Below are 72,089 nucleotides of genomic sequence, written 5' to 3' on the forward strand. Positions count from 1 at the left end.
ACCGCGGCTTACGCCGCCCTGGGCCGAAGCCCCCGAGGCCTCCCGCTGAGGTGTCGCCCCGTTGAACCGCGGCTTACGCCGCCCTGGGCCGAAGCCCCCGAGGCCTCCCGCTGAGGTGTCGCCCCGTTGAACCGCGGCTTACGCCGCCCTGGTCCAGAGCCCACGAGGCCTCCCGCTGAGGTGTCGCCCCGTTGAACCGCGGCTTACGCCGCCCTGGGCCGAAGCCCCCGAGGCCTCCCGCTGAGGTGTCGCCCCGTTGCCGTTGAATCGCGGCTGCTGCCGCACTGAGCCGAAACTCACGAGGCCTCCCGCTGAGGTGTCGCCCCGTCGATGCTTGGAGTCTGGCTCGTCGCTGGTCGGAGCCGAACCTTGCGTTGAAGGAGTCTCTCCGCAATTCCCCACCAGCTCCAGCCGATGGTCGTGGTCATCCTGTCGACTGCGCCAGTTAAATTTCGCCTCTCCATCTTCTTGGCGAACTGATGGAGGCGAAATAGGGATGTTCTTTTGATGCGCGAGCCGAGAGGACCATCTCGACTCGCTCCGATGACCGACGACCGATGCTTGGAGCGGGTGAGGGATGAGGACTGCCTTCCTTGCTGGATATTAGGTTTATTTACATTATTTACATGACTCCAAGTTTACATCACGTCAGAGTGACGGTTACATTGTCACTCTGACTGCAGCAGCCTGTTCGGCCGAGATCTATACTCTTAGATCCCTCTCGACCGACCCCCGACAAAACCCAACACTCCGGTTTTGATACCAAAAGCCCCGCCTCCAAAAAGGGGGCGTTCAAGAAAGAGAGAAAAACCTTTCAAAACAATTAATACAAATCATTGATTGGCCAAGGAATCAGCCAATCACACACATGTCCCCACCTGCGGTCACGTGACCTAACACTCTCTCTTACACACTCATAGTGCGTTTCCTACGCACGCTGTTGCACCCGGCCAGAAAATACAGGCCATCTGCGGCCTAAAGTGAACCATCCATTACGTTCAGCGGGCGGCATCTGCACAAACAACAGCCAAGCCGAGGGCCCGGAGCGGTCCTCGCGCGGCTGACCTCCCTCCGCGCGGCGCCTCCCGCGACGCCCGCGTCGCGGGACAATGAGGGTTGCTAATTCCCTCCCAGACGAAGGGGCGCCGCCGGCCACCTGAACAGACCACGGGGAGAGACGCTGCCAGCCGAGGCGACCACCACGGGGAGAGACGCTGCCAGCCGAGGCGACCATCGTCGAGGCGAACGACCCGTCGACGAAGAGCGCCCGCCGCCGGAGTCGAAGATTTTCCAAACTTACACCGCGCGCGCTTTCAACACTAAGAGATACGATCATCTGGCCGCCCGTCAGCTTGTTATGCCGAATGACCCTGCCACCCTCGACGCGACAGAGGCACTCAGGCTAATCGCCCCCATCCTTTGACACACAATAGGACGGGCACAACAGCTCTCCGCGGCTCCGAACTTGGCGTCCGCGCGGCTACATGAAAGGGACACGGGAAAGTAGCCACCAGAGGAGGCGACGCCAATACATGGGCCACCGGCGGCCTTCATTAATTACATGCGGAGCCCGAACTTAACAGGAGTATGATTACAGAAAACGGCTATAACTCCTGTTTCATTGAAAGTATCCCAAAATAAATTATATGACAATTAGCCGCTAAGACGGCTCTACTATTGCGCGAAATTTCATTTACGTTTCAAAATTACATACTTCATAGTAAAGTAAATATTGGGGGAATCCCGTCTGCTGTAAATACATGCGCATCTACGGGAGGGAAACGGACAGCCCATGTTTGTCCGCCAAATAAAACTCGAGTCCGTCCGAGTTGTATTCAGATAGTTAACTAGGAGGTATGCTCAATCGCAAATCGCAAAGAAACGTGTTTTGTTTTGTGCACTACTTGGACTGCACCCCGGTAAAAGCATATAATGCCGCTCACTTTGAGGGTCGGCACCACAGCCTCGCTGGTCATCCTTCTTTTCAGAGCGGAAGGACACTGAATTTCTTTTGAGCGAAAACTGTTTTAGTGGGAGCGATGGCGCCCTGTCAAAAAAAAAACTAATGCATTTCCCCCATACACTGTTGGCCAACCGAAAAGCTATCATAAAAAAATAATAAAGTTCTAGGGCCCTCATGTCTTGATACAAGGCGGCGTATTTTGCTCTTGAAAGTATGTCTTCTCCGCAATGCATTTGTGTTTAAAAGTGAAGCCCACTTTCAAAGCACCGGTGTAAACTTGTTTTTTGTAATCTGGCTTTCCCGCATTGCGTGTCCTGCAGTGAAGCATGGCCATTTACGGAGGGAGTATGAAAACAAATCACATGACAATTACCCGCTAAGTCGACTGTATACACGCGTGAAACCGGGCTTGTATTGTGTTAAAACGGTCAGCTGAAAATCACGAAAAAGGAACGGTTCCGGGTAAGGCAGTACACGCATCGATCGTGAAGAAGGAGTACAATATATAGTTAATATCTCATCAATCACGTATTGGTACACATTTAGATCGTTCGAAGATGCGTTTACTTAGTGCGCAACAAATCGTCGCTTTCGCCCCTCTCTCAACTTTCTTTAGGAAGGGATGGTGGATTTTTGTATAATTACCTTTTTGGAATTGATTCTTTTCGTTTTTTTAGGAGGATGTTAATAGTAAAACAAAATTGTGCTTGACCGTTCATTCACGTGAGCTATGCATTTCAGTTGCTGAAGCCTGCAACGGGGACCGCGAATCAATGCGCCTGCCAGAATTAGGTTATCATTCATTACGCCTCCTAAGGCCCTATCAGGTCACAGACCATGTTGTACATTACAAGGACATAATGCTGCTTTAAATGCACAAACGGAAAGAGTCTTGTTAATAAAAGAAATTTAAAAGGTTAGTTGTATTAACGAGAATTATAGACAACGGCAGTTATTCATCAAGAAGCTAACGCGCACTAGTGAAGCCCCAATATTCTCTGACCGACTGTCTGGTTTTGTCTGATTTTATACCTTCTGTTGACTTTCTGATTTTGAGCCTTTATAAGCAACCAACCTGCAGTGTTATGCCTGTGTTACACGGCAACTTTCACTTGACAGTTGAACGCTCACCCTCAAGTGCGCCCTATGCATTTACAATAGGACATGCACTCGATAGACGATTAATTGGTTGAAAGGCCCGCGGAAGGCCCTTGAAATGGCCGTGTAGCACAGGTATTAGAGGCACGAATACGATGGGCATTAAAGCGAAACAAGTACAGATGCTCTCCAATATCAGGAGAAGGAATAAGACCTCCCTACTGAAGGGACCATTAAAGCACCCGTTTTTTTTTTCTTCTTTCGTAGAATACGCCCGTAAAATTACGGAATTTTCCACAGTACCACGTACGCGCGCTTCCTCATTGGTTAGTTATGCTGCGCAGAGGACCGGACAGTCAAGGAAACATCGGCGAATTGCGGAAGGGGGGGGGGGGGGGGGGGGTCTTAGTACTAAATAACTAAAAGAACAGGTGCGCTCTAGCGCTCCAGGTAGACCCTCAGGTAACATATTGTTACGGGGATGATCAGGCGAAGTAGGGTTTATTTGCGGGCCTGGCGGCGGTTCACCGGAAAGGGTGACCCGCCGTGGTGGCTCAGTGGAGGCGTTGCGCTGCTGAGCACGAGGTGGCGGGTTCGATTCCCGGCCGCCGCGGCCGCTTTTCGGATGGATGCGAAACGCAAAAAAGCCCGTGTGTAACGGTGTGTTCGAGATTTCGGTGCACGTTAAAGATCCCCAGGTGGTCAAAATTAATCCGGAGCCCTCCACTACGGCGCGCCTCATCGCCTGCGTTGCGTCGGCGCGTTAAACCCTACAACCAACCAACCGGAAAGGGTGGAATGCAACCCCTTACTCCGTCCAAAAAGAGCTTCGTTCCCCTCTTTTTTCTTTATTCAAATACCCTAAATGCCCTTGATGGCATATGGGGGAGCGGGGAGAGTTACAAAATAGTTCAAACATTTCAACAGAGGTACTCAAAATAAACAGCAAACGTAATTTTAAACATGGAGTATAGGGGTTAGTAAACGCTAACAACTAACGCTAACAAAACTAACAAACGCTTACGCTAACGCTAACACACGAATGAAAAATCACACGATACAAAGCATACACGTGCTTCTTTTCAAAAGCACAACAATATTCCTACTTCCCTAAACAACAAAGAATGTCTAACAATAGAAGCTTCCGAGACGGGGCAGGGGGGTTGGGTCGACAATCTTCTGCTCCCCCCCCCCCCCCCCCTGCCCCGGTAGATGCGTCACTGGGCGCACGTACCGTTTGACCGTTTCTGGCCCATAAGTGTGAACGTCTGGCAACAAAAAATTCTGCAAAACTATTAAGAAACTTAAACGTCATGCCTTCAAAAAGTTTGTAATATAAATATAAACATTAAAAATACAAGTTCAAACAAACTCGCAAAACAAAACAAAAATAATGCAATGATCACAAAAATTCGGCCACACTGTACAACTTTTATATAAAGTACTGGCAACATGTAATTAACAAAATTAAATCACGTTAGTTTGATTCTTAGGATATATTACAAGCTTTAACAACAAAATTATAACTGTTTCTTACCAAAAAAAATTTAAATTATAACACTTTTTTTGTGTGTGGTTACGAAGGTTTGGCCACACTGAACATTTTTGTGTAGCTAAACACTGGCAACAAAGGTTCATACAACGCGCCAATCATCCATGGCGCCCGGTCGTGATGGCGCCAATGAATTGAACTCTAGCAACGCCGCCGCCGCCGCTGACTGACCGGTTCTTTTCCTGCCTGGAGGAACTCTATGCCTGGAGGGGATCCCGGCAAACCCAGCAGAGCGGCAATCGCTTGGATTACTGTAATACTTGTAGTTGACTATAACCCGAAATTTCGGAGTAGAATAAGTATCATCTAAACACGAAATCGTCACAAAGTTTTAAGTTTTGAAAAAAGAAATCAGTCTACACCACTTCCACACCTCCGATTTGCCTGCGGCGCTTCTTATTCAAGCCTCCAGGTATTGTTGATCGCATTCTTCGTGATTCGTAATACTTCCTTCCGTCTCTGTTGCGCGCTTCATACAAAATCACGCTTCGTACAGCGGTCATTACAATTCAGCGCTAGTTAAGCGGGTTCATGGACTAAGCAGGGAAAAACCGCGGATCGTTTGACCAGAGTTTCCCTAGTCTGACGAGTTTTCCGCACGCATCGTTCCCGCGCTTGCTTGCTGTGGACCTTGGGGAAATGTGCGATCAAGTGGATCAAGTCTGTGTTTAGTGACGGTATGCAGGAGCAGCAGCGAAGGAACGGTGCCGGGCATGCCCTTTCAGCACGCGTGGTAACAGCTGTTCGAGACGATCGTAAGCTGGTTCGATTCCGTAGTCATGTTTCCCGCGCAAACCATTGTGTGTACAACCAACGATACGATCTAGGTAATGCATTTGTGGACGCATGTGCCCAGTTCGAATGAAGCTTGGTGTGCGGACTACACAATTTGAGTAGCGAAAAGTGGCACTACATGTGATGCCACACCTTTTTGACGTGTAGGACAGAGTTGTCCTGAACCGCCCGCCTCCCTTTTGTTTTGTACACGACCGGCTATATTTTGTACGACCTGCGCACGCCGCCGCTCCCCAGCGCGCGCATTTTGTTTTTGCTTGTCTTGTTCTTTTTAGTTCGCTGGAGCGCCACTGCAAGCCACGGCGCTGCGTTTGATCCTCAAGTCGTGGCACGGTCGCATTGACTTGCATAGGAATTGTGCTAGGAAACTGAGCGGGCCCGGGACTGCCGAAAGCCCGAGCCCAGCTCTGACCGCATGCCGGGTTCGGACGTTGTAGCACGCATTTTGTCAGGCTCGGGCCGGGCTGGAACTTGAACAAATTTTTTTTTCTGGCCGTGCCGGCGCGCGCCGGCGCGCGCCGGCCCGCAGTGCCTGAGGCCCGGCAGTCGCGTGCCGCAAATTTTAAATTGTTGATAACAAAAAGTTTGCTCATAATTACCCTTTAGGTTAAGTGAACACATAGAAAAGCGAATGAAAACAAAATCGAACGGAACTTCAGCTCGGTGGGCTACATAATGCAAGCAAGACGTCCTGTCTGAAGAACTATAAAGAGCTTTTTGGACAACTTTTTTTTCTCCACAAAAGCATATTGAAGGAGAGTTTTTCTGTGAAACGAATTCAATGGATCAACGGAAGCTGGAATATCTGTTCAATAAATGTGTAAATAAAGAAGATTTTCCCCTTTCTCAAACTCCTTTTAATAATCCCCGGTGTGCGTCAGAAGTGCATGCAGCACATTCGCCGAGATTCTTGAAAATACGTACTCTACAAGGAAATTTGGTTGCACAAAGCTCAATCCAAGTTTAATAAAAATTTAAATCCAATATACTTGCAGTTTGCTTACGTACGTTTCCAGGTTAAAGACCGCAAATTTTTTTCGAGCTCATGAATTCCGACTAGGGCTGATATTTAAAAAATGACTGGTTGGCGCAGGCTTATTTTATTACATTCTGTCAAGCTCGGGCCAAACCAGGGTAATATTATAAATTTGTCGGGTTCGGGCCGTGCCTCCCGGCCGCGTCGCGCCCGGCAAATTGCAATTGCAACATGCGCATGCACTGCTCGAAATGAATTGTGCGTGGTCGTGGTCGTTATTTCACCTTTTTTACAACACCTTTACACCCCCTTTTTTTACAATGGTTTTTTAAAAACCGCAGCACATCATCGCGCTTGTTGTCGACAATGGTACACTGCTGTGTTCCGTAATTATGCCAGGGGTCGGCCACCCGCGGCCCTCGGGCCACCTGCGGCCCGCGATCGGGCCGCATGCGGCTCGGTTGTCAGAACCGTACGCCCCTCCCCCCTGTTCCTAATTCTTATCTGAAGGCCGACGCGTCAGTTTTGACCTCAAATGGCCCGGGTGATAAGCGGGAGACAACAGCAGAGAATTGATCGCTCCCCATCTTCACATTTAGCCTGATTAATAATCAATTCGCTGATTTTATTCTCTTTGCCTGCAAAGCCCCCACCCCCCCTCCTCTTCCCCGCCCCCCCCCCCCCCGCCTCCTCCCCGATTTGCCGTGCGGCCCTCCACCGTGTCGGATTTATACAACTCGGCCCTCCACCTCAAAAGATCGCGATCCCCTGCGTTTTGCAAATCGAGCAGCCGTTCCACCAAAGGAATTTCTTTTCACGAGTTCCCGTTGACCAACAATTAAATCAACCAAGTACCAAATAATGACCACTTTCCCGAAGACCATTTTAATCTTAAATTTGTAATGTAAATGTTCCGAGTCGTTTTTTTTCCTTTCTTTAAGACATTTTACTTCACAATGCACTCATTTCGTAACGTAACCTTACGATGTATTTATTCTCACTGATATCTAAAACGTTTTTCCGGAAAGAGACTAGCCGAGCGTAAACTTATAATTGAGCCGAATATTCCATTTGCTTGAAATAAAAAAAACAAACGGAATAGAAGTCTATCATAGCCACAGTTACGAGTGAGGCTGTTGTCAGCGCACCACAGCAAAAATACATTTGCACGAATATATACAAATACGTTTGCATGAGACTTAGATTCATATCTAATTAACTTCGAAAATCGCGTGCGACATCCGCGATAATTACGATCCCTGTTAGCCGTGGAACATCGCACACCGTATGGAAACCCACGGCGGGCCGTGCGTAAACAAGCGAAGTTGAGGATCAATTACAGAGCCATCTGACGGGGGCGCCCGGCGTGAGAGCGAGCCCACGTGACATTTCTGGGGACGCGCGCTCCCGTAGGAGACGGCGGCGTGAGCAGGTCGTACAAAATATAGCCGGTCGTGGTTTTGTAACTTGCTTGCCTCTAGTGTCACCATAGGGTGTTGCGACGATAACTGGAACACTTTAAAAATTTTTCCTGAGCGATCCGCCGCTCTGTTCGCGCTCAAACTTCACACAAAGGTCGCATTTTGTGGTCTATTTTGTTTGACACCGGGAACAACAACGGTACTTACCTGTTTATTCTGAAAATAAATAAAAACGATTTTCGCCTATGGGAAAATGGCCGCTGATTTGGACGTGCGAGCCAGCGCAAGTTGATGTTGGAACGACGGAACCACCTGCAGAGTGAAACGCATGTTTGGGATTCACGTACGGAGCCAAATGGGGCAGCAGACGATCAGAAAATGCACCTAGAAATGAGCTAACAGACGATCAGAAAACCCGGTTTTCGGGCTCGCACGTCCAAATCGACGCCATCTTCCCATAGGCGAAAATCGTTTTTATTTACTTTCAGAATAAACAGGTAACTACCGTTGTTGTTCCCGGTGTCAAACAAAATAGACCACAAAATGCGACCTTTGTGTGAAGTTTGAGCGTGAACAGAGCGGCAGATCGCTCAGGAAAATTTTTTAAAGTGTTCCAGTTATCGTCGCAACACACTGTACTTGCCACCTTCAGTGCGTGCGCGCGAGGCGTTTTCCCGTTTGCTCGCATTCAATTTAATTAGGAGCTCAGAGTCACAGTTAATTGGTACTCCTTGCCTTGACTGGCTGGGCAAAAATCAGCACAGGTAGGCGGTTGCCGGTTAGGGGGAGTTCTGGCGACGAGGACCCTAAAGTCCCTTGATCGGCGCTTAGCCAAACGCAGATGAAGGGACTTTAGAGGACCCCAGCCCCCCTCCCGCTTTAACCTGTTAACAAACTGCGCAATTTTCCCCGTTGCTACGAGTCATTTAGTAAAAATGGGGAGTGAACGTGTGATCTTATGGTAATGCAGCATTAAATGTTTGTGCAACTTCTACCACGAAGTCAAATGCTGCAGCTGTCAGTGAAGTGATTCGCTTTAATTGCGTTTGTCCAGATATGCATGTCTGCAACACAGCAGCGGTGTCCACGCTTCGTGGGCTTGTGGGTCCAACCTGGGTCCCGGAGGTTGCTGTGCACAAGAGCTCATCGAGTGAGGTAAGGGCCGGCACCTCGGCATAAAACCACAAGGAACGGGTCATTCTGGGGTCAAAAAATAATTTAATCACTTTCTCCTCAAGAAGGGGATTTTAGAAAAACAAACATGTCAGGTTTCACCATTATAAAAATACGTTTTCAAAATATGATGGCCTTCCTACAACACCAGTAATAAAAAACTTCGTAGAGGCACTGAAGGCTGCTTTTAAACGTTGAAGTGCAAAATCATTGTGGTTTCCTCTGGCCATACTTATCAAGGTCTTGTTTATACTGCTACATTGTGCTTGCATCCCTTTCTTTCCTTTCTTCAGCTCTTGTCTCTCCTCACTACATTCTTTGCCTCCTGTGCAGCCTTTGCGCATTCGACTGTTCTTAGCCGGTACAGAAGTACTTTCCATCAGAAGACACGTGTGAATGACTTCAACAGGCAGACTGGTGACACATTATGTGACTACCTCCCCAGGATCACTGTTATTTATGGCTGGGGTGCACCTGTTCTCATGTGCTGTCCTGTGTATTTCCTCCCCACTGGCTGGGCTGTCACATGCCCAATGTGCTTGCTGAGGTAGTTGGTTCATGACTTAAGAACAACAGCTACAGCCCTAAGGAGATGCAAACGAAGGGAGACATAAACGACATATATGGGTGCACCTTTAGCCAGCCACCAGAACCGTACAGAAGTCGTGGCATCAAAGCAGTGGGTTTGTCTCGCACCTTGAAGGCACAAGTGTGATGCCCATGCAAACCTCAATGTATCTAATTTGTTTTCAAAACCATTAATCCACTTTGTGTACAGCAACTGCCTTGAGAAATTGGACATCAGTTCGAGCTTTTTTGTCGTGTTTTTTACTTTTTGTGGCGATGGCCATGTTTGGTGTCAGCCGAAAGTCACAACACTGGAGTTTAAACCTGTGAGGCTTATAACGCTTATGTAATAATAAATGATTGTTGCTTGTTGCAGATAACTGTATAGTAGTAGCTTTCCTGTTATATTCAGGTTTTGACCCCACACTTTATATGCATGCCACCATTCTACACTGGAGCACTTTCAATCATAGATTTGTAATTTGCAGTAAAAAATATATTAGCCAAAACAATACCCTAGTTCACGTTTTACAATAAGCAGGCAGTCATCTACGTAAAGAAAAAAAATTGGCACAGCTTGCACTAGTGGTGCAAGGGTGGAGAAACAGCAGAGCTCGTGATCGACCTAGCTTCTTCCAGTTTAGCTAGGCATTGCTAAGTTTTGTTAGGTTTTTCGATGTTCTTGCTAGGCTAGGCTAAGTGTTGAGGGGTGAGGCCAAGTGTAGCCGGATTTTACAACGCTGTTCCGGTCGGTCCCCTACACTCACAGCAGATCCCATGAGGGAAGAAGCTAGGTTGACCCCCAGCTCTGCTGTTTCTCCACTTTAGCACCACTAGTGCAAGCTGAGCCAATTTTCGTTGTGCGGTGCAGCTCAAGAAAGACTGTCACCTTTAAAATGGTATAGTAAGGGGTGCACATATGCATATGCCCCTTGTGCTCACACTTGAGCGGGTGCGGAAGCCGGCTTTACTGTTATAGTACCCTATCAGCAGTGGTGCACCCTTTACAGGCGGCGCAGTTCTTTTCCTTGGTATCATTTTTTTTTTTTTTTTTTTTTTGCTTACACCACTAGACCAAGCCTAAGCTTAAACAGCTCCACTGTTGTGAAGGTGTTCGTATTTATGAAGTAGGCTGCATATTGCATCGGCTATGCAAGCTGTTTTCATAAATGTACTGGTAAAACAGCTTTTCTAGACATTGTGCTTTCTCGGGGTGGCCATATGCTATGGCTCCTTTGATTTGCCTGTAATGTGGTGCACATTTTGCTACAGGTGCTACATAAGGAGAGACAGCCAGTGGTCCCAGTGCTGTGGCTGGTCCTGCTGCTGCTGCGCTGCCACGACAGCTGACACCTCCCAAGACTAGGAAAAGGGATCACCAAGACCGGTGGGTGCATAGTTGGGAAATTTCAGCCAAATAACAATGCCTTACGACACGGACTCAACGACAGGGTAGTACAGCAAGAAGAGCTAAAACTCAATGCTCATCACTTGGACTTGAAGCTAATACGCATGTGATATTCGTATTCGCTTCGAAAACTATGTATTCGAAACATTTCGAATACTCGAAAGGGTTCGAATAATTGGCTATTATTGAATGTTTGGATTTATTATTTTAAGGGGGGACGCGGCTTTCAACTTCGGAAAAATGACCAAAACATCGTTTTATGAAAGCCACATATTAGGCTTCTATGTTTTCTATCCTGTGCGTTTGGAACAATTTTTCGCCGAAAACCGCAACAAAGTGGCATAAAAAATACTTTTGGCAGCCGCGGTGACAAAATGTCAGCGCAAAAGGGCGAAAAACGGCAATTTTCGGAGCGCTGTATCTCCGCAAAGGTGCCACCGGGCGCGGTCATCTTGGCACCATTGGATTGACCGAGCGATCGTCTTTCCGGTTCCAGTTATCTATTTTATGTTTGTTCATTCAAAAACGCACAAACGGCACATAAAGAAAGACGCATAAACGAAGCCAGAAATAGATGCTGAAGCGTGATTGGTCTTCCGGTTGGCGCGCACTGGAACGGCCCTCCTCATTGGCCATGGCTGCCGCAATCCAAGATGGCGGCCGCCTGAACTGTGTAGTGCTCGTTTCTGAGTTCGTCTTCGCTGCTTCGCTCGGCCAAGTTTCTGTTCAGTCACTTTATCGTCTGTGGTATTCACCACGGACATTATCGCGATGGGAACGCCTGAGATCACAAGCCAGATTACTGGAAGTTGCGTGGCTCGAAAGGCGGAGGTCATTGAACGATTCGTGGACTTTACCCCTGAGGGTGAAACGTGGTGTGTGCGCTTGTGATAGCGCTTCGCAAAGTAAACTTTTCGTCTGATTTGCGATGCTTACACTTAGTTATTGGTATGTTTTACACTAGGCGTGCTAGCCTTGGGAAAGAAACGGCCGACGCGTCAAGAGCTGTGGTGCGCACGGCGTAGCTGCTGGGCGTTGGCGCACCGTCTGACTGCGCCACCGGGTACGATTGAATGCCAGTAGTTGTAATTAATGCCTGTGACATTAGATTTAGTCTTAAGAGCGACCTGACTAGCCATGTCAGGGATAATAAAAGTATGACATGTTGCAATATACGAGCGCCGCAATGCGGGCGAGACATATCGCTTTCATGCGCAACGTTTCGCCGCACTGCGAGTAATCATGCGACTACTGATTACTCGAAGTGCGGAATAAAAACATCTACCCGCCGCGGTGGCTCAGTGGCTAAGGCGTTGCGCTGCTGTGCACGAGGTCACGGGTTCGATTCCCGGCCGCGGCGGCCGCTTTTCTGATGGAGGCGAAAAGCAAAAACGCCCGTGTGTGCGAGATTTCGGCGCACGATAAAGATCCCCAGGTGGTCAAAATTAATCCGGAGCCCTCCACTACGGCGCGCCTCATCGCCTGCGTTGCGTCGGCGCGTTAAACCCTACAAACAATCAACAACAACAATAAAAACATCTTGACGGTGTTAAAAATGTACCTTACTGTCGTAGTATTTAACAAACAGAATTATTTAGGGAAATTAATATTACCACTCCATACATCTATACTTTGGTGCATCTAAACTTCGGAAGCCTTTTTGTCAAAACAGTTTTTTTGCCACCTACGCCGCTTGCCCCAGTGATTTCTTCGTGACTGCTAGGTCTATTTTGATTCCATTCGTGCGTTGTACATTCTTGCGTTGCCTGTTGTACATTCTCCCTCAAAAAAAAACAACGGAAATCTAAAAAACATTTTGTTGTAATAAAAAAAAAAAAAAAAACAGACAGAGCAAGCAGGGTTGCTTTCGTTTTCGGTCAAGTCTCAGGGGTCCTGGGAGTATTCTACAAGGGTTAGACAAAGAAACCAGCCGCCTGAAAGGGAAAATACCACGAAAGGAACAAAAGGGAGAAGGAAAAGGCGTACATCCCTTGGCTTCGGAACTTGGCTCGGGAACTTGGCTCCAATTTGGTTGATATCCGAGGGGCTCATGGAACGGGACTAAGGGAATGGCCAGCCTGCTTCCTCTTTGGGGAGCGTCGCTGAAGCACCGTATTTCGCTGCGGCTGCTTTCACGGCAAGAAGAATAATTATCTATACAGACGGAAGGACTTGACGTATGTGAGCCACCAGGGCTCGCCACCAGGCCGCTCGGTCCGGTCTCTCCGGCGGCGAGAGTCATGGTTGCGAAGCAGAACAGTCCCAAAGAACATGCAACGTGTTGGGAAAGCCAGAACACCGTGCAGGGCTGCGATGGCCTTCTAATCGATGTAGTATGTGTGGGGTTGGAAGGCTGTCTGTTTGCGCTTGCCGGATGAGACAAGTATCTGCCCGGGGTAAGAGGTGAGATGGAGACGGTAGAGTCTGCCTATTGCTGACTAACTCGTGCACAGTCTGGCGTCGTTCACTTATCGCGTGATCTTTCGGCGTGGTGTGGCCCCATTTCTTCCATTATTAGATTTTCGAGCAGTGAGCGGAGTGCGAGATTTATAAGCAAAATGATAAAAAAAAGTTTTGTCTCTCTCTCTCCTGCCGGTGCAAATTGCGCTTACACTTTTTTCGAACCTCTTCGTCTCTTGGGGCGGTGAACAAAGACGCCTTTGGAGCGCCCTGATAGCCGGTGTGACAGCCTGGGCAAAACAGTGCGCATCAGTCCTTCTTTTCGCCATCTTCCTGACATGCTGGTCCTTGACGAAATGCACTCTCTCACTGCTTTCAAGAAAAGACATCCCCCTCGCAAGGGGCACGATCAAATGCACAGCATTTCCGAGGGGGTGCGCCGGCAAGTCGTATCTCTCGATCGCGGGACCCGTGTCGCCATCTTTCGGAGGCGCGGGACAACTTGTGGTGCTTTCGAAACAAACCAGAAATGAGTGAAGGATATAAGGCGCGTTCGGTGCATCGAAATCTGTGTCGGTTTCGTGGCTCAGTCGGTAGTGCGCCGGGCACCTTGCGTTCCGGCCGCGGCGTCATGGGTTCGAAACCGGGCGCCGGAAACTGTTATTTCTTTTATAGTGTAGTGGCCTGGCTGCGGACTACGACAAGGCGCGCCTGCGGACTACGACAAGGCACGCCAACGCCGCGTGACATTGGGAGTTACTAAAATGCTATGCATTTAAAACCTAAGACTTTCACGACTTTGTTCATTCATTTCGGAATGCAAAGCACTTCGAACAAGTTTTCTATCATGTTTTATAGGCCGCTCAAGCTCGGTACAATGTGAACAGAAAGAATTTTGTTTAATAAAAAAGGTTTCAAAATATTGCTTTGATATTTTTATGGTGTATCACTGAAGCATTTCCAGTTGCTGTGCCAATTCTCATCAAAATTCACACAGGAAAAAAAGTTCATTTCAAAAGCCCTTAATTATTCGATATTCGAAGCTAGATATTCGCATTCGAAAAATTTGGTATTCGCACACCCCTAATTATTTGACTGGAAAGGTGCGTAAATTTTCAAGCTTAATTGCAGTAAACATTTACGATATCCGTTCCTAGTTGGTGAAAGTTGCCTAGTGACAAGCTTCTATTACTACAAGAGAGGGTTGAAAAGGTAACAAATGGGAAGGGGGATTGCACCTTACAGGTATTTCCAAACTGGGCATGAGATGAAACATCTGGGCCTGCTTGCACAAACACACGTGCTTATTGACAGTCTTATTCACAGACTTCAATAAGTCCGCGAATAAAATTTGAACTAGTGCGCTTGCTCGAAAGCACACAGGCCAGGCTACAGAGCGGTCTTATTGAAGACTATAGGGACAGTGGGTACCTAGACGAGCATGAGAGAGGCCCCTAGGGAAAAGGGGGGAATACGCCGCAAAACGGCTTGTTGACGTCGCTGGCATTGGGCAAGCGTTTATTTCAAACCATGATTGGATAAATTCAAGAAACGCTGACCATCTGGCGGCACATTTAGGCCTTGTCACAAATACGTTACAATGATCCGCCATCCTTGGTAGGCCAACTCACGCCGCCCGGTCTCCGTCGCCCGGCCACGTAAACGAAATCATAAACAAAGGTCGTCTGCTACGAAGCGTGGGCCTGAGAAACCCACTGGGCTGACACGAAAAGCATCCACGTTGCCTCACGTTGTCGCAACACGTGTCGTGCTTTTCATCTCACCGTGAATTAGGAAGTTGCGAATTGGCATTGGGTTCGTCGTCGTAGACATGCAACGAGCACTACAGTGGCTCACACCGTCTGGAACGGCGACACGATCGTAATAACCGCTGCCTAGCCAGCAGCTCGCTTATTGAGGGCTGCAACTGTAAACAATCGCACTGTAGAATATAGACGAATGTTGATATCATGCATGCTGCTCTTACGCGCAATCAAAGTACAAACCCAAACAATCAAGCTTCGTAACCGCCACTTTTGAAGGGACTGATGAAAGATGCGAAGTCTGCGCAGATTATCTTTGAAAACTCGATTTTATTTAACGCTCTCGGGCAGAGGTATTGCAAGCTGCTAGCGTTTTGCTTTTGTGTATAATTTTGTTGTTCACACGCAGTTCTATTGTGAACGCCTATTTGTGGTTTCTGAGTTAATGGGCATGATTTTATAAAACAATATATTTGTTCCGTCATTTCCGTGCCGCCTTTTCGCAGCTACTGCGGCGACAACCAACATAGCAGACGATCACGCATTCACAAGGCGCGCTCGGCCGCCCGATGTCTGCTTGGGACAAATATCGGGCCACAGACGATCATTCCTGTCCATGTTTTTGACGCGAGGGAGAAAAAAAAGCCACGCTACCCAGGAAAAAAAATAACACTTCCATAGTGCACAGCGAAAGTTGAAAACGGTGGTTGGTGTGAGTCATCGCTGCCATATCAAAGTAGGTGGCCTTGCGGCTCCTCTCGCCGGCGTTGTCTGGCCCTTTCCACCTTCTCTCTCGACGGCGCTTTCAACGGTGTCGATCTCCGCGGAACAGGCCTTTATTTGTCAGAAGCAGACGGTCAAGCGGCGGCCGCTTGGCATCGGTTCGCCGCTTCTACGGCTCCTTCACTCGATGAAACGACTAACCACGTCAGCATAAGACCATCAATAAGACTGCATGCAGGCGGCCTGGAACTTGGAAGGCTGCGGCCGTATTCCAGTGCTTTGGGTCGTGACCTTGCTGTGGTGTTTGTTGTGCAATATACCTTTGTTCACTCATCTGGAAGGGAAAATCATGTGAAGTACGATGCCGCAGATGTGCTGCGTGCATGGTTTCCACTTTTGCTCTCAAAGTGCATAGGAAAAAGCTTCGCTGTTCTACTTCCTGCGACCAGTGCGACAAGTGGAAGTGAGCCATTCCACGACAGGAGACAGATGCTTTCAGTTTCCAGTCGAAGCATGTGTGTGTGTGCGAGAAACGTTTAGACTTCATGGATGTTATTTGAGCAGGTGGGTTCACGATAAGCAGCAATTTGTGTTGTGCAGCGCGAGAAGCCGAAGCTCTGGGTTGGGGCTGTCCCTTGGATATTCAAATACCTGCCGGCATGTCTGACGAAGCCGAAGACACGGTCGCAGTCAGAAATAGTAAACCCACCTGCAAAGCGACGTCGCTTATCGTTGCCTAACAACGATGAAACGGGAGAGACTGTACGCATAATGTCTTCTATGATATTTGTATTAGGTCTATCATTTCCCTACATGCACCTGGCTATTTCCACCAGCTTATGTAAATAAACAGTTGTACAGCACAGCCGTGGTGAGCTTGTATAGTCCCTTTTGTACGCGCTTGTCAGCTGCCTGCTGTGGCCAGCCAGTGGCGAAAGCTTCTTGTAATTCTGTGTCGCGTACCCAAAATCTGCGGTGGCCATATTTTGATAATGTGCCTGCATGCTTGTTTAACTTGCCATTTGGTTGGATGGGTGGCTCTGCGTGCGAGTTTTTATCTGTTAGACACCCTATCTATGTGCTTAGCCTAGCAGTCACCCAAGACTGTAATATCCACCCCTTCCTCCCCCCTCTGCGCACCCATGATGTCGCTTCCATTTTTTAGCATTTTCTTCTGCCATCTATGCTCACTTTCCAACTGCAGCTTTCTATTATTATTATATGATCGCCTCACTATAAAATAAAGCAGATAAAGTGCTAAAACAACGTAGTAAGAGGCTTGGTTTGTGTGCCTATTTGCTCAGCACAGCAGACCACCCAGGGCTGTGTACGACTTAAATTTTGGTGCTAGTTAACTCGTATCATCTAGGCGGAAGGTCAGAGGCTAGTCAAAAACCGAAAACGCAAATGTCCACCGCTCCAAGGCAGAAACATAACCACGCCTGTCGCAACTAACGAATACTGCAACTTGCCTTTGTAACATGCGTGGTCTTGCCTCTATCTTGCAGCTAAGCTACGCGACAATAACTGACACGAAGATATGCATAGTTTGCACGGGTTTTTACTATTGGAAATGAAGAGCAGGACAACGCAGGTGTGTTGTCGATGGAGAAACAGCTGACCAGCAAGCATTGTGGGAGGCTGGCGCAGCCTTCTCATTGACAGGGGCAATCCTAGCGGCAGCATTTGTCCCTGAAGGAAACTTCGGCCGTAGTTTTGTGACCAGAAAATAACTGAATGACTCTGACGGAGCCGCAGGCACAGCCAAAAAGAAACTCAATAGTCCAGGTGCTGAACCTTGTTGGACTTAAACATACAAATACTCTGATAGAAGTTAAATGCATTCATAAGAGCCATACTTTAAGTCATTGAAGTAGCTTCAAAGAAGGCACATGTATTACAAAAGTGGCATTGCATGACCTTTATTGCGAGTCTATTATGACTTGCAGTCTGAATGCTTCCGCTCAATGGTGGAAAATAACACATGCTTGTGGTGACCGGTCCTGCGAACATAGCGCACGGAAATGAGGACACAACAGCCACTGTCAGGGGTGTAGGGACACGGACCCCACAGGTCACACGCTGTACCTTTTTTGGCGCTGTAGTTGCGGCCTCCCGCGAGTGTACATAGAAAATCATCCGTTAGCGCCACCAGGTGGTGGCAATTGCCACAATGCTAGCTTACTGTTCTGTAGACTGTATTATTATCTGAGTGAGCAACAACATTGCAGTCTAAATGGAAATGGAACGAAACTCAATTTCCATAAGACGTGCATTTTGTAAACTTTACTTCACGGCACTTGTTTGGATGGATGCGTGGTGACAGGGGGTAGTGCTTCTCCACACAGTGCCGCAGTAGCGCAAAAAAGCCTAACAAGTGTAAACCTTCTTCTAAAATATGGGTGTATGCTAACTACTGTGTATGTTAGTAGAAGTGTAACACTGCTGTTTTGCATGTAAATTGAAATACCTAAAATTGATATTTTTGTCAATAGGTAGTAGTGGCATGGATTGTTGACTGCTGCTGGCTTTTGCAGTGGAATAGCTGGTCCTGCTAGCCATTAGCATGCCTGGCAAGCACCCCTCTTTAGTGACTGTAGGGACATTTGCGTTTCTAATGGAGGAAAAAGCGAAAACACTCGTGTGTTGTTCGAAATTTTGGTGCACGTTAAAGATCTCCAGGGGGTCAAAATTCATCCAGAGCCCTCCACTACGGCATGCCTCATCGCCTGTGTAATGTCGGCGTGTTAAAACCTCATTATTTATCAATCCACTGTTGGGGCATCAATTGGTTAGTGATGCCCCCTTTTGTGCAATACCTGTTGGGTTACTTTCATTTCTTTGGGGCAATGTCCACCAGGTTCTTTTGTTCCAATTTGCTGTCTTGCGCACTGGAAATCCATGGTTGGACTAAATTATTTCATAGCCCTCTACTATAGTGTGCCTCATGAGTAGTCAAATCTCGCAAAGCTCTAATTTGAGTTTTCTTTCTTGAGCTTTGCCGTCATGTTTAATCTTCTATTTATTACCATTTTTCTTATTGAGCATTAGCATGTATCATTCTGAACCCACAAAAATTGTCCCCGTTTTTATGTATCTCGGGTTAGAAGCTTCATGCTCATTAAAGCAAAAATGGTCGTATTTGACGATGTTCAAGTTGATTTGCAGTCAGTTGTTATTATTTGTATTTGACCTGATTGATTAATTATGAGGCTTAACCCACCGACGCTACACAGGCGATGAAGCGCGCCGTAGTGGAGGGCTCCGGATTAATTTTGACGACCTGGGGATCTTTAACACGCGCCGAAATCTCGAGCACACGGGTGTTTTTGCTTTTCGTCTCCATCAGAAAAGTGGCCATCTCTACTAATGACAAAACACTCAATAGAAACTAGTGGAATTTATGAATTCCACTAGTTCAATGTTGGTCAGTTGAACCTAGAGAGGGGTAAATTTGCTATTCCTTGCATCATGTTTGTACTAGGTTGGACTGAAAAGCATTGACAACAGTGAGTGAATGAACAGCAATACAGCATCCCACTTTATATAGGAACTTAGGTGCACCCCTTGCATTGATTTGTCACAAGTTTCAAATTTCTGCAGTTGCCGCAAATTGTGGGGAGCACCGATGGGGAAGTTGTATTTGTCTGGTGAGAACTATGGTGGGCCTTAAAATTTTACCTGAAGCTTGATGCATCTGTTTTTGTTACCTTTTAAAAAGTATATAGAAGCCACACGAAGGACATTTCTCCTGCCCAGGGCTGAAGTGTTGAGAATCCACAAGCATTGCAGGATGGTTGAGAAGAAGTGGAAGATGGGTTTCATGTGGCAAGGCCTTCAGCCTCCAATTAAGGCATCAGTGTAGGAAGAGCGAGGACTCTTGGGGCGCATTAGCTGACATTCAGATGATCTGTGGCAAATTAAATTCAAGCATATTTGCACCCTATCACGTTATCGCACTTATTTTAGACATGAGAAACTGTGAGCCAAATGACGGAATAGGTGGGGTAAAACCGATCGGAAGGATGTGTGTCCTTACCACCACTCAAGAGAGTCCAATTCTTTTATCACATATTGATTGTGTAGGACAAAAAAAATTTTTTTTCATTAAGGCCTTGAGACTAAGTTCAAATGTCAGGAGTGGCACTATGCAAAACGTTCCCATGCCGAGAAGGCGAGGGCAATAACTTGAAAACCAAATTCACTTACTTTTTTTTTACAATTGGCTGCTCCTTTGCTTTCTGGCAGCAATACACAATGCATTTCCCTCAGAAAGACATTAGTCAAACTTTTACGGGGCCAATCTTAAAAATCTAAGGGTGGCACTTGCACAGCCAGCCATGTGTGCTTTCGGTTGCGGCAAGATGATGACGTTGCACGCCAGTCTCTGTGAATGAGTTTTTTAGCAGAAAATGTCATTACATGAAGCTCTTCAATTGCACGTGCCAACCGGATCTCAATGTGTGTGATATATTTTCATTCCTTTGACTAAAAATTCATTGACAAGCTGCCATTTTTGTACTGTATTTTTGCAATTTTAAACGAGCCATGCAACAAAATACAAGTTTGTTTTATTCGAAAGATTTGTTGCTCTATAGTGCCCCCACTACTTCCTTTATTAACTGAGAAATTATACAATTTAAGTTTAAGTGTGCTTCCTTTATTTACCGAGAAGTTTAAATTTGGTTCTCCCACCAAATCATGTGTTTCACGACGTCTGCGATGACGCAACCACGACAGGTCTTCAAGCGAATGTTAGTGCACCCGCCGCGGTGGCTCAGTGGCTAAGGCGTTGCGCTGCTGAGCACGAGGTCGCGGGTTCGATTCCCGGCCGCGGCGGCCACTTTTCTGATGGAGGCGAAAAGCAAAAACGCCCGTGTGTACGAGATTTCGGCGCACGTTAAAGATCCCCAGGTGGTCAAAATTAATCCGGAGCCCTCCACTACGGCGCGCCTCATCGCCTGCGTTGCGTCGGCGCGTTAAACCCTACAATCAATCAATCAATTTAATGTTAGTGCGCTGTTTAGTCTTCAGAAGACTCCTAGATGGCGCCACCATACTGCGCAGGACCGCTGTCCGCCTTTGCTTTTGATTCTGACCGTGTTTACACCTGGCTTGTTTTTTTTTAAAAGTAGGTAGTAATCGTTTTGTGAAACATGGGGTATGCTCGACAAGCATGGTCTCGTAAGACAATGTTGCTTATGCCAATTGGCCACGTGTCATGTGAGACAACCCCAAAGCACCGTACTGCTGTGCATCTATAACAAGCATGGTGCGCACTGTACTAACGGCCGTATGCAGTGGTACTTCTATATTTACGTGTACTTTCGTAACTTGCATTGCTTACCCCACCATTCTTTCTGCTATAAAATGAATATGCATTACATTTAAGTGAAAATAACTTATTCTGCAAGCTTATAAGCCCTGCCTAACTTGCGTTTGCTTTTACCAGCCTCAGCCAATCGCACAGCTGTGCATATTCCGTCATAGGTTGTAGTCGGGGAAATGAGCTAGGGAGTCGCATGGCCATTCCATTTTTTCTTAATTATATGCCGTACTTACCCGATTCTAACGCGCACCCGATTTTCCTTGCAAAAAAAAACGAAAAAACTTGCACCTCCGATTGTAACGCGCACGGAACTTTTTGACCCAGACAAACGAATGCGAGAGAAACAGGTGATTTACTTCCCAAAGTACTCACTCCTCGTCGCTCTCAGCTGACCGCAACATCTCGTCCTCGGTGCCGTCAAGCGCATTCGCGATGTCACACTTCTGAACGAATGTTCAACCATGGTCGATGGGATCGTGGCCCACGCCTCGCACGCCCATCCCGCAAGCTTCTCCAGAGGCGCACGCTTCAACCGACCGCTCGTTGTGAACGTGAGAGCCGCTGCATCCATTGCTATTATCAAGCGCGCAAGTGGAACGATTTGACAATTTGTGAGAATGCCGATAGAAAAGCCTAGGCGCCTGTGCTTCCTGCGTCCGAAAAATCGTTGCTAAAAGGTTTGGCGCCATCTTGAGATGGCGATGGGTGGGATGAAATTTCTGCTGTTTCGGAAGTTTCAGTTTCGTATCCGATTCTAACGCGCATGCGATTTTTCGGGCTATTCTTCCGGAAAAAAAGTGCGGGTTAGAATCGGGTAAATACGGTAGCTTATTTGAGCAAAGCTTACGTTGAAAGTGGTGTCAGTATGATTCAACAAGGTAATCTTTCGAATGAACCAAACTTGTGCTTTGTCTGTATGGCCCCTTTTTAAGCACCCCCTGATTCCAAGCACCTCCCCTACTTCTGGGAAGAAACTTGAAAAAAAAAAAAAATTTGCATGCAAACCTATAGGCACTCCCCGTTTTCAGCGTGCTTGCTCGCTCTGTTGTTGTGCCGGAGCTTTTGGAGCAGCGCAGTCTCCAGCTTCTCATGCACAGCCAGGCTGGAAGTGGGCCCAAGCTGATGTGGTCAAGAAGCATTCGATTAAAAACCAGTTCAACAGAATTGAAGATGACCTGGGGGGGAATACTGGGAGTGGTGGCTCGAGTGGCGCTATGGACTGAAGAGGTAGTGAGAGTGACAGAGTATCAGATGTAAGCGGTATGTTCACCGTCTGTAGCTATTGTTTTTTTTTTAATGTTTGCCAAATAACACGTTCCTTGTGCCTGTCTTGTAGAGATACTCCAGGGAAAAAAGGGGGAAGGGGAGGTCTTTTTTGAGTTTTCAAATGTAAGCTCCCCTTCACTTTGGTCGCATTGTGATCGGGGAAAAAAGGGGGTGCTTAGAATTGAGTAAACACGGTATTTTGGATGGCATTTTAAAAAAAACTATCCAAAAACCACTCCAGCAAAACCTTAGTGTGTAGCCACCCACAGGAACTCTTTTGGGGGAGGTAATGTTTATTTAAAAAAACAAATGCAAGTATCGTTACTTGTCTGCCACACCTCATGCATACCTACCAATAGCCTGCAATGAACTTGATAGAATCTGTTTGTATATTATGTTTATCAGTAAATGACTTATGCAGGCAAGGGGTGAAAAAGGGTTATATTGGGGACACAGCTGGAACTTGCATAGGGTACTTACCAATTAGGGCAAACTCCAATAAGAGGAGTATAGACGTTTGTTGTTGTAAAAAGCACACAATTTAATTACCATGTATGCTGGGATATTTGTGACCAGATATCAAAAGCAAAGATACCCGAGGACATGTTATTTTGATTTAGTGGTTGGTACGAAGCAGTCTGGCTGGTCACAATTTCAACTCAGGTGAAAATGCCCTACTGGTTTTCTTCTGGTTTCATCTGGTCCCACATGTGGGGCATCTGGTTTCAATTGGTCCCAGTTACTCGGTTACTGGTTTCAACTGGTCCCAGTTGCCAGTGTTCTGGTTTGCTACTGGTTTCATTTGGTCCCAGTTACCGTGTATCTGGGTTTGAACTGGTCCCAGTTGTCAGTGGCCCGGTGTGCTACTGGTTCCATCTGGTCCCAGTTTCTGGACAACTAATTCAAACTGGTCCCAGTTGCAATGGCCTGATACACATCTGGTTTCATCTGGGCCCAGTTACCAGGAATACTGTTTCAAGTTTGGTCCCAGTTGCAACAGCCTGGTGTGCTAGTGGTTTCATGTGGTCTCAATTGGGACCACATCAAACTGGTTTCAACTGGTCCCAGGTGATAGGTTATTGTTTTAAATTGAAGTTACACGTCATGTAAATTTTTGTATTTGGGATAAAATATAGTTCCAGTTGCAGTTACGTCCCGGTTATTGTTGAGAACTCTGCTAATAAAACAGTGTTTGGGCCCTCATTCTCAAGCAACTATAACTTTTACCTTTTATGGCGATGTCTCTTAACCAACATGCTTTTTTTACAAGGATAGAGAGTTTCAGCGGGGTTATTGAATGATAATTCGCAACTTTGGCACACCGCAATTGGTTGTGAATCAATCATCGTATTAGAAGAGAGCTGTTTGATTACACATTTGAATTTTAATTGCATTGGGCAGGCACAAATTTAGCCTGCTACGGCCTGAGCAGCTCTAAAATGTTCCCTTAAATGCAGTTCATGCAGCTAATAAAATATTTAGGTGAATTTTTTTCTGCGCCGCGTTTACATAATTTTATTACACGTAATGTTCTCCCGGCCACCAGTGAATACTTGGCCAACATAATACACCCAATGAGCACAAATGTTGGATATCGCAAGGCGACAAGAACTTGTAAGGCAGAAAAAAACTTGACTAATAGTCGACCTCATAACGCTGCTGGCAACACTGTCTTAAAGGAGTTGTTTTTGAAGTCATGCCGAACCAAGCTAAGCCGAATGCATATTCAAAATGGCGGTGAAGCACGACTGCGCTGCAAGTCCAGTTCACCGAGTTACAAAGAGTGCAAGTTGGTCTGTACCTTAAACGAGTGAACTGCATCGTTAGTAACAATTTATTCATTGAGCGACAGCATCACCTAGTCGAGTAATCGCGGCGCTGGTTTGTTGGTGCTTATATTTTCGATGAGGATTCTTCAATGTGGTTCTAGCGGACAATGAAAGTCTTCATTTGTGCTTCCAAGCCACTTTTATTCAAGTGGTTTGCAGAAGTGTTGCAGCTGTGCAGTCACAACAAGTGCTTCCTTATACATTCATCCTGCACCGAAGAAGCGTCATTGTGCACTTACTGTTGTGCCATGTCCTGAGGTCTGCTGTTCGCTAGGCCGCGAAGGTAGGACCACGTGTATATTTAAACATTGTGTATCTTATTCACTTCCCAGCCATCCTGCTTTGGAAGGAACAGGTCACAGCTTGTTTCGAAACTGTAGTATTGAAGTTTATCAACCTAATAAAATGTTTTAGTTTATTTGCCGTACTTGTTGCTTCAATATAAATCATGACTGGCACTAGCTTGCAATGAGCTGCGAATGATTTCTGTTATATTCCAACTAGGCTACAATCACTCCCATCTGGGACTGAAATGTTCCTGAGCAGTTTATCTTTCATGTGCCTTCTGATAGTGCCCTGTCTGAGAATCATCTGTGTTTTTGTCGATCAGTAGCCACTGGTCCACAAGGACTACGACCAGTTGCTACTGGTTTTGAACACTACTGGTCCCAGATGCTACTGGTTTACCCCTACTGGTCCCAGTCCTACTGGTTTTGTCCTACTGGCCCCAGAACTACTGGTTTGGTCCTACTGGTTCCAGTGGCTACTGGTTTCATCTGGGAATTGTCCAATAAACCAGTTGAACTGGAACCAGATGAAACCAGAAGGGATATTTTTCACCTGAGAATTTTGTAGTTGGTGCGATGATGAATTGGCAGATCAGTCGCTATCACTGTACGTGATGTAAAAATTGGGCAGTTTTTTGTTCTTATGTGCCACAAAGGTATGTTTGTGCAGGAGTGACCTATTTTGACCAAGCAATGGGGAAGCTGATGTGACCAGAGCACTGGCGGTTGGTGCCACCTGGCATGGGACATCACCTTGAGGTCCCAGTTGGCAGAATGTCAGGCCCGAACTGGTGAGGAATGCTATTTATGCTAGATGGTGATTAATTGTTTCTGTACATTCTTCTCCTTTGTGTTCATAACTGTTGAGTGTGTCTGCATTGTTTGAATCCCGAAAAGGTACTCTGAAATGCTTGATATTGCTGCACACATTTAAGTATTAGTGCCAAACCTTGTTAAAACAACATTTAGAGGGCCTGTGCGAAAAATTGGTTGTTGCTGAAGTTTTGCTATTAGAAAATTGGGGAACAAGTTAAACCCAGGAGAAAATGTGCAAATTTTAGTTCTGAGTTTCCATGCAGTTTTCTCTTTTTTGGTGTTAAGTGGCTGACACTGGATGGTCACCTGCACAATAACACTATTCTCGCGTGTGAACATATGGAAGATTTTTACACTGAAGACGCACATAGTGCAGCTCTTGAAAGTTTTTAACCGTAGCACAGAAATATCGAGCAAGAGCTGTTCATTGCTTTACCCATGAAGCAGTGCCGTAAAACTGGCATAAATATATGAATGCACACATAGCAAATTATCCTTCAACCAAGTGAATAAATAAGCATAGCAGGTGGTGCCCCCAGCAGAACGCGCATTTTGATGTTCACAAGTGGGTTCATGAGTAATGTTCCTTCAAAGGGCCGTTTGCAGTGCATAGAAACAAGGACACATAAAGGAAGAAAGACAGAACACAGTGCTGACTACAGCTAAACTTTTATTTGAAGGAGATAACAAGTATATGTAGTCACAGAGAATGAGAAGGTTTACAAGGACAAACGCAAGGACAAAAAGGACAAGTCCCTCTGCCCACTACATTGTGACGTTGGGGTAATCAATTTATTTTCTTGAAAGTGCAACTGAAGGAATGTTGATACAAGGAAAGGTGTGTATCAGCAAAATGCTCAGGAGGAATGCACGAAAGAAGGCAATGACAATACGAAAACAACAGGAACCACGACAGACACAATTTTCTGTCGCCATCTTAACAGTTAGCATATCTAAAACAAGTCCATGGGAAAGAAACAATAAGCACAAGTAGAGCACAGAAAGTTCTCAGCTGGGAAGCAGTTGGAAGAGATCATCTTGACAACGAATTACAATGGCATGATCACCCTCCAATTTTCGTACTTTTGCCAAGAAAGCCTGTAGCAGTTTGCCGTCTCCCACTCATGCGTGCAGTGAAGCAAGTCTCTACTGTGTGTAGTCATGTTTTCGGTGATCGGTACTGGCGATTTATCATCCTTGAGGACTTTCCGTGCTTCTAGCCACTTCTCAAACAGCCTTGCGAAACGAACAATGATTCCTGGTATTTCACCAACATTGGAAAGAAGTCGGCAAATAGCCTCTATGTCACCAGCAACCAATTCTGGTGGACAGATAGGGTTACCTGCCCAGTTCAGCTATTTTAACAGGTTCTCGTCTTCAGATGCAGCAAGTTCATGAACATCGATGTTGTACTTTCTGCTGCATCAGTAGATGTCATTAAGTGAAGTTTTCACTTGTTGTATTTCATCAGCGTCACAGGTTTAGTCTCCATTTCAAGTACGCTTCTTCAGGCTACCTATTTCCTTATTGTGCTGGACTTGCTTACTCAGTATGTCATCGTATCTGAGAAACGTGCATGAGAAACACACCCACAATGTGGATAATTTTTTTCGACGAACGTCCATCACAGGAACTAAGTACGCTCGCTGCAGTTACTTGTATGAGGTGTCAGAGTCATCCAAGGATGACTTCATGCACGTCCGGTAGTTTTTGGCAGGTAGACAGTTCGTGGACGAAGAGCAAATCCCTCCCGCTTCATAAAACAACTCCTGCCTAGATAGGCCATCTTGGCGCATGAGTTCGAACGCTTGTTGTGGATGGCCTCCACTGTAACGGGCAGTGATCATGCATGGAGCTCCCATTTTAAGTCCACCACTTCGTTCTCCAACTCGGGGTGCTCCGCATGACGTCTATGGAATGATCTGTTCCGTTGGTCGCATGTTGACAACTTGCATTTCTGGCTTCGCCAGTACCGCACACTCTTTTCCGAGGCACTGGGTCACCATATTCTCGTTCTCCTCGGCGAACTCGATCGCTTTCATCTTAACACAGTGGTGAACTGGCGTCGAGTTCTGCCACTCATCTTGGAGCAGACACGTACACATACACGGGTGTGCGCACACAGACACACGGGTAAAAACCAAAAACTTGAGCAAAGCAAAAAGCAAAATACAAAAGGCCTGGTAGAGTTTATTAATTAGTTTAAGTGCATTTGATGCCCTTATCAAAGGAGGTGGGTGGGGCTTTTTCACCCCCTTTCCCTGCCAGTGCCCATGGGAGGAAGCGTTATTTTGGGCTGACTTGCACCTCTTGCAAAAATGTCAAGTCGAGCAGTTCCAAATAGTCTTGCTGCCTTGCTGCTCGCATATACCATTCAGCTGCCCTTGAGTGCAATCACCTACAGGCCGTGGACTGTTAGAGCCGTTTGGCTATACCTGCAGTTAAAGACAAGTTACAAAAAAAAAACATACGAAGGTGCCTACTAGCTTGGTTTGTTACTGCACGTGCCTTTTTACGAGAACCTTAACACATTTACTACCAAAAAAGACATATGACATATTATAGAACTTTCTGCACCCCACAAGTTTATCTATAGATCTCTGTGCACAAAAACGGACCAATCATACAGCACAGGCAGTGTGCAAAAAAATTTTGGATGGGGGATACTTTACAAATTTCCCCTGTCATGCGGGTGTTCAGATGTTAGACGGGGTGCATAAATGACAGACCCTGGGAGTATGGGTTGGCTTAATTAAGCCGGCCAGTGAATACCCCTATAAACATCAACATGCGTGACAGTCAGTGTAAATGCATGGCATAATTAGAGCAGACCATAATCCTGTATAAGTGCTAAGACGGTCTGACTAAGCAGCTTAATACACCTATAACTACGCACCAGGAGAGCATGGACAATGTGTTAAGAACATACTTAAAGCTTACTAGGCCACAGATTGTCTTAAAAAACTAAAGCTAATACCTGTGCTACACAGAGACTTTCGACTACCATTTTATTCACTAAAAAAAATGTAAAAATGCAAGTTGGAATATATCTATAGATTAAAATGTTGTGAATGAAAATATACCACTTGCAGGGGCAGTAGTTACTTATTAAAGGGACCCTGCAACACTCTTCGTGCAGTGCAAGTAAACCTGCGCGACGTTTAGATTAGGCTTCCAGGAACACCCGAGCCAAATATTACACGTGCACGTGAAGCGGTAAGCGCGCAAATCGCCGTGAAAGATGCGGAAAAACCAACCGCTCTCTCTTCAATTCTCCTCATTATGCACCCCTGGCATGGCCTCTGCGACGTCAATCGGGCCATGGCTGTCCTGGCTGTCCTATTGGTTGTCGCTGGTCAACTTCGCGACTAAATTCTGGCATTTCCTGTGACGATAAGCCGTCGTCGGCGCTGTGTATGAACCTCTTCTATGTCTGAACCTGTCCGCATGCTTTTGGTGTTTCTTTTGTTTTGAGTGCGCGCGGAGTTTGAGTGACGAACTAAATATTCCACTTTACGAGCCCACGCGACAACAAACGTTTATTGCTCCAAAAACGCCTTACCAGCCTGAGCGCTTGCTTGCGAGCAGGCCACCATGCCTGGTTTTTTGTGGCACCAGACCGGAAATAGACCCGTCCACGTTGCGTGGAAAATGACGAAACTCCCCGGCCTGTGACATATCTAAGGCCGCCGAACAGAACGCTGCGCGCCGCCCCCCTCTCAGGGAGAGAGCGCGCAGCTTTTGTCGCGTTGTCCGCGGTTGAGTTGAGAGGGAGTATTTATGCGCGATTTTTCATCGCGCGTAGTTTTGGTGATAGTGAGCGGATTTTCATAATTCTTGCGGGAGGAGATTGCTGGGGCAGTAGACTGTACCCCAAAACACATTCCGAGTAGTCGATGGTAAGTGTTGCAGGGTCCGTTTAAAGGAACCATGAAGACAAAATACAAGTTTAATTCGTTAGAAAGACTGTTTTCTGCCAATAACAGTGATACCAATTTTTTCACGAACTTCTAACAAATAATGGACATATTAAAGAAAACATGTGAAGCAGGGATGACTAACCACTTTCAGCAACTTTTCTATGACGTCACAAAATCTTGTTTGTGCGATTGGTGGCCGCTGAACTAACACATTGTCAAGAAACATGACTGATGACTGTAGTGGTGCCTCTAGTTTTATAATTGATCGCATTATTTGAATACTTACAGGCAATTAACACACTGAAAATTATGTTTTTAGTGCTAGCTCATATGATGTCACTCCTGCCCATAACACGTTACTGTAGCGCGAAATTTGTAACTTTTTCATGGCTTTTTGCGTTTTTCTGGTTAAAAATGTCTTTTGTGGTTGCAATGGAACTGAGTGAGTTAGGGAAGCCTAGTTCTTTCAAATTAAACAATGTTATGTTTTATTTTTATGGCCCCTTTAATGGATAAGATGTCAAAAGTATAAAAGCAGGTATCGCTGCTTCATTCGTTTTCCTGTACTACAATTTGTGTCGTCCCAAATTGTGAATGGTGAAGCGGGATTGGTGGAGCTTGCCAAAGCTTCCTTCTGAAACAAACACTGTGGCAGGGACATGTAAGTGTAAAATAGGTGTGTGCAACTTGTACTGGTCATGTACTTTGTAAATCACACAAACGTTGACTAGCAAACATTTTAAAATATGATGCTTCAGCCCAGGTCATGGTTCCCATGGGTCTTTGAAAACCTTGAAAACCCTTGAGTTTAAAAGTGGCATTTTCAAGGCCTTGAAAGTCCTGGAATGTTTTAGCGGTCCTTGAAAACCATTGATTTTTTCATGGTGATAATGGTGACACAAGAATGGTGACACAAGAATGACACAAGATTTTTCATGGTGACACAAGAATTTAACGTGTTTGTCATTTATTTTAAGTTTTAACTCATGGAAAAAAATGCAAGTTAGGTTCCGGTGTAGTATGCAAAATTACAATACATTCAGCGGATTTTCTTTAAGCATGAGGCAGCATTGGCAGCAAAAACTTCTCAATCCAATCCATGTCGTGATACAATCTAATGGAATCCGGGTTCTGTTATCTACAGTCTACGCTCGTTACAGCGGATCCCGCAACAACGGACTTTCGATTACAACAGACCATTTCTGTTGGTTTGTCTGGTCCCTATGCATTTTAAATGGAGTCCACTCCGCTCATAACGGACCCAGCTAGAGCAGACTGTCGGCTACAACAGACTAAATTTTAGGCGAAAGTTGTTTCCACTGAATATTTAAGCGGACTTCCACGGGGCCGGCACCCGATATGCTTTTTCTTTGTTTAGTTTGGCAAGAAAACTGTTATGTCTGGCTACATTGCTGGCAGCTGGGTCGTTGGCGCATTGAAGTCAAGCCAGTGCCAGTGGCTTTTTTTTTTGTTGTGCGACCAGCGGTATGAGCGGCAGGGTAGCTGATTTCACTGTCGGATAATTAAGCGTAATTAACGCTGTCGAACATGGGGAAAAACAGGCTGACATCGCCAGAACTACAGGCCTGTCTAAGCAGACGGTCCGCTCTACCGTCAAGAACAAGGCCGCTGCCGATAAACGCGACTCCGGTGAGATTGAAAACAGCGCTATCGAATACGCGAAGTGATGCACCCGTAGGCGAGTCTGCCCTCGTCAGGTTTTTTTTTATATAATAAAAAACTCGGGTTCAGTGGAGTTTGGTCTTTATTATTCCCACACATGCATCGTTCCCGTTCCATTCAGTGAAAAAGGGAAGAAATGCCCCAGCCCACTGTTAGGTTCCCATGGCTATTAGGTTCCCATCCATTGTGTGCAATCTGCCGGTAACTGTGCGCAAGTCCAACTGGTCTAACTTTCGATTTCACAGCTGTCCGTCATCAGATTATTTCATAACAGCTGTTTTAAAAACCAGACTAAAATCGTTAAAAATGTGGAAGCTGCCTAGGGGGAACGTCAGGCAGCGTTTTGATTTGTTTGACGAACGGTTTCAGGAAAACCTGCCTCGTCGTGAAGAGGTTTAAAAAAGCCTAGCTAATTCTGATGGCCACGGCTGATGTTTTATAGCCGGTTAATAATTGCGCCTAGTCATACTCTTGCTTTATTTGCTCAGCTTATCATGCGTCTTTACACGCTTGACCGCATGCGCTAGGCCTTTTCCAAGTGCCGGCGCTAAGCTTTGGAAATGGTGTTTACGCAATTCTTTGCCTTTGCGCGAACACTGTGCAGAGGTGCTGCAGGCGTGTAGAAAGAACAAAGTGTACGTATGTACAGTCGAACCTTGCAATAACGAAACCCCCGCATTAAAGAAACCGCCGGGGAAAGTCACAATATTCGCTTTTGCGGGAATTTCGTTGCCGCGAGAATGAAACATAAACTCCCGGAAAATTGGCAACAAACCAAAAATTTATTTCCTAGAGTAGGTTATATTACTTCGTGAGCCTTACCTTGCAGCCAACATCACAGTGCAGCTCTCACTGTACAAGTGGTTCATTGCTAGTCGCCATGCGCGCCTATGAACAACGAGATCGTGTCAAACGCATCCAAAACATTCCGTGGGTTCACCTTCTCTGCACATTTTTTGCCCTGGCCCTCAGCATCGAGTATGTCCGATCATGCAAACAAAGCCCAGCTTCTTCTGTTTACGAACTTTGCCAGAAACAGTGGCACCTTGTTGCACCGATACTGTTTAGAAAACTAAGTGAGCACCGCTTTGTTGACGTCCAGAAAGGCCACAGCCGTCACTGTTTTGTTTTGCGCACGTGCGCCATTGAGAACTGGTGGAATCCTTGCTTTTCAAAATGGTTGAGCGAGCTGCAGGCATTTCCAAACTCGTTGGTGCCATCCTACCTTTATACTCCCTTCCTCCACTTGGGCCACTGACTTGGGTGATGATGGCTGCCTTATCTCGTAGCGATAAAAACCTGCACTTTTGGGCTGGCGAAGACATCTTACTGAGAGCAAACATGCCGATCGCCGCACACAAACAACAAACGCTCGTGCACTGTTCAACGGTAGTGGGCTAGCGTAGCCCAAGCCAAAGCCGCGACTTGAGTCACCATGTGTCGCCCCTTGGTGGTGCCACTGCAAGGCTGCCTCCATGGCCGCCGGCTACGCGGTCTTTTGTAAACAAATATGGCGGCGGCCGTTCAGGCGTGCTGTGGCAGAAGTTTACGTACTTTGAGTAAAAAAAAAATGCATTTGTGCACTTTCTGGACACAGTTAACCTCCAGTGGGTAGGTAAAATGCCGACCAAAGTTGCACCAAATTTCGTTAACGCGGGATCAGTTTCCAAAAACGTTTCGTTGCCGCGAGATATAAAATACATGGGCGTCTATGGACGTTCGCCGGGGATGCGAAAATATTTTGTTGCCGCGGGAATTTTGTACCAGCGGGATTTCGTTATCGTGGGGTTCGACTGTATATGCAATATCGGTCAAAGTACCCACTTTAGGGCTCATAGCACCCCACCCCCCACCCCAGTCGGATACTGCATACTTCGGCTACAGCGGACGTTTTTTTTCCGGATTAAGACGGTCCATTGTAACGGGTGTAGACTGTAGTATCTTTCTTCCGTCGTAGCCTGTGGACACAAACTTATTGCTTGTTTGCTACGCCTCATATGCTCCTTTTGTGTTTGATTTTACGCGGCAAATGGTGGATGTGGATATAGTTAGTTTGTCAAACCTGAAAAGTGCACCTTTCAGCAGTCGTGGCACGTACAAAGACAGGCTTTCCCCAGTACCAACGAGTGTGAGTTGTGTGGAATGCCAACTATGCGGAAAAACGTTGGACACTTGGTCATTGGGGGAGTCTGTGCTAAAAAGCCAGAACATGAAGACAGCAGGTCGTAGCTCCTTTAATCCTTTCACTGTCGGGTGTTTCTGGCCGTGACGCACACTTAGTGTCGGCTTGGTTTCCGAAATATGAGGGAAGGAACATAGGGATTTATTTGACTATGATAGCGTCCGGAACGTAGCGCGTCAAAAAGGAAAGAGCAGAGGTGAGAAATTGCCTATCTTCCAGATATTTTCAATTTGCTGTGCACACTTCGGGGTCAATGACCCCACCGTTTCAGCATCAGAATCTGACGCTTTGGAACTCGCGCCCCTTCCTCGGGTGAGAAACTCTCAGAATGTGAATCCTAGCTCGGCTTGTATTCGGATCGAAATCGAAGAATTATTGTTCCTGTCTGCAGTCAAAGGACTTGCGCGGTCAGCCATCCGAAAGTAACCGCGTGCATGGAGGGAGCACTTTCAGCAGCCCGCACAACACACAGAAATGAGCGAGGAAGAGCTGCGGATTGAGTCATTTTTTGATCTATTGGAGAGGCAATGGCGCGCTGAGCTAACCTGGTGTGCCGAAGCAGACGCGGGAACAGAATAAAAAAAATCCTAGAAACTCATTGCGGATCGTACAACAACCCTTGCATCCGTAATCGCATGCGTGCCGCATGGTCACTCATTGCGACAGAGTACAGCACGCGGAGCGACCAAGCCCCCCAGCAACGAAAGGTGGGCGTGGTCGCTCCGTACTCTTCCATATACCGTTGCAACTTGCGAGTGAAAATACGAGCTACTAGAAATATTTGACAGATAGCGCGAACAGTCCAGGCGTAATTGCATGCATGCCGCATGGTCATTCATCCCAACAGAAACAGCGCGTGGAGCAACCAAGCCCCCCACATATGACCGGGGGACGCGGTCGCTCTGTACTCTTCAATATACCTTCGTAGAAAGCTAGCAAGGGAAAATACGAGCTACTAGAAAGATTCGACAGATGGCGTGAACAACCCAGGCGCACCTGCTTTGCGCTATGGCGCGAATTTTGGAACGCACAATGGAGAACGTACCGGTATGTCAGTGACACTGCAGAGGGGAAATGCAAAAACGTACCGGTATGTCAGTGACAGCGAAAGGGTTAAAGAATACCTGGTGCTGTACCAAGTGCCTTAAGTTAGGTATTTTGTAACCGACGACTTTTGCATTGGGTTGAAAGAGTATACCAGATAAAACATTAGATGGGGTCCTTGAAAATGTATATTCTGCTCGTTGAAAGGTCTTAAAAACCCTTGAATTTTTGCCTTTGAAGCCTGTATGAACCCTGCAGGTTGTAGGCTTTGTTTAAGTGTTGACTTTATTGAAGTGTTTCACCTGCGCATAAGTGCAGTCACATGATGCGTGCATGTGGGTGAACACGGAAGCCTACTGTACCTATTGACCACTAGCGCATATATATATGAAACGGCCAGTGGAAAAAAGCAGATAATATTGATGCAATCGACTCGAAACTGGACGGCTGTAAACTTCTTTGACCAATGCGGTGTGTATTTTTAACACCCATTCCTAGGGGGTAGCACATCCTGGGCATTTCTGGCAAAGCTTCACTGGCGCCATCATGCCGTGGGGGCCTGGGGGCCGATTTTGCTGTATGCCGCCACATCAACATGGCCTTAAAAAGACCCTTTCGATTGGGTGCGACGAAAGTGAAAGCTAATACGAACAAGTTTTAGGAAGATAGCGGTGATCGATTAAAGCCAAGCTCTGGGCACTCTGTGGTGTGGGTTGAAACGCATTGAAAAAATAAAAGGAAAATGGCACAGAGAAATGCAAACTAATTATTTATTTCTCTTCAAACAAGGCATTGTTGGCTTCGAACAGAATCAGGGAGAGCTATGAAATGTGTGATTTTTCAGTTAAAACAAAAATTTTTCAGCCTTTAGTGTCATTTTACTGCAAAGGCATTAGTTCACTCAGTAGGTCGAAAATCCAGTACATAGCTTAGGAGGTGGTTCACAATATGGCCAATTGCTCAAAGAGTAAAACAGGCCCAGGAATTTTCAGGTTGACCCCAAATTTTTCAAGGATGCTCCTGTAAACAGTTATATAATTTGAGGACATGGTTTAACAGCCAACTGCACTCAAACGTCCGACCTCTTGAGAACACTATTTCCTTATAGTCTGCTGAAAAAGAAAGCAAGATTCAAAATACAACAGCTGGAATATGCGTGTGGACGCAGCAAGTGGTCAGCGAAAATCGTTGATTTTGAAACCGAAATCAAGGAGAGCGCCGCCATTAAAATGACGTTGCTGCAGGCCAGCGAGCAGCCGGACGGTCAGCAGCTCGGAAGCAAGCCTGCACGCAAGTTCTACGCGCGCACGGGGCAGCAAATGGGTGAAGAGTTCGCAGCAGAGCTTGACCGGCTCTCCAGCTGCGTGGCTAGCCAGAGGAAGAAGCCTCGGACGGCCGGGGCGTCACAGGCGCATCATGGCTGTTTATGTGATCCGCCAGCAGGTGCAGCGTGGTCTGCGGCGGAGATTTTTTAAGCGCTTGTGACTGATTAACGAGCCGTTTCATGGGGCTACCACTCGTGTCCCAGCTTATTTAGTGGTACTTACTACATATTAAAAATAAATTTGGTCGAGGTGAAATTTGAGTGCAGTTGGCCCTCAATGATGATAAAGATAGACACATAAAAGGCAACAGGATAAGTGCTACAAAGGAACACAGAATGTTGTAGTTGAATCGGTTACCTTCAAAATTGTGAAACTGACAAACTCTTGTTACTTCACCGCTGATTTCAGTCATCATTTCCTCGCCGCACAAAAGGAATTGTTCAGAACAGGGGCAACCGCCGATGCTGGGCTCACACCTGGCCCCTGTATGTAGACTTTGTCTTCAAATTCTGCTACAGTACGGTTAAGGTGGAAGTTTGGGAACGTCAAAAAAGACCCCACCGGGATACTGGGATTCTTTTAGCAGCTGGATTTGCTTGTGGGAGGGGGGGGGGGGTCCTAAGGGGTATATCGGTGCTGGGGCTGGCTCAGCGTTTAAACAGGATCATTAAGAAATGGGGTTATGGATGCTTTCAGGCCAACAGGCAAAGGATTAAATTTTACCTGCGAGCTCCCAGTTGACGACACTTCAAAATTTCCCACAAGTGGGCTCATTGTACGTGCCTCAGTCAAGAAAGCCGCTCTTTGCTTCAGTTTCATTCATTTAAAGCTGAAAAAGAACAGAATAGCCCCATGGTGCTTCAAATCTTAGGTCAGCAAGTTATGTCACCATTTGGTGCAACAGAGCTCTAAGCAGCAGGTAATTCAGCTCAAGAATGTGACCTTTCCTGTAATGTTACAGGCTGTCTTATCAAACAAATAAAAAGGTTCATTCTTCCCAAGCAGCAACTGGAGCAGTGCAACAAAGTGGTGGCCATACTGACTGCGCGTGTGTGGTTGCATCACTTGAAAAACACAGCTGACAGATTCGGTCTAAAGATGGTTTTCTCGACGAGCGTCAAGCTTTTCGGCTCAGGCTTGGTGGTTAGAAACGGGATGGACGAAGATGAAAATGTTGGCGCACGTACGTAGCTGCACTATCTGGCAAATGTTTCAGCTTGTTCCATGTAAGGATGTTGTGCAGTGAATTCTCAAATTTTGGGTTTTAACGCACTGAAGGTAAGCCTAGGCTATGAGGCATGCTGTAGTGGAGGGCTCCAGATTAATTTCGACCGTCTCTAATGTGTGCTGAAATCTCAACACAGGTGTTTTCTCTTTTTGCCTCTACCTGGAAAGCAGCCGCTGCATGCAGTGAATTCTCATGAGCTGTGGCTGGGTGTATATGAGCCAGACTGGCCATGGCATCTGGCCGTGGGCTTAAGGAAGAATTAGTCATCCTTGATTGATCGATTGTAGGGTTTAACATGCCGACGCTGCACAGGCGATGACGCACGCCGTAGTGGAGTTCTTTGGTTCCAGTTTAATTTTGACCACCTGGGGATCTTTAACGTGCGCCGAAATCTCGAACACACGGGCGTTTTTGCTTATCACCTCCATCAGAAAAGAATTAGTCATCCATAAAAGAAAAACCTACATGCACTTGGCCCTGCACAAGGCTGATCGCATTTGGGAACAATGCTTTTAAGGCAGAAGTGCTTTGTAAACACGATCGCGCAACATGAGAGCTACCTAGCTGAAACAGTTCATATTCATATGAAGGAATATCCGCAAGGAAAGGGTTAGAAAAGGGGCAGGGCGGGATGCCCTGTTTTGGTTCTTAGGGCCAGTGCTCATGTGCAGCAGGTACACGTGCCTCCGAGCTAGGTCCTAAGTGGTTATAATTTTCCAGTTGCAAGTATCAAGCAGTGGTCCGGGGTTCCCTTCCTTGTCTAAACATCGTTGGCGCTTAATTAAATGATGTACATTCACCGACTAGCTCATCTTTTTATTTTACTTCAGGCTTGAAGAGACCGATTTTGCTTCCGTGCTCGAGCACCACCTTGGGGCCGTTGCGATCGGGTCCTGCCCAACCAGGCATGGGTGCCGCCGCAGCCCTTATGGGGCAGGTGGCCCACCTCAACAACTGGCAGTCGCCTTTCCCAGGTGTCTACTCCATCAGCTGCAAATTGCACTGCCAAGATTGTACATGTCTTATCGCTTACCTGTTCACCCTTTTGCAACTGGCTCAGCGCAAGTAAATGTTGTGCAAACTATACCACTTAAAAGCTTTGTTGACAATGTTACCCTTGTGTGGCTTGCATGTGTTGTGGGAGCAAAGGACACATTATTTCGAAATCTGCACTTGTTTCTAGAGACTGGCCAAGCAACTGTGATTATGGTTTCATGCTTACAAATATCGTAAAACTCCGAGCAAACACCCATCCAAAGTACTAAGGTAGTGGGTAAAAAAATACGGGAAGGGCCAATTTCTGTGCCAAGGGCCATAAACTGCAAAGAAGTGGCTGCGTTTGATGTACCAGCGGTGCATCCGCATTTTGATCCCGAAAATTGTCCTGAAAAGCGGCAGTGACAGGGACGTGCACATCAAAAACAAGTAGTTTTTATGCAAATTCATTGTTTATAAAATATTTCATGCTTTCGGTATTCATAGTGCGACATTAAAGGCTGCAAAATTTTAGAGGCAATGCTACGAGCGTGCGACGATTGTACACTTTGATAAACGAAGCCTAGTGATAAGCGTGCCACACGAATTCAGGAAGCGATCAAGTCTGAGCTGAGCAGCAGCTATGGTTTTGTGTCAAAACGTCGAGCCCTGACCAGAAATGGGCACTTTTACATCATCAAAGGCAACAGCTTGAGAATGGAACAGATGGAAGAAGGATGCTGGTCTCCTTTTCTGTGAAGGACCACAGCACAATCAAGGATGCTTAGTATGTACTAGATGACGGGAACTACAAATGTAATCCCATGGAATTCCTCAGCCCTTGGCAATTTTACACATTTCACTCCATTGTGAAAGGAGAAGCACAACCCGTTGTCTATGCCCTCATGCAATCCTGCAACATCCGTGCCTATGAAAACTTGCTCAAGGTGGTCAAGGACAGAATGAAGAAGTTCGGGAATGTAGGAACCCTGTCTATGACAGCCACGTGGATATTTGACTTTGAATGTGCAGTCTTACAAGTGGTGAGAAATGACTTTGGTGTGACACAAGGAACACCTCACGTGATTACATTTTACAGCGACAGTTGTAATGCTGTCGTGATCTAAAATCATTTGTGGACTTTTAACAATGATAGGCTTTCTTGGTAAAACTTAACGCAAAAATTTAAATTATAAATTATAAGGGGACAAATGAAAATAAACGAAGATGCATATAAAGAACCTGCCCCCAAACAAGAAGCTCGGTTGAATTATAGTGACCCTATAAGGCCTTATTGGGCTCGTCTAGATGGGCTTAGACATTGTCTTTTCCTTAAGTGTAGAATAGACTTGCAGTGATGGTGTTGCTAGTTTGATTGTTAAAGAGTTTGAGCGCTCACTAGAATTTTATTACTGGCACGACAAAACCTAATGTCTCCCGTGTGGTTGTGTATTGCTTTCTTGTTTTATACTCCTCCTGTAATGACCCTCAAAGGAGGTTTACAGTATCAATAAAGAAATAAAACAGTGGGAAAAATGAACACTAGAAAGAGACCAGAGACACAGCTCTGGATTCATGTTTCCTTTCTTGTTCCTTTATTTTGTGCGGTTTTCTTTATTTGTATTGTATTGGGGTAACTAGTTTTGTATTGAAAAGTTTGCGAACTTACCAAAAAACTTGCGCGAACTTACGCGTTCACATGCTCTCAATGGAGCAGATAGTACAAAGAAAGAGAATTAACTTTTACTACGCCCATTAAAATGGTTAGTGCACGCAGGCACCAGACGGGGTGGAACCTTCTTCGCAGATCCCATATGCATCCAGCAGCTCCTGGCCCCTGACTGCCAGCGCGAGCTGGGTCGTCAGATCGGGGCTGGACAACAAGGTCTCCCATTGCTCGGGGGGATAGTATAAAGCACTGCTTGTGATGAGTGGGTTTAGTAAATAAAATCCAGATCCACAGAATAGTATATATGAAACCAGACTGCTGCACTTTGATATGGAGTGTGCTTGCTTGGTAGTGGTGTGTAGATAATGGGAGTCGCAACTGCTGTTGCCTTTCGAAAAACCTAATAAAACAGCTTCCTGAGTTTACCAAACTTTATGCTACCAAAGGAAATAGTAGGAGCAATTTCACTCTGTGAAGGTGTATAAAGTACACGTGCTATGTACCTATGTATGCATGTATGTGTACACATGGCTAGAGAACGTATATGTATTTATTTTTCTCATCATTTAGTAATGGTAGTGACTATCAGCGCCAAAGCTAGAATTTTTTTCGGGAGGGTGGGGGTTATGGCTCACCCCACCCCGCCTAAACACTATCATTTCGAAGAAGAAAAACTTCACAGATTTGCCCACTGATTGCTTTTTTATTATTGTTATTGGAACATGACAAACGAAATTCAAGGAGGCGGAGACGTTTAACGTAGAAGCTGACCGCCGGGCCACGGCTGGCAAAAGATTTGAATTCAGGGCTAGCTGGGATGCGGAAGTCAAAAAATATTAAGGCTACAAGATCTAAACCAAATTCTGTGCAGTTCAGAGCAAAGCACTCCTGATTTAATTTCTGAACTTGTGGCATTATGCACCAAACCTAAGCCTTGGTTACGAGGCGGGTTTTAGTGGTGACTTAGGAACTTATCTAAACCACCTTGGAGATTAGCCAATGTCCGCACGCAGGGTTACTTTTTGCCTCACTAGAAAAACCTGCTTTTATTTTTTCTATGTTTATTTTAATGTGTAGACATTTGATGTGGGTACGTTTGCGTGGCCAAAACCTTCTATTAAATCAAACTTTTAAACTGCGCTGTGTATATCTGTGAATAGTGTCGTACTTAAAGGGGCCATGAAGGCAAAATGCAAGTTTAGTTCGTTCAAATTGCCTCGTTAGAGTAACGCTGACCCCCATTTATAACGGGAACTTCACTCAAATGATTCCGAACTCCCATGGTTGACTTTAAGGACATGCATTCCCATCAGGTACAAGTGATCTCGTGTGCGATATTACTCCCATGTGCGGCTTATTTTACGCATGGACACCGTGGACCTGGGTCATGCAATGAGCTGTTATACACCCTGTGGAATTTCAGTGTAGAAGAATGAGTGCTAAGGAAAAAATTAAGAGACTTTCACTCGTGGGAAGTTTATTCATATCCAATCACAAATCACTCATTCGCATCCAAGAACAACGAAAATAATGTATGGAACCGTTATCACGACGCCAGTCAATACACCCATCACCAAGCCATTGTTTCTGAACACAACTGGAAGCCACTTGGTTTCGTAGCTCCTTGCTTGTGAATCTCAACGCTTCGGCTGGCACCTTCAATGTTGCCAAGGTCACGTTTTACCTCTTTCAATGGCGGCGGATGCTGTAAATGATGCCGTCTGTGTAACCGTTGACGAGTTCCCACAATTTTGTCATGGTGCATTGGTGGCAGGAAATGCTGCAGGAATACAGGTGCAGTGTTAGGGAACGATCTCTCTATCTGTGCTTACCAAGCCAGATCACCTGATGGTGTTTTCAGTGGCGAGACGACTTCCCCACTAGCTTCTCGATATATTTTTCAGCGAATATTCCTCTTTCTTCGTACTTTCCAAGGCAATTTTTCGAAAAGCGGGCTGAAGATGTCGTCACCCTTTATGTCGTGAAGGCTGGGGTTGCTATCCTGTGCTGCCATTTGTAGAACTGGTGTTACGTACGAGCAGCGTGATGAGACGAGTCGCTGTTCCCTCCAAATTCATCACGTTGGATTTAGCGTCATTTTCAAACAGTTTTCAGGGAAATTCCCGGGCACTGTCTTTGGGCCAATGGTGATGGAAAACAGCATCATCGCGTCAGCAGTATAAAGGATTTCGAAGACTTAAGAGGAGCCAGGTCACCACTGTTCGTCAAGTTGGGCGGAGTCTTCAGGTTGCAAGGTGCTGAAGATATCTCTTATCAGTGTCTGCAGATGGCGCTGGAAGAACAAGGTGATATTAAGCAAGGTGCTTGTATGAACAACCAGCAACGCTAATGCTCCTCACTTTGTCTTCATAAGGGTCACGAAGACAAAATACAACCTGGTACAGTTTTAAAGAACTAGCTTTTGGCATTCCAGTCATGAAAGTTCTTTCAACAGAAAAAAAAAATTTAAGACCTATATAGAAAAAAATATTCAAATTTCATGCTACACGACAACAGCAGTGACGCAATAGGTTAGCGGTGATGCAATACAGGTGAACACTAAAAATAGTTATTGGCATGTTGAACTGTTCCTTTCGTTAGCACTCAAGTGATATGATCACAGCGAGTTAGAGGCCCTGCTACAACTTCGTAGTCATGTTTCTTGGTGGTGGCTTTGTTCAGCGGCCACCGGTCCCACAAACAATAGCAGCACTAAAGATTGGCTGGAAGCATTTTATTATGGAAATGTAATGGCCCCTACGTCGACGCGGCACAAGCTTTTACCCCGATATGAAGACGATTCAATAGCAATCAACCAATAATCGGAAGTGCGTGAGTGGTTATCATCCTAAAGTCTTTTCTGCATCCTAACACAAAGAGAAATGCTCGGATGAAGCTTGTTGCAGTCTTTATTTAAACCAAAGAGAAGATACATACACTGTACACACGGGGACCAAATAAATATGAGTGCAATATCTTAATGGAAAGGAAATTGTGCTCACGCTGACACCTTTGGATATTAGTATGCTACGTAACGAAAAATTTGCAGCCTTTGCATGCTTCCTGCAGTGCTAGCCCATGCTGATACAGTTAAAACCGGATCTAAAGAAGTCACCGGGAACCGCAAATTATTTCATAGAATAGTACTGACAAGAAATTTTCGTGCTTTCTGTTTCTTTTTGAAACCACTATTTCAAAGTGAAGGAGACAAAATATATGCGCGAGGTGTGGCAGCATGGTGTTGATTACATATGGCGCACTTTATGCTGGTGACAATGGAAAGGCAAAACAGGCAAGGCAGGTAGATGTTCCCATTATAATTTCAACGCGCTTATCTTTCTCCCACATTACTCTGTTTTGGGCGTTTATTTTTACTTTCCACTTCAACATGTTATACGGCCTCTTTACCCTCCAGTGCTCTACCCAGAGAAATGCTATGAGACGGCCCGGGGGTTCCTAAATGTGCGTGAAATTTCGAACACAAGGCGTTTGATTATCGTTTTCACCAGAAAAAAATATTCACTGTGCCTCGAATTGAACCTTCCACCTTGTCCTGAAGGGCATACACAGTAATCTCTCGTTAACTCGAAGTCGTTAAATCCGCGAAATATTTCGAGCTAAGCGGAGTTTCGGGTTAAGCGAAATGCCGAAAATTTTTTGCCAGGTCACTGAATGAGAGTAATGCTGGTAACAAAAGCTCCGCTGCTCAGGGGCTTTCGTAATGAAGGCAAAGAAGTTCGCAGGAAAAACAATTTTTTTGTTATTGTGAAAAAGAATTCCGTGATGCTCGCCAGTTTCGCGTTTGCATCTGGTCCCAGAAAAGCGTTCTCGAGCTGCACAAATAATCCATCGCATCAATTGTTGGTCGCCACCCCTACATTGTACCTTGTTGCAAAGCAGGCACAACGACTTTGTTGTTTATGTCGTTGTAGGCACTGCTCGAGGATCCTCTTCGTCCTCATGATCAACTGCATCATCCACAGCTCTCTCAAAGATGTAAGCGTCGGGCAGCATTCCTGTAACAAGAACATCGGCCTCGTAAAGCGTAAACTTGCCGTTTACGACCGCGTTCGGCGCATAGTGGCTGCCAAGCGTTCGAATGGAGACCTTATCAGCTACCTGTAGCGGGCTTTGCCTTGTGTCCTCTCTGCCAAATTTCAAGATATCCGCGATCTCCCGAAAAAACATTTCAATATAAAGGGGGGAGTACATGGTGCCTATGGGAGGTAAATGCACGGCGAAAAAAAGTTTTGACTTGACCGATATTTCGAGATACCCAAGTTCGAGTTGACGAGGGATTACTGTATATGCTTAGCTTCTTATCACCTGTCAAACGAAACATATATATATTTTTTTTACTTCCGTGCCCTTACATTTGTTTGTACTGCGCCTGAAAATTTTTGACAAACCTGCACAGAATGGCGCAAACCACTGTAATTGTCGCGGAAACGTCTTATTTTGAACTGGGTAATGCTAACACTTCATAAAATGGAAAATGCTATAAACTGTTTTACGTATCACTGCCTACATTCTGTATTTGGCGCGTTAACATTCAAAGCTTTTCATTCGCGTTGCAGGATGCAAGCAATATGGCTGCGTGTGCATATGTAAGCCACAATTGTAGAATACGAACTACGAAATTTGCACCCACATAAAGAATTCATAGGGGAGTCCCAACCCGCTCGATTGTGCAACAGTTCCTGAATCATCAAGACCTAAAAATTCGGGCGTGGTATGCCTATAGCCAAAGTCTCGGAAATGTTTTCTACGTCCGCGATATTTTCAAGTGTACTTTCAATAGTGCGCGCCAAGTTGAACGCATTCACGTTTGCGTCGCCGGCCATCCAGCCTCCGATTACCATACTGCGCTCGTTCTCATTCTGCCTCATAAACTAGAGATATTCGTCCCCGAATAGCGATTCGCCACCACCCGTTAACGGGGAGATGGGTTCCCGCCGGCGCTCGGTCGGCTCGGTGGCCTCAACTGGCGCTTTCAGTATGACGATAGTACGAGAGGGAGCACGGGGGCGGAGTCCACCGTCATATCGGCACGACGCCTCGCGGTAACCCAGGTAGCACAAAAGAGCTTAAATACGTCTACTACCGCGATTTTTCAGGACGAAAGAAACGGCTTGCAAACATCCCAGACAATCCGATCACGCATTCGCGACGTTTTCGAAAGGTCTTAAATCGCGTCTAATGTCCAGCGGGTATTACTATTTCTAGACGATTTATTTACTATCTTTAAAACATCCTCAAAAATCGGTTTAGAAGTTGGATTTTACAAGAGCTGTATAAGTCTGTCAATGCGACTTTTCAATCCGCATTTTAGATGGTTAGAAGACGTTCTGATAATTCTGGTCTAGCAAAGGGCTTTAGAAAGATGCTAAGAATCCCTTTCTTGGGATATTTAGAGCCGCTTTTTAGACGTATGAAATACGGCTTTATGAACCCCCCTGCCATACCCCCCTCCCCCGGAGGTGATGCTGGGGGCGAATGCAGCGGCTTTGCTGCATGCATTCGCCATTAAAAGCCATTTGGCTCGAGCAAACATTTTATTGAGACCAAGCAATGGGGGTAATGTGCTGAGGAGAAAAATACCGTTACAATTCAGAAAACATTGCGGTGAAAGCGTCCTTTCCACCTGCCAGAAGCATCTTATATAAAAACGTCCAAATAAAACACTTAACAAGATAAGAGCAATGCAACAAACTTGTATCAACAAGTCCAGAACTCTACACTTTCTTATTTTTAAACAAAGGATGGAGGGCAAACAGAACTCTGAAAACAAAAACAAAATAAATCAATGCAAGAAACTTGTAAAATCAGGTCCATAACTCTGTGAACTTGCTTATGGATATTGGAAGCTACGAATGCAGCACAAATAAAACACTACAAAAAAGGCACACGCAAGAAACTCTCACCATCACGTCCACAACTTGTACAGTTGTGTATGATTATTTGAAAGCAAGTATGCAGCACAAATAAAACTTTCACAAAAAAATATAAATAGAAGAAAATTGTACCATCAGGTCCACAACTTTGTACATTTGTTTTTAAACTTAAACAATAAGGTGCAAGGACAACTTGTTCTACAAAAAATGATAGTCACTTAGGAAAGTGAAACAATTGAACTGCGTTTATCTGAAAGATCACATTGTAAAAATGTACCACAACATGTGTTAAATACTTTCTTCCAAATAAAAAGCCACGTGCAGCATGACTAACAGAGCATCACCAGCGGGAGTGAACATATCTTAAATGCAAAGAGCTTTTCTTCAATACACATGGTTCATACATGGTTGAAAAAAAAGAAAACAATGCACAATTTTTCTAAACAAATAAAAAGCCATGTGCGGCACGACTAGCAAATATCACCAGTAGTAGTAAACCTATCCTAAATGCCAAAACGTTTCATCAATAGTCATGGTTCATACATGCTTGAAAAAAAAATACCCTCAGCAACCACAACAGATAATGGGGTCCTCTTGTCTGCACTGATGAGGGGCAAATCCTCTGTGACCTTTCTGTCGACGACGCCTTTCCCATTTCTTGCACTTTCCTTAATTAGCTGTGCTGTACTGGTCGTACCTCCAGCTGTTCAGGTTGTCTGGATGAACTGCAGAAAAAAAGCCAATAAAAACCCTAGGTGTGTAATCCGTTTAAAATACCCTGTTATGTGTTAGTCAATGTGGGTCTTACGTTCGCGCCTTTGCATTCTTGAGCTGGATCATGATGACTGTCTTCATTTCTGCGTCCGTGGCTCCTCGTGTTTGCATATTCGCTCTCACAGCCTCTTAAAAAGAGTTGTACACGCACGCATATTTCAGAGAACATCCCTTTTTTACGGCCTATTGTACGTACTACATAAATTTAACTAAACTGAGCAGTTGCAATAAGATAATAAAAAGTTGAACCAGGGCAAGCTGAAGCAGCAAGCATGGTGCTATTTCATTTAACACTGCAGGCTTCACAGCCCAAAAAGGAGTTGACTACCTACTGACTAACCTCTGACGAGGTGGCACAAGCTTGTTTTTCTGGCCCGAATTTTTTGTCGCGAGCTGCCTAATTATTTGCCAGCTGCTTCGCTGAGCCACGGCACAGCGATCTTCCGTCAGGTGAAGGGTGCAGGCCTTTTGGGCTGGGAAATTATTTGCCGGCAGCTTGGTTTAAGTAAAGGTCCTATTCTAGGTTCATTTTAAAAGCGCTGTGACGGCGCAAATGACCGAAATAACCCACGTGGTCGTACTGTCACGGAAGTTGTCCTTCGCGAGCAAAGAGTGCCGGCATTTCGTGTCAGAATAATTATTTGCCGTGAGAGCAATTCGCCGTGAGAGCAATTTGCCGGCAATTTGAGAGCAATTTGTGAGAGCAATTTGCCGGCATTTCGTGTCAGAATAATTATTTGCCGTGAGAGCAATTATTTGCCGTGAGAACCTGATTTCGGTTATTTGCGCCGCCACAGTGCGTTAAAATCGGGCCTAGAATATGACCTTTAGTTAAACCAGAGTCTTTCAATGTTTTACTGGTCACGAAACTTCGGCGCTCGTTTAATATAGGGACCGCGCGCGCCGCTACAGGCGCCACCGCCGCACGAAGGTCATTCAGCCGCCGCGCGTGCGGCGTATTGGCAAGCTCTTGGCGTGCAAACGCTTGCTGCTTTTGGTGTCTGCTCGCTGATTAAGTGTGTTTTTTTCGTAGTAGTTAGCGATGAATAGTCCAGTCATTGTTTATATCACCTGCCTTCAATGGGGTTTTAGTTTTCGAAGCAAAATACCGCATACTTCGGCCGCGAACGGCAACGGCTTCTGCGTGCTCTGGCACAAGCGCTGCGCCGTCGTGTTTACGGATTTTTAAATCTATGTTGCTTCTTTTCGTAAAGCAAAGCTGTAATTACCACATATACGGTAGCTGTGTAGTCGCGGAATGCTGTGGGCCTATCGATAATAGAATAAAAAAACTGAAAGAAACCAAGTACGCGTCGTTCAGACTACGCTTAATGAATCCGTTGATTGCTCTGGAATGCACAGAACGCTAAAAGAGATAGCCCAATAGTATTGTCGTTTCGATGAGTTGTTACATACTTGAGAACATCTAAAAACGCTGCAGAAACGCGAAGGATCAAAACACGAAGAGATATATGTTGCAATGTGTCTTTCTGCATCCACGCTTTGCAATACTTGAAAAAAAAAAAAAAAAAACAGGAAGCGAAAAAAGAACAATAAAACTGATTTTATCACACGCAACAAAAAATTTCAATGTTACGAAGGGAGACAAAAGAGCGTGGTCCAGCGTACAAAAATTTATTTTTTCGCGCTGCGATGTGCAGCACACGGAGAAAACAGAATATTTCCACGTAGCCAAGAACGAAGCAAAGCTTTTCTGAACGCAGCGAGCTAGCGATCTCCTGCACTACAAAAGACTAGAATGAAACACAAACGTCGAAGAAGCAAGCAGTCCGCAGTGTGAGCCCTCATTCCACAGCCGTTTTTCACCCCGTCACGTCACCGTCCCGTCACCGTCTTCCGTCATGGGCGCCGCTTTTCGAACGATTTCTCGCCGAAAACGGTGCGACGGTGACGGGAGGCCGAGCTCTACGTTTCCGTCACGACGGGACCATGCCCCGCGCTAAACCAGCTAATCAGAAAACAAATTTTTACGGCTAAATTTCGTGAAAAGTGAGCCCAAACCACTTTCCTTACTTTTTAGATGAAAAACGCTCAAGTCTAGGCTAAACTGATCACTAGGCAGACGACCCTGTAATCTGACGGAAAGCTCCCGTGTAGATCCAGTCTGAACACTTCTCCTTTCCGTCAACGTCGCTTTTTGTTGACGTGACGGTGCCGTGACGGAGAAGGTGACGGCTGTGTGAATGAGGGCTGACGTGCACAGATGAGCGTCGATAAAGTGAGTTGCGTGGCGTTTGCTATGCATGCATTACTCTCAGAACGTTATTAATTTCAGATCCATGGAAATGGGATCGAGAACATTGTCGAAGAAACAAAAAATCAAGTTAGCGACAAGGTGGCACCCTTTCCATATCAAACAATATTGCCTGATGGGACGTACGACAAACAGAGCAAATGGGCGCTCCGGTTGAAACGCCAGATAAGAAACCCGAATCGGCCACGCGCGGTTACAAAACAAACAAAACGAATCCTCAGGGATAATTCGCGGAAATATGAAAAGTAAAAGCACAAGGACGTCCCGAAGCTTTTCTTTTATACACGCGAGCCTGAGCGCAAGATAATACAAGTTTGCAAACAGGTAATGGAGCACCGCTACAACCTGACTGATATGACAAAAATCCGGCTTTAAGTTAGCCTTGTACAATTCTAGGTCCACGATGCTCTCAAAATAGTACATTGCTTTTTCCATTCTCACACACAGTGTATTTCCACACACTGTCGCACATTTATAATCGAAGCTGAAATCTCCCTTTGCTTGCCTCGGAATGGCGCGCCTCCAATTCTCACGCAGCTGCCCGTCGCTCGGTCAACAGAACAAGGAAACATTTTCTGTGGTATCGTTGTACAAGGAACGACATCCCGGGACGCAACACATGTTCGGCATCGTCGTTGCACTACTTAAGTCGCATCACAAGAGTGCGATATGCCCGTTACATTTTTTTCCCGCACAAAACAAACACAACTCGCCGCGGCTCCGCCGTTCGAGCCAGCGCAACGCCGCCCGAGGAGTGACCTCAGTGAGAGGGTGGCGCCACCGCGCGGCGGCCAAACGCAGCATATGAAGCTCTACCATTGAGTTACGGAGCAGTTTCGTGACCAGTAAAACATTGAAAGACTCTGGTTAAACCAAGCTGCCGGCAAATAATTATCCTAGCGCAAAAGGCATGCACCCTTCACCTAACGGAACACCGATGTGTCGCGGCTGCGCTATTACGTTTCGTCTACTTTCCAACGGGGGCGTGGCCTTCGGGGCCGCTGGCATCTCTGACGTCGCCGGCACGCCGCCGTCACATCCGCTGCACGCTTTGCAGTGGCAGTAGCAGCAACGGAGCTGCCCCAAATAAATTTGACGATTTACGTGTAGAACTTCTAAACTGTAAACGGGAACACATGCGCTTTTGAGATGATTACGTTAGGCGCCGAAAAATTTTTGAATCCACGCCCGCATCCATTGCGAAGTCACGCTCTAGTCTAGCCGATCCGCTGAGCGAAGAAAAATGTCGCGCACTGTGTGCGATTAACGCGCTGTGCTACGCTGTAGCTGCTGCGCCGTAAAGTTTCGCTGAGCTGTGCTACCACATAACCCCTCGCTGGGTTGGGTGGGTGGTGGTGACTATGATGAAAGTGCGCCGTGTGCTTCATAAGCCGTTGTAATGTGAGGTGCTGAGCAACCGTGCGAGATTCCCAGCCCAACTTTCCGAACCTGCGATCGTCCATTTCATCGTCAAAGGATTTACTGCGTGACTTGATGTGTTCGCTTCTTTTTTGCTTTTTATTTACGCATCGCGGTGTGCTCGACGCCTGAGCGAGCATGTTTCGCATGCCCAAACGCATCGCCGCTTACCGACCAAAGCGGAGTTGGCACTGTGTTCGTGTATCCTCTCTCCAGGCATCAAACAAAGCTTATCATCTCAGGCTAATCAAGCGTACAAGGTACCCACTAGTTGAATACGTGGAATAATGCCTTTATTAATGCCTTTAAGACGAAAAATAGCGTGTAGTACTTCGTAAATTAAAAGATAATGCCGGCGCCGCTCTTTTTCGTATTGTAGCAAGCACACTTGTTTAATTCAAATATATTGCACAATTGTCCAGTTTTGAATATGCTTTTGTTTCCTTTTTAAATTGCGTGAAGTTTCTAATAACAATGTATTAGTAGCTTTTTGCGAAACTGCGGCTTGAGTTAACATGCGAGCTACGAGGCTTTCGGCCACGACCGGCTATATTTCTTTCGGCGGCTGTGGTGGCATGCCTGCGGTGGGAACCGCTGTGTCGTTCCAGTTTCTGGTGCTTCAGGCATGTAATTTGACTGCTGGTAAGCTGCCTGCTTTCTGTCTGGGAATTGGAATGTAGTGTGCCAGCTCTGTCAAGCAACTGTTGGTAGGTGAGCCTCTTACCGGCAGTTGTGGAAAGCCAAATATCGTGCTGTGCTTCGTAACTCCTGAAAAAGTGGGGCGCAGCATTGTTATCTTTTGTGAACGCTTCTTTTTTTTTGTGGGATAGAGGCATTCAGTGGGCAGGTGCCGTGCGTGACGTTGACTGTTCTAGATGACGAACAGCTGTATTGCTTTCATTGTCGATGTGCTTCAAGCTGTACCCAAAAGGTCGACATGTCAACAGTGGACCTGTATTGTCTAATATTAATCGGCGCTTCCTGTATCTAGGCCAACCCACTAAGTTTCTCTGCATTTGTCTCATGCGTTAGCAAACAAATACCAATTGAGCTATTTAAATCCAGCCCTGTAAAACCGGCTTCACTAAGCACAAACGCATTGTTAGAAAGACATCTAATAAGGGGAAATATAAGCAGTGTGACAACAAAATGTGGGGTTCCAAAGCCTTTTTTAAATACCCAATTAGTGCGTTACGTCACGCTTTTTATTCCTATCGGGTGTGAAGGTACGAGTCTATCATAATTACGCATGTTAATTTGTCTGATTATGTGTTTACATAGCATGTATTACGTACTGCCCTTTTTTTCATTAAGGGCCGACTTGCCAAAGAATGCTGACACATTAACACTGTTACACTTCTCGTCATTGAATTTTTTAGTGAAAAGAACTGCTGAAATGACCCCTTAAATGCTGCTCATCCGATACCGTTTTCACAATTTTCACATCAGTTCTTACAGTGTCCACCATGTGCCCCTAGCAGACAGCCAAAGTCTTGTTGAGGCATGCACGAAAAATTTTGATGCATATCAAATAATTGGGTACAACTGCATAGTTACATGTTCTCTGAGCATGCCTAGACTGGAGCTCTCTATTTCAAAGTACTGGTTTGGTGCATAAGGGTGTGAATTTTGTGAAGCAACCAGTTTTGCAAAAACAATTTTATTTTATGTTAGCTGAAAGTGATTAGCTTTGTGCCTGATAGCCCTTGGACTGCAGTTCTCTGAATACTTAAAATCTATCCAATTGTACACCCGCCCAATTTTTTACCAATAGCACCGGAGCGTCGACCGTTCGGTCGGTCAGCGCCTTGCGATGGAGTGATACGGCAAACTCGGCGAGAGTAGCCGCATGCGCACTAAGCAAAGGCCGCTGCTGCCGTTGTCTGCTAGGCTGTTCCGAGAGGAGACGGCCGCCCCCGATTTTTGTTATTCGCTTATCACACTGCCTGCCATACTCGAAATTTTTCTTCAACACCGGGCACGTGGCGCCAACTGAAAACAGAGTAGTCAGCGTTGCCGAACGAACCTTGCGCTGAACGAACTTTGCGTTTGGCAACGCTGATTACTCTGGTTTCTGTTGGCACCACGTGCCCGGTCTTGAAAATTTCGAGTATGGCAGGCAGTGTGATAAGCGAATAACAAAAAACGGGGCGGCCGTCTGCTCTTGGAACAGTCTGCTTTTGGAAAAGTAGACGAACCGAAACGCGCTATTCTGTTTCGTCTACTTTCCAACGGGGGCGTGGCCGTCGGGGCCTCTGATGTCTCTGACGTCGAGGCCACACAGCCGTCACATCTGCTGCACGCTGTGCAGTGGCAGTAGCAGCAGCGGAGCTGTCCCAAATACATTTTGAAATTCGCCTGTAGAGCTTCTAAACTGTTCATCGGGAATATATGTGCTTTTGCGATGATTTTGTTAAGCACCAAAAAATTTTTGAATCCACGCCAGCATCCATTGCGCTATCACGCTATAGCCGATTCAAAATGCTGTGTGCCAGCTGGTGACAGCTGCCATGGTGTGTGCCAGCTGTGCAACAAATCCTCCCGGTTCTGTGCGTGCAACCCCAGAACCGCCCGCTGGGTTGGGTGGGTGGTGGTGACTTTAAAAAATTGCGCATTGTGCTTCAGAATACTTACCATTGTCCGATGCTGAAGGGTGGTGCGAGATCCCCAGCCAAACTTTTTGAAGCCTGCGATTGCCCGTATCACTGCCAGGAAATTTTCTACGTGACGTGATGTGTCTTTTTTTTTATTATTATTATTATTTACGCATTAAGATGAGTGAACATGTTTCGTATGTCCAAACGCATCGCCGTTTATCTTGGGTTTTGTAGTGATCAAGGTGGAGGGGAACTACATGAAAGAATGAAACCAGGATTTTCATCTCAGGCTAAGCAAGCGTACTAGATTTACACTGGTTAAACAACTCATGTCAAGATTAACAAACAGTCTGCAGTTTCGCCGTTATGTTAGTGTGAATTTGTTTATGCCTGCTGTACTCACTCAGCTTGCGCAATGCCAGCGATTATGGCGAGACAATTGCACGGGCTCGACGGGTTGAATGGGTAACCGAAGTTCGTTAGCGCGAGTAATAAAAAAAAATGCATTCAAGTGCTGCCCTCTGAAATCTTTCAAGTAGTAATAGAAAGGCGAGTACACCTTTGGACAAATTGGTACTGTTGCTTAGTTTCTAGCAAAAGTTTCTCTGTTCAGAAGAGAAGTTCTGTCATTGTTTTTTACGTTGCATGTAAAATTTTAAAACTCCACTGGTTTTACTAACCAGCACTGTTACATTGTTCTGTTTATATCCAAAGAATGTGCTTGAATACAAGCAATTTTTTTGCGCGTAATTTCCTTCATTTCTTTTCGATTTCGTAGCCATTAGAGCGTGGACAAGAGTGACTAGTAAACAATAATTGTGTGGCACTGCATTTCAGGCAGCAATACAATACTCCAGCTGTAGAGCTCTCCACAAAATTCATGGCTGCACTGGCTCCTGCTAGCACAAAAACTTGTGTCCTCCAAACCTCCTCTCTGATGGGTTCCATACAGTTCTTTCTCGTAGCTTGTAGTTGTGCAACGCTTAGTGATCACGGAGCTGGTGCAGTGAGGTTATTTGGATGACCAAACATTTTTTTAGTGCATCTGTATATTTATGCAGTGAAAGTGCAGTGCTTTTCTTTTTTGATGCTCGGTGAAATGTAATGCCAATGGAGTTTGCAAACGTAAATGCATTTACAAACATAAATGCTGTGAACATCCTTCTCTCTGCAAATACAATTAAGGTGCTTTGAAGTACACAGTTTACAAGAATTTTTTAATGTCCCATAAATATGAAGCAGCGATATTCGAAACCAGTTGCAACAAAGTGTAACTTATTGCTCTCAATTTCATGTCCCATTTTCTGCCTAATGATGACAATCACCAGAGCCATTGTGTACAGCATTTCTTACCTGCTGGATACAGATGGTTTGCCTTTGCTCTATTTTCTCTGTTAAAGAACTTGCAGGGTGTGAAATGCTTGCTGTATTTTCCGTGCCAAATATTACCACAATAAAAGACTAGTAATGCTTATAGCCATGCATCGGTGGAATAACTGATTGGAACGTACCATTTTTGTGGAAGTGAAAGCCGACACATGCACTCACAACGGCTGTGTACAAGTGCCTTGACTTTATGGGTGCCCTAAATCATAACGACCAAGTATAGTACATGAAACATCTTTCGCTCAACTGTAGTGTACTACAACCAGCAAATAGGCAACTAAGTTAGGCATCAGCTTTGCCTTTAACTGTGATCGTTCACACAGTTTCTGTAAAAGGGGCCAAACCTGCTTAAGTTTTACCAAGAACTACGTGGCAGTTCATACACATTCTGCTGCATCATGCAAGATGGGAGGGAAATGAAGCAAGTGCTGCACGATTTTTTTAATTCCCTGCAAACAAAGCGTCATCGGTCACAAAGCAGAATTAAAACTTAGTTCCAACAGTTCAAGTAAAATATTTAGCCTTTAATGTCCCTCTAAAGAAAGTTGACAGGCAAAATTCGGCCTTGTGGTAAATTTTTTATCCGTGACGTTGCTTTGTTTGCAAAAATGAAAATGAAAAGCTCTAAGCAAGATCAAACATTTGACACTTGCCAAGCAAACTTTTCAGAACTAAAACGAAAATTTAGGTGCAACAATAGGCACTAAAAACTGAAAGCCAGCCTTTAATAGGCACAACCAAGCCAATTTTACATGTAGTCTGTCGTGTCAAATTGAGCATCTGTCTAAAAGTAATGCCATTGAAAGAGTGCAGTGTAGGTTCATTTTCACTGTTCAAATGCATTGGTTGCAACTTTTTGCAGCATCAAATCTACCTTTTGCTTTGCGACGGGAAGGTTGCACATGACTCGATATTTTTACGTCACGTTTGGCTCTGAATTTGAGACTGTCGCCAGTTCTTGATGCTGCTTTTCTAGTACATCCCATCTGGAAAAACACGCAAGTGCACATATACTCAACATCAATCACCAATAGCCTATTTAGGTCCACTGCAGGGGGAAGGCCTCTCCCATTAACCTCCAACAGCTCCTGTCCTGAGCCACCCCAGTCCGTTCTTTGCACCCAGATTTTTTTTACTTCGCCTCTCCATCGAGTTACCTTGGTAATACTGGTTGTCATTTCATCTTATTACATGGCCAGCCCAAGTCGAATTTTTCTTAGGTAACTTTAACTATATACTATCCTACACGCGAGTTTGTTTCCCCATCCAAAGCCGCTCTTTTCCTGACCCTAAGCATTACTCCCAACGTTCTTCATTTCATGGCATATTGAGGCAACATTAGTTTTCTTTCTGGTTCTTAAAGCAAGCCGCCGTTTCTGCCCCATATCTCGTCACCGGCAGGACGCATTAGTGGTACTATGCACACTGCTTATGTAAATATTCTTCCACATGGCCCACCGACGCAAGTGAGCGCATACATTTTGATGTTCCTGCATGACATCTTTCAGTTTTTGTACATTCTTCCCATTATGCATTGGAGCGTGATAGCATGTCTTTGGAAGGGAGAGTCCTTTCCTTTTTTGTTATCTCCTTGACTTCCTTTCTTTATTAAAAAAAATTGGATAAACCACTTCTTTCAAATGCTTTAAGCCAAACTCATGTACGTACAAGAAGGGGTGCTGTCCTGCAGGCCTTGAGGATGTTGACAGACACTGAAATTAACTATTAAACCATAGAAAAGTAGAAGTAAAAAAAAGCTGTCTTCAGCCTAGCTAAGAACTGAGTGTCACACAATTAGAATGCTAGCCTTGGTTTTTGATCATCGGCAATGCATCCTCTCAAGGCAAACCAGAATATTGCTGAATGACAGCTATATATTTTCCATGTATTTACCAACTCGATTAAATATGTAGACCCATGCCATATTGAGAAACAGTGTGTTATGGCTAAAGTTACTGATAAATATACATGTGCTTTAGTTTGTCGGGCTTTTTTGTATGGCTGGTTTGTTTCAGAAGAAGCTGACTTTAAAACACATGCCATGCAAAAAATTTAGCCGGATGTATTTGATGTAGCCCAATATGAAAGGTTAAAATTATGTCCGATGTAACCTTATTCATATGCTTCAAGTTACGTCTGATGTAACCTGACATTTACAGTAAAGTGATGTCCGGTCTAATCCACAGTAAAGAATTACTCCCATCTGACAGAACCAGAAATTGAATCCATTCGTCCTTCAGTTGTATGCACCACAAATTGATAAAAATTTTGTTTCTTGTACAATGGTGCATTGAAATTCCTTCTCCCTAAAAGTTCACAAGATGCAAATCCTCTGAAAACTTTGAAGGACAGCTAGATTTGTTGTTTATGAGGACGTACGTGTATTGTTCACCTTTTACCCCTGCTGAAACCTGCAAGGGCCAGCAGTGTTGTAAACAAATGTATAAATAAGTAAATGTAAATGGAAGTTACGTTCAATTAAAGGTCAAGTAAGAAAATTTACGTCTGACGGAACCAAACTACAGTGACGCTTTATGTAATCTATGCAACTTTATTCGAAAACAACACTGTTGCCACATACGACAAACCCACGCGACCTGATTATGGGGTTTAACGAGCCAACGCTACACAGGCGATGAGGCACACCGCAGTAGAAGGCTCTGGATTGATTTTGACCACCTGGGGATCTTTAACGCACACTAAAATCTCGAACACAGGCATTTTTGCATTTTGCCTCCATTAGAAAAGCGGCCGCCGCGGCCAGGAATCGAACCCACGTCCTTGGGCTCAGCTGCACAACGCCTTAGCCACCCACTGCGACGTAGTGTTTGCTTAAAATGTCAGAAGCATGCTTTTCATCATCGTAAAGTACGTGTGAAGAAACCTTCAGGGCTGCCAGACCACACACGTGACACTGCACGTGGTCCAGCATTCGCTGGAGCCCGCCAACATTATTCGATGACACCACTGAAGGGAGCGATCGAAGCTGTACCAGATGTTCTTGTACTATCCGGCTTGTCACCAAAGTGTCGCAATAGAATTTCCACGGCGTCTGGGTAACGTCGGTTGCAGTCTGGCAATGGATGCAGCAGCGACCAAAGGTAATGAAACTTCTGTCTACTGTTCAGGCTGGGATTTTTGAGGATGGCTGCCTTAAAGGAGCCATGAAGAGAAAACACAAGTTTGGTTCATTCAAACGATTGCCCCGTTAGAATCATACTGACACCACTTTACATAAACTTCGCTCAAAAAGCTATGTAATTAGGAAAAAAGAGAATGACCATGCGACTCACTAGCTCATTTTCCACAACAGAACCTATGATGTCATACCAGCCAGCTCTGGGATTGGTGGAGGCCGGCAAAAGCAAACGCAAATTAGGCAGAGCTTATAAGCTTGGTGAACGAGCTATTTGTGCTTAATTTTAGTGCACATTCTTTTTAAAGTAGTAATAATGGGCGGACAAACAGTGGAAGTTATGAAAGCACACAGAAGTACCGATGCGTACTGCTGTTGGTACTGTGTGCACTATGCTTGGTGTAGCTGCACAGGACTGCGAGGCTTGACGACACTGGCCGATTGACGCAAGCAACGGTGTCTTATGCGACCATATCTGTCAAGCGAGCACCATGTTTCACGAAACGATTCTTTTCTCCCTGAACAAAAACAAGCCCGGTTTAAATGCGGTCAAAAACAAACCAAAGGCAGAAAATGGCTTGCAACTGTATGATGGTGCCATCTAGGTTCAATAACCGGTAAACAAGGCTTTCCAATCGGCTGCAGAGAGGTCGGCTCCTGTGATGTCATTGCAGACCACGAAAACACACAATTTAGCGGGAAAATCAAAATTTTAACTTGATTTCTCAGTGAATAAAGCATCGTTCACATCCGGACAAGAGCTGGGGCACGATAAAACACGAAATCTTTCGAATAAAATAAACTTGTATTTGTCTTCATCACCAGCCTGTCTACGCCCACTGCAGGGCAAAGGCCTCTCTCATTATTCTCCAGTTCCCCTGGTACTGTGCCAACTGTGACCAATTTATCTCTGCAAACTTCTTGATCTCATCTGCCCATTTGTCTTCATGGCTCCTTTAAACTGCGTCCAAAAGCTGAGCCACTGGCACAACTCCCCACTGAATGTTTGGAGCTGCAGCATTGGGAGCTTCATGGAGCTTCCATGGAGATGACACTCGTCACTCTGAGAATACACTACAGAAGGTGCTGGGGCTGTCGATCCCGGCAGCCGTTGACCATTCCATAGCGATCTCTTGTTGTTGTAATATGTATTTATTAATCATTAATCCTAATTACACTCCGTTCTCTTCTTAGCCTTTAGCTGGCCCAGCATGCCTTCGGTGGCGTCATCGTACCTCATAATTACAGTAGACTCTCAATAGACGGAACTTCAAGGGACCGAAAAAATTAGTTCCGTTTAACAGGAGTTCCGTTTACTGAGATAGATGTGTAAAAGTGCACATTTGTGTGCGTACGCACTCTTCATACCATTTCATGGAACTCTACGCACTAGGAGGTGAATGTAGCTGATAGTTTTTTAGAAAGCAAGAAAACTAAAAAAAGGTTTAGGCACAGCATTCACAAAGTTAATTTGGCAACAATTATTTATTTAAAGTACCTTACAGGCCCCTGACAGGGCATTGAGTAAGGGGGGTACATATGAAATGTGCGACATTAACAAGATTTTCAAAAAGGCACTACAAAGAACCACAGTCCAAGAAAAAATTATACAAGAAATTAGCCGTAAATACATATCTAAAGAAACGGAAAATACAAAGATAATGTGTGCTATATCTTGCACGAACTAAGACTAAAATTCCGCACATTCAAGATTAAAAGCACGCAAGGGTAAACAGACACCTGATGCAAAAAAAAAAAAAAATGAAACACAAAGTTCACATAAAACAGTGATAACAGATTGGTACTGTATTACGAAAAAAAGTGAGCATGAAGAAGGTTACGGAATGTGTCGCCCTTAGATTCGACCGCAATGTTATCAGGAAGACCGTTCCAAAGCCTGATGGCCATGGGAAGTGCGGAAAAGTTAAATGCATCAGTTTTACCGTACTGGCGGGAAAAACTATGTTGGTTATTTACTCTACGTGAAATGTTAGTCGGAACTTTAAGATGTATCTTTGAGTGTGCTGAATTGTAAACATATTTGTGAAAAAGGCATAAAAGAGAAATGTTGCGTCGAAGATCAAGCGGCTGAAGTGAAAGATTTAGTTTAATCTCTGATACACTTGAGGGGTATTTGTAATTGCGTGAAATAAACCTTGCAGCTCTATTCTGTATTGCTTCAATCTTGTTAATCAGATATTGATGGTATGGGGACCAGATGGCTGACGCAAACTCGAGCTGTGATCGAACGTATGTTGTGTAAGCTAGTTTGCTAATGTCAGATGGAGCATGACGCAAATTTCGACGGTCGCTGTGCACTACAAATGCATCAATTATCTTTGAGTCCTTGAAACTGCGTCTTCACGGAGGTTAGAGGCCTCAACTTCGCGAGTATTACGAGCCACCGAATGTAGAATACGGCAACGCGGTAATGAAGCGCGAATAGCACCACGATGGCACAAACAAGGCAGAAGGAGCTAAGCCCTGTAACCTGACCGCCTTGAATCGAGACCAAACGACTGGAACAAGAACTGCGATGTTGCATTCGTTGCGCTAACACGGCTGACCACTAATGAGACGAGGCTTATGAGACCAATGAGGTCAAAAAAACATGGAAGAAAAACTAAAACAAAAACAAAACAGCCGGAAGCGTAAAAAGCTGATTCTCATCCCGATGGGTTTCATAAGTTCCATTTCTAGTTCCGTTTACACGGTGGTGCGGAAATTTTAGTTCTGATTACCGAGAGTTTTTTTGCGTTATCTGAATACAAAACCAACCAACTTACAGGCGACTGTTCCGTTTAAGCGGCAATTCCGTTTAAGTGATTTCCGTTTATCGAGATTCTACTGTATGTCGAACTCGTCGTCAGGTAAACATTTTTTACCTCGGCATTCAGCTTGCTCAACTCATTGTTGTTGGACTGCAGCCACTCTATGAGTGAGCCTGAACTTTCCACATCAGGAGTATCCAACACTGTCTTTGCTTCATTTAAAACCCTTGTGTTTTGTTGCTGACGAGCTGTTCTTTACTTTCAGCTAAAGCATTCTTCTTTCCGGATTATAACAATGCCTTCTCCACATTGTGGTCACCAACGTTGGTCTTACCGACTGGACACGATAGGCCGGTTCAGTATCCCCCGACTTCTTCCTTCTCGGCTTTCCAGGCACCATCCTCGACTTCCTTGTTCAGACTAAGGCTGCCCCCTTGGTCCGTCCTTCTCTTCATCTGGGTTATCTCTGTGTATCCGACAACTTAAAATGCAACAAGCGGCATGCCTGAAAGAATCCTCAGTACCACATAGATTCATAACTTGGTCTGAGCTGACACCCCGGTATAACTAACGTTTTTGCGGTAGGTTTGAAGGCAATAGCTTGGAATCATAGGTTCATAAGCTAAGAACAAGCTATGTGCAATATGGTGAGAATAATGTGCCCAGGAAATCTGTGTTTAATAGCCACATTTGCCGCCTTACACATCACAGGCAGTGCAAACAAACATTAAAAATGGAAACTGAACGTCCTAAAATATTAGAAATAATTGGTGGCAGGACAAGTCCAGCTAAACAAAATCAATAAGTGACACAAAACAAACAGGTGCCTAAGATGTACCACCGGAGAGTAACACAAGACAAACAGCTGCCAACAATGTACACCCGTCCAATTTTTTACCAATATCACCGGAGCATCGACCGTGCGGTCCATCAGCGCCTCGTGATGGAGTGATACGGCAAACTCGGCGAAAGTGGCCGCATGCGCACTAAGCAAAGGCCGCTGCTGCCGTCATTTTTGCTAGGCTGTTCGAAGAGCAGACAGCTGCCCCATTTTTTGTTATTCGCTTATCACACTGCCTGCCCACTGCCTGCCATACTCAAAATTTTTCTTCAAGACCGGGCACGTGGTGCCAACAGAAACCAGAGTAATCAGCGTTGCCAAACGCAAAGTTCGTTCAGCGCAAGGTTCGTTCGGCAACGCTGACTACTCTGTTTTCAGTTGGCGCCACGTGCCCGGTGTTGAAGAAAAATTTCGAGTATGGCAGGCAGTGTGATAAGCGAATAACAAAAATCGGGGGCGGCCGTCTCCTCTCGGAACAGCCTAGCAGACAACGGCAGCAGCGGCCTTTGCTTAGTGCGCATGCGGCTACTCTCGCCGAGTTTGCCGTATCACTCCATCGCAAGGCGCTGACCGACCGAACGGTCGACGCTCCGGTGCTATTGGTAAAAAATTGGGCGGGTGTACAATTGGATAGATTTTAAGTATTCAGAGAACTGCAGTCCAAGGGCTATCAGGCACAAAGCTAATCACTTTCAGCTAACATAAAATAAAATTGTTTTTGCAAAACTGGTTGCTTCACAAAATTCACACCCTTATGCACCAAACCAGTACTTTGAAATAGAGAGCTCCAGTCTAGGCATGCTCAGAGAACATGTAACTATGCAGTTGTACCCAATTATTTGATATGCATCAAAATTTTTCGTGCATGCCTCAACAAGACTTTGGCTGTCTGCTAGGGGCACATGGTGGACACTGTAAGAACTGATGTGAAAATTGTGAAAACGGTATCGGATGAGCAGCATTTAAGGGGTCATTTCAGCAGTTCTTTTCACTAAAAAATTCAATGACGAGAAGTGTAACAGTGTTAATGTGTCAGCATTCTTTGGCAAGTCGGCCCTTAATGAAAAAAAGGGCAGTACGTAATACATGCTATGTAAACACATAATCAGACAAATTAACATGCGTAATTATGATAGACTCGTACCTTCACACCCGATAGGAATAAAAAGCGTGACGTAACGCACTAATTGGGTATTTAAAAAAGGCTTTGGAACCCCACATTTTGTTGTCACACTGCTTATATTTCCCCTTATTAGATGTCTTTCTAACAATGCGTTTGTGCTTAGTGAAGCCGGTTTTACAGGGCTGGATTTAAATAGCTCAATTGGTATTTGTTTGCTAACGCATGAGACAAATGCAGAGAAACTTAGTGGGTTGGCCTAGATACAGGAAGCGCCGATTAATATTAGACAATACAGGTCCACTGTTGACATGTCGACCTTTTGGGTACAGCTTGAAGCACATCGACAATGAAAGCAATACAGCTGTTCGTCATCTAGAACAGTCAACGTCACGCACGGCACCTGCCCACTGAATGCCTCTATCCCACAAAAAAAAAGAAGCGTTCACAAAAGATAACAATGCTGCGCCCCACTTTTTCAGGAGTTACGAAGCACAGCACGATATTTGGCTTTCCACAACTGCCGGTAAGAGGCTCACCTACCAACAGTTGCTTGACAGAGCTGGCACACTACATTCCAATTCCCAGACAGAAAGCAGGCAGCTTACCAGCAGTCAAATTACATGCCTGAAGCACCAGAAACTGGAACGACACAGCGGTTCCCACCGCAGGCATGCCACCACAGCCGCCGAAAGAAATATAGCCGGTCGTGGCCGAAAGCCTCGTAGCTCGCATGTTAACTCAAGCCGCAGTTTCGCAAAAAGCTACTAATACATTGTTATTAGAAACTTCACGCAATTTAAAAAGGAAACAAAAGCATATTCAAAACTGGACAATTGTGCAATATATTTGAATTAAACAAGTGTGCTTGCTACAATACGAAAAAGAGCGGCGCCGGCATTATCTTTTAATTTACGAAGTACTACACGCTATTTTTCGTCTTAAAGGCATTAATAAAGGCATTATTCCACGTATTCAACTAGTGGGTACCTTGTACGCTTGATTAGCCTGAGATGATAAGCTTTGTTTGATGCCTGGAGAGAGGATACACGAACACAGTGCCAACTCCGCTTTGGTCGGTAAGCGGCGATGCGTTTGGGCATGCGAAACATGCTCGCTCAGGCGTCGAGCACACCGCGATGCGTAAATAAAAAGCAAAAAAGAAGCGAACACATCAAGTCACGCAGTAAATCCTTTGACGATGAAATGGACGATCGCAGGTTCGGAAAGTTGGGCTGGGAATCTCGCACGGTTGCTCAGCACCTCACATTACAACGGCTTATGAAGCACACGGCGCACTTTCATCATAGTCACCACCACCCACCCAACCCAGCGAGGGGTTATGTGGTAGCACAGCTCAGCGAAACTTTACGGCGCAGCAGCTACAGCGTAGCACAGCGCGTTAATCGCACACAGTGCGCGACATTTTTCTTCGCTCAGCGGATCGGCTAGACTAGAGCGTGACTTCGCAATGGATGCGGGCGTGGATTCAAAAATTTTTCGGCGCCTAACGTAATCATCTCAAAAGCGCATATGTTCTCGTTTACAGTTTAGGAGTTCTACAGGTAAATCGTCAAATTTATTTGGGGCAGATGCTGCCACTGCAAAGCGTGCAGCGGATGTGACGGCGCCGCGCCGTCGACGTCAGAGATGTCAGCGGCCCCGAAGGCCACGCCCCCGTTGGAAAGTAGACGAAACGTAATAGCGCGTCGCGGCTAAGGCAAGGAGCCGGCAAATAATTAGGCAGCTCCGACAGAAAACTGCCAAGAAAGCTGCCGGCTAATAACAGCTTACAGCGCGGAAGACCGGCACTCTTCGCTTCACGGCAGCTTGCGAAAGAAAACTCTCCAGCTGTCTGCCGGCAAAGCGCGTTCTCATACAGCATGCCGGCACTAATCATGTGACCGCAGCAAGCCAATAAGGGGAGACTGCCGGCAAACTTCCGCTCGCGCGGGTAGGCCGGCTGCCGGCCGAATATCCACTCCCAAGAATTGATGTTTCAAGCTGATATATTTTAAAATTTGCTTAAAATATGCAAAACTAACCATCGCGCGACATTTTTGCACTACTTTAATTTAATATTGCCGAAAGAGCCTTATCTCTAACCAGGATTTAACATCTTGCGACGCTTGCCACGTCTATCATCTGGTTGGGGCGGCATGTTGCGATGGCAACAGTCGGGTCGGTTCCGAAACAGATCGCGATTTGAACGTACGTAGATTTTAATTGCGGCAATACGTTGATATTAATTGCTGCGAAAAAAAAAATAAACATGCGCCAGTAAAATCGCAGTGCCGCTTCGAGCAGAGGCACCCGTGTTGGAGGCGGTTTGCAGAGCTTTATCGGCATCAAAACACGGATATCTCAGGCGCTGCGGCTGGCTAAACGTTCACCCACGACGCCCTGTCAGGCAGGCACTGCGTCATGGCATGGGACGACAGAAATTCTCTCATAAGGAGTGAAACAAACCCACTTGTCCGCCTACGGCCCTCCTGGGTTAGTGCAAAAAAGATGCCGCAAAATTTTGACGCCGGCTTTCTTAAAAATTACGGTGAAAGCGCAGCTCAGCGTTTCCGACCAAGGATGCCAAGATGCAGCACAAGTTGTCACGCAAGTAAACCAAAACATTTAATAAATGTTACAAGGCCAACAATATATTCCAGGAGCAGCTGCTTAACCAAATACTTCTCGCTTAAAACTAACCACGGTATTACGTATACAACACTCGTGTTTGACAACATCGCGAAACTGCACACATCAAGACAACTTAACGGGCGCTTGTGGCTGGAAATAAAGCTTTTTTTCAGAATCACTGTCACAAATACATCAGAAACATGTCACAGCGCGGCGGTATCAACGGGCGGAACAATTATGTGGCCAATGAAAACGGCACAAATAGCAAATACTTACAAAAATGAGGGCTACACAAAGAAGCTCGAAGATCGGCGCCCAGCCGCAAACTGACTGTTGGGGTTGGCGCCAAAATGATTACTCTTCAACCCAGCGCGCGCCCAAGCTCATGTGAACTGCGAACGCTGCGGAGGAGGTAGAGGTAGAGAGGAAAGCCACTGTTTTCCCAGTCCATGGAGTCACATCAGGCCATACCGTTGGCGCCAAACCTGATTACTCTCAAACCAGCGCGCGCCCAAGCGCGGGACTGTACGGCCGGCTACAAGAAGGCTAGAGGAAGAACTGCTAACAGCAGTTATCAGAAATACGTTTTAAAGACGTCATTGTCTGAGGGATATTATCCTTGCAATGATTGACTTCTAGAAGCCATCTTTCCCTGTCTGAAATCCCTTTCTGACGTTTCCTCCATAAATACGACGTTTTCTAGACATTCTGTGCTACCTGGGAACGGGGCTTCCAACAGCCTTCAGGCTCGGAGAATCCTAAAGAAAAAAAATCGCCCCATTAAAAAAGCACCCGTCATGAGCACAGCGCTAGCAGACGAGAACAATCAATCAGAGAAGAACATGACGTGGGCTGGTGGCCCCACCAAGCATCGAGAACTGTGCCCACTCCGCGAACTTCCATGCAGCTCCGGGCGTAAGTACCCCCGAGCACACATTGCGTGTACGTGTTCCCTTGAGGCCGCCGGCCAGTACATACAAAGCCGACTTGCGCACTTTCTCACTCGCGAAAATCGGGCCAACTTGAAGGATGTACGGGCGGAAGCTCGTCTGAGGCTGCCCATGGCGCGCACAGTAGTAGCAAGGAATTGCTTCGAATGGCCAGGTGCCACACAGGAACGGAATGCGATGGTGAGGGGATAGAATGGGGAAGACGTAAGGGAACTGTCATGGGGCAGTTGTTGGGTAGTGCAGACGCGTAGCCAGGATTTTTTTTTCGGAAGTAGGGGGGGGGGCTAAAGTTTGTCTTCACAGCCCTTAAAGGCTATGAAGACAAAATACATCTTTGGTTCATTAAACAGACTGCATTTCCCCGATAACAATTATACCAATCTTATCGCAAACTTCAAAAGAATAATCGAGATATGAAATAAAACATGAAGCAGCGGCCACTCCCCACCCACTTTCCGGCGATTTCTCTGTGACATCACAGGATCATTTTACGATTGGCGTCAAACGACGTAAGACACAGCCAATCAACATGGCTGCGCGATTGTAGAGAGCATCTAGTTCCATTGATGCTATCATTTCAATTGTTACGTGCAGTTAACACACTCATAACTACGTTTTAGTGCTGGCCTGTACTAAATCAGTCCTGCCCATATTACGTCACTGCAGCGCGAAATTTAAAAATTTTTGATATTTGTTGCATTGCTCCGGTTGAAAAACGTCTTCTGGGTTTGGAATGTAGGAAGGAAGGAATAGTACAGGAAAGGCAGGGAGGTTAACCAGGATACTGTCCGGTTGGCTACCCTACTCAGGGGGGAGGGGATACGGGAAATGAAAGGGAAAGAAAGGACAGCGGTACATATTAAAGGAGAAAATGAGAGAAAGAAAAGAAAGAAAGAACACAAGGCGTGACCAGGCAACTAGAAAGGCGGTACAAACAACGCACACAACCAGAAAATGCACAAAACTAATACGGTCCACTGATAAAATGGGTGAACTAAGGGCACTGCACTATATATAGTAATGTCCCTACAATCGTTCAGACAGGCCCCAGTAGGGCTTTTATAGCCTTTTCGGCCTGTGTCGGACAGCGCCTATGGCACAAAATTGTCTGCGCCGTAAAGGGGAGGTCGTCGAGTCGGCGAAGTGTGGTGGAGAGCTGTTGCCTCGGCGTTATGAAGCGGTCACAATGGCACAGAAGGTGTTCAATCGTCTCGTCGGTGGCGCACGCATCACAAGCAGGGCTGTTGGCCATTCCAATGGTGTAGGAGTAAGCACCGGTGAAGGCAACACCTAGCCACAGGCGACAAAGTAAGGTGACGTCCGAGCGTGGCACGTTATTAGGTAGGTGGCGCTGCAAATCTGGGTCGAGCGAGTAAAGACGAGCGTTAGCTGAGTGAGTTACCAAAGGCTAGTTGTTTCAAATTCAACAAGGTTGAATTTTGTCTTCAAATGGGCTTAAGGTCTCTATTGGTGTTATGATGGTATTTAGTGCCAGATGAAGTTGTAAACTGGGAAAAAATCCGCAGATCGCGTGGTGCAAATCTGCGCCCGTGATACGGTACGTATTCTGCAGGCACGGGCACCTTGTGCAGGCATTGCATTAAATTAGCATAGTTTCATGTGATTACTTGCTTTATTTCAACGTGTGTGGTATGATGAGTGTGACATCCGCAATAAAATGGTGTAGGCCGTAAGAATGAGATTTTTTTATTTAGTTGCTGTTGTCTAAAACGCAGAAGAAATTTTTTTTTTGCTGAGAATGCTTAGAGGCCAACTGCACTCAAATTTTCGACAACGTAAAAATAATGTCACCTAACAGTTCATACAAAAAGGGTGCGAAATGCAAAATACTGCGCTTCAAACATGAACGCGCGCGCCGCAAACGGCTCGCGACATTCGCGTTTTCGGAACCGAAACTGAATAGAAAAGGCGGCCATAGCGGCGGCCGGACGTGACGTACGTGAGGGAACGGAAGCGACCGCGCCAGAGCCGGCGGCCGCTCAGAGCCGCCTTCAAATACGCGTGGTAGCGCCGCGTTTCGCTTTTTTATTTCCACAGAAGAACTTCCACTAACGTTTGCCCATGATAATGGAGTTGGGCGCAATTCCGGCATCCCGTTGCTATCAATCGAGATGAAGTAGACCGCCCGACAGTAATTTTTTCCATCATAATAACTGCCGAAATAGCAATTTTTGGCATTGCAAGTAAAAAACGGACCCTGATTTACAAAGCTATTTGCTCGTATACGATATCGAAAAGCAGCTTTTATTATAGCCGACCCCTCGGCTATCACGTCGCCGTCTCTGAAGGGAACAAATCGCACGCGGGCGGAGATAAATCACTATTTCTACTATACATTACATGCAAACAGCTTCGTGAATATCGGCCCAGTATTTTTCCCCCTGTGTGCACATCGAGAATCGAATTATAAAAGGGATCTGAAACTATAAGCCCGCGTCCAGAGCTAAATGACGCACTAAAACACGAAGACACTTCCTATCTACCGCTGTTTTCTACTTTAACCAGAGACAGATACTGTTGAAAACGTTTTACTTTCAAATAAACTAAATCTAATGCTCAAAGTAAATACTTCACTTGGGAATCGAACAAAAATATAATCTATTATTTAGGAGAGGAGCAGTTTAGTTTTCGCACTTCCCAAATACGACGGCCAATATTTGTGCGGGTGTATTTGTTACTACGAGAAAGGCTGATTTTGGTTCACTTAGCGAGGGAGACAAAAGTTGCACAAATGTTTATAGCCGCGTGTACAAGAACTCTATTTGGGTCGTAAAACTTTTGGAAATGTCTAAAGGGTAGAGGTGGCGTTGGGCCAGCCCAAATGTGGCCAATATTGGACGCGGAGAGAGAGAGAGAGAGATAAAAACTTTTATTGACGCCACTGGCCTAAGGGGCCGCCACCACGGCTTGTGCTCGGGTGACCAGTGGGCGCTGGGAGTCTTCGTCCGAGCGGCCCAGGGCCTCCGTCCAGTGGTCAGGGGAAGTTATGGTGGGGTGGGGGTCAGAGGGGCAGGCCCACATGTGGTGTTGCACTGTAGATTTAGCGCCACAATGTGGGCAGAAGGGAGAGGGGTAGGCGGATGAATAAATGTGATGAAGGAGGGCTCGGTTGGGGAGCGATTCCGTTTGGAGGAGGCGCCACAGCCGTTCCTCCGAGGGGGATAGAGATGGGTGAGCCGGGGGCAACGTGTTGCGGGAGAGGCGGTAGTAATCTGTAACCTCCCTGTAAGTGGTGAGGGAGTCCCTGGCGGAGTAAACTCCTTGACGGGAAGTGGTCTCGTCAGGCGCACGGGTGACGAGTGCTCGTGCCGCCTTATGAGCCCACTCCGCGCCGTCTAGTCCCGTGTGTGCCGGTAACCAGAGGAGCTCCGTGGGATGCTGGGGGGCTGAATTTTGGAGCAGAATTTTGCAGGCTAGCGTGGAGATACAACCGCTAGCAAAATTTTTGATGGCCGTTTTTGAATCAGATAATATTAGATCAGGGGGAGGCCGGTGTGCGAGAGCCAGGGCTATGGCCACCTCTTCCGCAACATGAGGGGTTGTGGTGGGAATAGTGAGAGACGTCAGAGGAGTAGTAGTCGGCGAGGAGACGACAGCCACAGTGAAGGCCGGCTTGTGCCTGTGTGCTGCAGCGTCTACGTAGAAGGTGTTTGGCGAGGGGGGGAAAGTGGAAACGAGGGCACGCGCTCGAGCAGCTCGTCGGGCAGTATAATGAATAGGGTTCATATTACGGGGGAGTGGCCGGATTGTGATGTTATCTCTATAATCGGGTGGAATGCGAGCCGTGGGGGTTGATGTAAGAGGAGTATGTATTTGTGCCTTCTTAAGTAAGAGTTGGCCAGGTGTGTGTTTAGCCAGGCGATGTATCTGACCCGTACGATGCGCTTCGATTAATTCGCCCAGGGAGTTGTAGGTGCCGGTGGCCCATAGTTTGGCAGTGGATGCGTGAGGAGGCAAGCCGAGAGCAGCCCTGTACGCCTTACGGATGAGTCCATCTACTTTGGTGACCTCCGTGGTAGAAAGGGACAGATGTGGGAGGGAGTAGGTAATGCGGCTCAGTAGAAATGCCTGGATAAATCGGCAGCGGTCCTTCTCCGTAGGGCCGTGGCCCCTAGCAGTTACGCGCCTCAGGAGGCCTATGATTTGGGTTACGTGTGAGGAAAGGGTGTGTAGGACCGATGTGTTTCGGCGATTGGACTGGATGACTAGGCCGAGTATTTTTATGCGATTCACAGTTGGTATACGAGCATTATCCAGATATACATGCACGCTGGGTGCTGTTTTAGGGGTGGTGGCGTATGGTGATAGCATGATGAGTTCGGATTTTGATGGCGAGCACGTTAAACCTGCTTCCTGGGATGCCTGTTGTACCGCTGAGACTCCTGCTTGAAGTGTTGCTTCTGTGCTGTGTGTTTACGCCGAGACGCAAGGGAAACCCGAGCCGACGGCGCGCAGCCGGCGGCTCGGCCCGACGCAGGAAATACGAGGGCGCGACCCGGGGAGGGGAAGCGAAAAATAAAAGGCACTCTCAGACTGAACGCCAGACGTGTCGGCTGTATGTTTCTCACGCTCCGCGAACACTACATGGTGGCAGCGTACGTTCGAACCTCCTACGAAGGCACCGATGGAGGGGTCGCAAGCCCAGGAAGGAAAAATGGCCATGTCCAGTTTTCAATGCAAGCCTCCGGAGGAATTTACTTTCGCAAGCCCAAGTGAGTGGCCGCAATGGAAGCGGCGTTTTGAACGTTTTCGCATCGTGAGTGGCCTCGCCTCGAAATGCGCGGTGGAACAAGTCTACGCATTGGTCTACTTTATGGGCGACAAGGCAGAAGACATCCTTGCCTCATTCAAGTTGACAGAGGAACAGAAGAACAGCTTCAACGACGTTTTGCAGGCGTTCGAGAACCACTTCGTAGTTCGAAGACATGTCGTGTACGAAAGAGCTACATTCTTCAGAAGAGAACAGCGGGAAGGTGAAGGTGTCGAAGAGTTCGTCACTGAGCTACACCGACTGGCCAAGTTGTGCAGTTTCGGAGAACTGCATGACGAGATGATCCGGGACCGGATAGTAGTGGGCATCAGGGACCGCAAGCTGTCTGAACGAATGCAGCTGGATGCGGAGCTTACCCTCGAAAAGGCCACCAACATGGCGCGACAGTCTGAAGTCGTAAAAGAACAAGCTGCTACGCTCCACGGAGATAAGGAAGGAAACGTGGACAGAGTCGTCCAGACTCGTAAAATGACTGTACCTCCAAGAAATCGGAAGGGGTCTGCAACACGAGACAAGAAGCCGCCTGAATCCGAAGCAAAGCAGTGTATGTTCTGTGGCTACTCGCAGCACACTACAGGGAAGTGCCCTGCACAAACCGCGACGTGCAACAAGTGCCGCAAAAAGGGACATTTTGCCCGTGTCTGCAAAGGAGGAGCATCAGTCCGCGAGATCGTTAGTAGCAACGATGCATTTCTCGGAGCCGTCTCATCCAGCTGCGACGACAAGTGGATGGCTACTGTGGACATCAATGGGTCGCCCGTCACCTTCAAAGTTGACACTGGAGCTGATGTGACTGTGATTCCTGTGAAAACGTACCGGAGATATTTCAGGGATCTTCATTTCCAGAAGCCAGACAAGGTTTTGAAGGGACCCAATGAGCGACAACTTCCTGTTTCCGGCATGATAACGGCAGACATGTCATACCGCGACACGTCGATGAAAGGAAGCATCTACGTTGTGGATGGTCTTCAGATGCCTCTCCTGTCAAGGAAAGCTAGCGAAGAACTAGGCATTGTAAAACGTCTTGATCAAGTCATCATTCAGAAAAGCGAAGGTGTCAACCCACAGGGTGAGTTTCCCAAGCTGTTCTCCGGTCTTGGTAAAATTAAGCTCGCATACAAGATCAAGCTTAAAGAAGATGCTGTACCGTTAGCGTTGACCACTCCTCGAAAAGTTGCCATACCATTAATGTCGAAGGCCAAAGCAAAACTTCAAGAGATGGTTCAGCTTGATGTTATCGAGCCAGTTGAGGAGCCAACAGAATGGTGTTCTGGAATGGTCATTGTTCAGAAACCTGACGGAGATGTACGCATATGCGTAGACCTGACTGAGCTAAACAAGTTTGTAGAGCGAGAAGTTCACCCTCTGCCTGTCAGTGAACATGTCCTTGCGCAACTTGCCGGAGCCCAGTACTTCTCCAAAGTCGACGCCAATTCAGGATTTTGGCAGTTTGAGCTTGCGGAAGAGTCTCGAAGCATGACCACGTTCATAACGCCATTTGGCAGGTACCGGTTCAAGAGACTACCGTTCGGAATCAGTTCAGCGCCTGAATTCTTCCAAAGGAAGATGTCACAGTTTTTGGATAACCTGGAAGGCGTCGTGTGTAACATGGATGATATCCTGATCTACGGCAGGACACAAGCAGAGCATAACGCCCGTCTCAGAGCGGTTCTGGAAAGGTTACAGAAACATGGCGTCACGTTGAACCGTGAAAAGTGCGAGTTCAATGTTCAAAGGGTAAAGTTCTTGGGACACATCGTTGATAACCAAGGAATTCATGCCGACCCGTCAAAAGTGCAGGCTATCATTGACATGAGACCACCATCAAACACTCAGGAGCTGAGAAGGTTTCTCGGAATGGCAAACTACCTGATGAAGTTTGTCCCGAACATGTCAGAAATAGCTCACCAGGGACGTACCCAGAGGGGGGGCCCGGGGGGACCGGGCCCCCCCCCGAAATTTTTTGGGCCATACCCCCCTTTCCCACGCCACCTCTCATCGTCCCTCGCACACATTGTAAAGCGACGCCATACAAATCCTGGGCCTGATAGCTATTTCAGGCGTTTTTTTTTTCGGAATGAGCCAAATCTACCTAAGGAGAATTTGAG

General features: G+C 46.0%; 1 protein-coding gene and 2 long non-coding RNA genes across 3 annotated transcripts in view; 2 read left to right on the forward strand and 1 right to left on the reverse strand.

Moving 5' to 3' along the window:
* The first annotated feature begins 4,752 nt into the window (after nucleotides 1-4,752).
* LOC144140617 (uncharacterized) lies at nucleotides 4,753-39,434 on the forward strand. The gene is made up of 5 exons (XR_013316357.1): nucleotides 4,753-5,025; nucleotides 8,860-8,960; nucleotides 10,818-10,932; nucleotides 25,221-25,341; nucleotides 37,579-39,434. It is a non-coding gene; the product is annotated as an uncharacterized LOC144140617 (long non-coding RNA).
* A 5,040-nt stretch (nucleotides 39,435-44,474) lies between these two features.
* LOC144167849 (uncharacterized) lies at nucleotides 44,475-46,446 on the reverse strand. The gene is made up of 3 exons (XR_013322144.1): nucleotides 46,401-46,446; nucleotides 46,095-46,188; nucleotides 44,475-46,011 (listed from the first exon to the last, which is right to left on the reverse strand). It is a non-coding gene; the product is annotated as an uncharacterized LOC144167849 (long non-coding RNA).
* Nucleotides 46,447-70,023: 23,577 nt separating this feature from the next.
* LOC144156269 (uncharacterized) overlaps nucleotides 70,024-72,089 on the forward strand; it is a 12,141-nt gene continuing 10,075 nt past the window's right edge. Inside the window, exon 1 of the mRNA XM_077688206.1 lies at nucleotides 70,024-71,050. Coding sequence (XP_077544332.1) covers nucleotides 70,024-71,050 — 1,027 coding nt within the window. The remainder of the gene's footprint in view (nucleotides 71,051-72,089) is intronic.

This window comes from Haemaphysalis longicornis, unplaced genomic scaffold (genome assembly GCF_048455015.1).
Source record: "Haemaphysalis longicornis isolate Haplotype H1 unplaced genomic scaffold, Haemaphysalis longicornis Haplotype H1 scaffold_1, whole genome shotgun sequence".
NCBI lineage: Eukaryota > Metazoa > Arthropoda > Arachnida > Ixodida > Ixodidae > Haemaphysalis > Haemaphysalis longicornis.